This window comes from Schistocerca cancellata, chromosome 9 (assembly GCF_023864275.1).
Source record: "Schistocerca cancellata isolate TAMUIC-IGC-003103 chromosome 9, iqSchCanc2.1, whole genome shotgun sequence".
NCBI lineage: Eukaryota > Metazoa > Arthropoda > Insecta > Orthoptera > Acrididae > Schistocerca > Schistocerca cancellata.
This window is the reverse complement of record NC_064634.1, coordinates 115,915,198-115,987,286: the sequence shown is the minus strand read 5'-3', so window position 1 is coordinate 115,987,286 and position 72,089 is coordinate 115,915,198.

Genomic DNA, 72,089 nt, shown 5'->3' with positions numbered 1-72,089 from the left:
AAGTTTGACACTTATTATATTTTTGAAGTTCGTATAATATGAATGCCGCATCAGGCATGAAGATTTAATTTATTACTTCTTTACAAACAGCTGTATTCGAAACACAGTTTTTGGGCAGTATCTATACATACCACTGATATACCTGCAAATTATATTATTATACGACACATAGTTCAAAATATATGACTTCATAAACATTTAGATGCATGAAAACTAGATTTTGATTAAAATGTAGCACAAATTATCCAGACCATACTCATCGAGTGTTTGATAATTCAGCGACTTCCAACAAACTTTGAAGTTAATTTCGAACCTTTTCTAAACTCTCTCTTGCTTACATTCTTAGCGTCAAATATTTACCGCATTTCTCCACTTTAGGGCAATCGGAAGTCTGAAGCTGTTTTATGCGAGGCGGTTTGATTCTTTACAGAATCGGCAGTGTAGGGGTTTATTAGTAAGGACAAATCGGGGCAACGGGGACGACCCCAGGAGACGTTTTAATGGCGCAATCGATCTGTCTTCATTAGTTAGCTTAGGCGCAAGCGCTGTGTAGTCCTGGTCCAATGTCCAACACACAACGTCCCTCATTATTCATTGTTTCCAGTGGCGTGGGAGTTAAAGTGTAAAGTGACAAATCTGTTGTCAGACTCCACATTGAAACACTCAGGGTAAGATTAATTGTAGTTTCGGTCACCAACTTTAATGCTGATTTGATGGAGTCTTATCACTTGTCGGTTAATGCCTTCATTACAGCACAATATTAGTATCCAACGTCATCAAGCATTTGCCTTATGCAGGTTTCATACAGACTCAACCAACAAACTTCCTGAGATTGTTCAAAGACATTCTCTGAATATTTAGGTCTCTGGTAGCTCGATAATGGGTAACGATGTAAGTATGATTTATGCAGTTTGCTACTAACTTTTTTATGAAATTTCGATCACCAACTTTTTTCTTCCAAAGCCAAAATATTTTGTTCTTTCCCACATACACAGAGAGAAATGACAATTGCAATAAAATAAAAGTAATCCGTGATTTCCCGGGAATATTTTCGTGTGCAGTTCTCCAATGTGCTATTCGAGAGCGGAACGGTCGAGAAATAGCCTGAATGTGTACTATGAACTCTCTGCCAAAAACTGAAGTGTGAATTGCAGAGTAATCATGTGGTTGTAAAAATAATTTAGAGATAGAAAACCTTCTTTATTATTGATATCGAGTTATCGACCGAGTTGATTAGACACAAACGTGGGACATTTAAAAGTGTTTCTGTTTTTGTAATCTTCCGGTGAAGTTGGCTTATTTCTGAATAAAACAACGCTTATTCGGCATCATTGCTGCTAGGAATCTAAACTTATAGTTACGAGACTCCGACAATGAAACATTTGCTGAACGGACCAAACTGATGAGGTCCATATTTAGTGAAATTGCGTCGTCTGGCAGAGGTTCTTTGCAACTTAAAAGAAATCGTGACGCGGAACAGTTATTCGCACAGGCCTCTACCTAATATTTCATAGAAATATTAGGCAAATTAAAACCAGACATATGGAGAAAAGTAAGTAAACTTTTTATTATTTCAAAAGTAATAGCCATAACTGTTTAAACACTTATCCCACTGTGGGACAAGACAGTCGATACCTTCATGGAAAAAATGTCTGACGTTGGTTACTGCGCCACGGTTATACCCAGGTGCCCACCTCTTCGTCCGAAAAAAATCGACGGCTAAAAATGTATTTCTTCAGGGTTCCAAATCTATGTAAATTGGAAGGCAGACGTCGAGACTGCATGGAGGGTGTATAAAGGAGTACCATCGAAACTTCTAGAAAAACAATCATGGCAACATGCGCGCCAGCCCAGCTCTAAAGACGAACGCGTCTACGGCCATCGGTATATTGTCATACCATACTCACTTATCCGCTGACATCTCAAGTCTACCGGTATACAATCTATCATTTTAGCAAATAAGATATTAAACAACATTTGAGACCAGTGGTATATACACTGAGGCGACAAATGTTACGGGATTCATCCTAATATCGTATTACACCTCCTTTTGCCCGACGTAGTGAAACAGTTCAAAATGGCTCTAAGCACTGTGGGACTTAGCATCTGAGGTCATCAGTCCCCTAGACTTAGAACTACTTAAACCTAACTAACCTAAAGACATCACACACATCCATGCCCGAGGCAGGATTCGAACCTGCGACCGTAACGGTCGCGCGGTTCCGGTCTGAAGCGCCTAGAACTGCTCGGCCACTGCGGCCGGCTGCAACAGTTCGACGTGGTATGGACTCAATAAGTCGTTAGAAGTCCCTTGCAAAAATATTGAGCCATGCTACCTCTATAGCTGTGCATTATTGCGAAAATGCTGCTGGTGAAGGATTCTGTGCCCCAACTGACCTCTCAATTATGTTCCATAAGTGTTCGATGGAATTTATGTCGGCGATCTGGGTGGCCTAATGATTCTTTCCAACTGTCCAGATTTTTATGACATCGTGCTTTATCATTCATAAAAATACAATCGTTATTTGGGAACATGAAGTCGATGAATGCCTACAAATTTCTCCAAGTAGCCGAACATATGATCCATAAATGTTCCATGGAATTCATGTCGATCTAGGTAAATTAATCATTCTTTCTAATTGTCCCGATTGTTCTGACATGGTGCGTTATCATTCAAAAAAATGCAATCGTTATTTGGGAACATGAAGTCGATGAACGCCTACAGATGTTCTCTAGGTAGCCGAACATAACCATTTCCCGACAACGATCGGATCAGTTGGGCCAAAGAAGCCAGTCCATTCCACATAAGCACAGCCCATACATTACTGAGTGATCACCAGCTTACACAGTGCCTTGTTGACAACTTGGGTCCGTAGCTTCGTGGAGTCCGAGCCACACTCTCAACCTTCCATCTGCTCTTACCAACTGAAATCTGGACTCATCTGACCAGGCCACTGTTTTCCAATCGTCTAGGGTCCAGCCCATGTGGTCCGAGCCCAGGGGAGGCAGCATACGCGATGTCGTGCTTTTAGCAAAGGCACTGGCGTCGGTCGTCTGCTGCCAAAGCCCACTGACGCCAAATATCGCCGCACTGTCCTAACGGATAGGTTCGTTGGTGCCCCGACACTGATTTCTGTGGTTATTTCACGCACTGCTGCTTGCTTGCCCGCTCTGACAGCTCTACGCAAAGGTCACTGTTCTTGGTCGTTAAGTGAAGGCCGTCGGCCACTTCGTCGTCCGTGGCGAGAGATAATACCTAATATTTGGTATTGTAGCACATTCTTGACACAGAGGATCTCGGAATACTGAATTCCCTACCGATGTCGGACAAGGAATCTCACATGCGTCTAGCTCCAACTATCATTCTGCTTTCAAAGTCTGTTAATACCCGTCGTGCGGCTATAATTACGTCACACACCTTTCCATATGAATCACCTGAGTACAAAAGAAGGCTCCGCTGCACTCTTATACTTTGTGTATGCCGTACTACCGCCATCTGTATACTTGCATACCGCTATTCCGCGACTTTTGTCGCCTCAGTGTATATCTACCAGCGTCACCTGAAGCGTTAAAAATTATGTCATATTCTCTTATGAACTCACAGGTTAAAGTAAAAAGTCGGAGAGGACGAGTCGCTCTCCATATTCAAGGATACAATTTAATTTGGAATTTCCACCCAAGACATCGTGTCTGTGAGACAAGAGGAAGTTATCAGCAAGAGCAGGCATTCATCGAAGCATGTACTTTGTACTTGTGGCATATTTATGGCGCCTATCCTTTGAGTAGTATTTTTATGGAATCGAAAAGAAACAAGCAATTTGGTGCTTTATCAGTATATCTTGCAGTGGACGTTTGGGTCTTGAAAGCTGTGTGCAGCTATTAGGGGAAGGAACATCTCAAAGCACTTACCAAGAATAGAATGTTGGGCCCAAGGATTTCTCCCATTGGTGTGTAGGCAAGGCCTTCGGTTTAGGAGGCAAAGAAACGGTGAATCTGGACCTAACTGTTAGGCGCCTCTTTCCACAGCAGAGACAGGGGGCGCGAGAGAAATTCGAGGTGCATTCAAGTTCTAAGGCCTCCGATTTTTTTTTCTCCGGACTGGAAAGAGATAGAAACATGCGCATTGTTTTAAAATGAGGCCGCGTTCATTGTCAATATGTCCCAGAGATAGCAGCACCGTACGGCAGATGGAATTTTACCGCCATCAGCGAGAATGAGAACTATTTTAAATACTTAAAATGGCGACGTTTTCCTTACTTGAACAGCATGCAATCATTCGTTTTCTGAATTTGCGTGGTGTGAAACCAATTGAAATTCATCGACAGTTGAAGGAGACATGTGGTGATGGAGTTATGGATGTGTCGAAAGTGCGTTCATGGATGTGACAGTTTAATGAAGGCAGAACATCGTGTGACAACAAACCGAAACAACCTCGGGCTTGCACAAGCCGGTCTGACGACATGATCGAGAAAGTGGAGAGAATTGTTTTGGAGGATCTCCGAATGACTGTTGAAGAGATCGCCTCCAGAGTTGGCATTTCTGTGAGTTCTGTGCACACAATCCTGCATGATGACCTGAAAACGCGAAAAGTGTCATCCAGGTGGGTGCCATGAATGCTGACGGACGACCACACGGCTGCCCGTGTGGCATGTTGCCAAGCAATGTTGACGCGCAACGACAGCACGAATGGGACTTTCTTTTCGTCGGTTGTGACAATGGATGAGACGTGGATGCCATTTTTCAATCAAGAAACAAAGCGCGAGTCAGCTCAACGGAAGCACACAGATTCACCGCCACCAAAAAAATTTCGGGTAACCGCCAGTGCTGAAAAAATGATGGTGTCCTTGTTCTGGGACAGCGAGGGCGTAATCCTTACCCATTGCGTTCAAAAGGGCACTACAGTAACAGGTGCATCCTACGAAAATGTTTTGAAGAACAAATTCCTTCCTGCACTGCAACAAAAACGTCCGGGAAGGGCTGCGAGTGTGTTGTTTCACCAAGACAACGCACCCGCACATCGAGCTAACGTTACGCAACAGTTTCTTCGTGATAACAACTTTGAAGTGATTCCTCATGCTGCCTACTCACCTGACCTGGCTCCTAGTGACTTTTGGCTGTTTCCAACAATGAAAGACACTCTCCGTGGCCGCACATTCACCAGCCGTGCTGCTATTGCCTCAGCGATTTCCCAGTGGTCAAAAAAAGACTCCTAAAGAAGCCTTCGCCGCTGCCATGGAATCATGGCGTAAGCGTTGTGAAAATTGTGTACGTCTGCAGGGCGATTACGTCGAGAAGTAACGCCAGTTTCATCGATTTCAGGTGTGTAGTTAATTAGAAAAAAATTGGAAGCCCTAGAACTTGAATGCACCTTGTATAGGTCAGCAAGCCAACGCATCACGACAGTGTCATACACGCCCTTTATGAACAGTTATGGTGACTATAAAAATTCACATGTTTCCGTGTTCACCGTGGACCGGACGCTGTCGAGGGAGCCGTCAGGTGGTCTCATCCCTCAGCCTGTAGAGTTTCTTGGAAACTTTCAGGCCTTCAAAACGATTTTAGAGGGAACGCAACAATTATGGTGGCTCCGAAATGATCTGTGTTGGGACACAAAAGCACCTCTCTTAGCTCAGCCGGCGCCTCTAGTCGGACATGTGGTAATCTTCCAGGTATCCAGATAACCGTCTCCATAATAAATGTGTTGTTCACTTTAGAGCAATACGGGAATTCAAAACACGCTGCCTAAAGTGGCTGTGGGGAAAAAAAAACAAGTCGGGAGCACAACGTCTCCTTCTCTCTGTGCAGGAATTTGTCAGTCAGGGTTTGGCTGCTTCTACTGCACAGAGAGTAGTATATTGTTAATTTTGATTAAGATTTGCTGGTGAGTAGAGCAGAAGAGTTAGATGGGAGACATGGAGCTTGTGCAGTCTTGTGGTTGGCACGAACCCCTTGTGGGCGCAGCCGCGACGTGCTTTTGTGGAGTTTACGGAGGTTTGATGGAAAGTGAGGGGAGGAGAAACTTGCTCTTCCGATTCAGACTCTGGTCTGGAATTGGTCTTCTGCTTCAGACTATAGCCTGGAGAGGATTCTGGTCTTGACCTTTCTTCTGAGTGGGGCTGCAGTTGAGACACTTCTCCTGAGGGTGACTTTGCACTAGTACTGGTCTTGACTGGAGAGCCTGTGGTGAGGACTTAGTAGCACCGACAGTTAAGACCTCAGTCAACTCTGACAACTCTCCATGCTGAGGGCAATCTTATCCGTGACATGTCTGCTGCTTTGACGTTTAATCTCCTTATGCACAAAGCCATGTAAGTGAGTCAAATATGTATATGGTTGTAGCCTCCCCCTCACTTATCGACCTTAATGACAGTGAAAAATTAAACCGCGTGTACCTAATGGAAATTTGGGAAAAGCAATCGTCACCGAGGTTGATCTGTCGGTAAAGAGGGAGGAAAGGGTTACATCTAAATGAAAGGAAAAATGCAAATGAAACTGGTGGAAATTAATTTTGAAAAGGGGTAAAGTTAATAAAGAAAGTAAATGTGCGGCCGTTACGTTAACAGTTAACTAGCGGTAATTAGATATTTGAGATTTGGGGGAAATCACGGTCGCCAGTCCTAAGGACAATTACTATAGTAACTGAAAAAGAAAGGTTATTACACATATAATTAGCACTAGAAGCGTGGCAACTGAAGGTTGACACGTGTAGTGTGAAAACTGAAAGTTTGTCAGAAGCAATAAATTTCGCTACACTCTGACTTAATTTAGCAAAAGAATTAATAAAACCGGAAAATCGAAAGTTAATTTAGTGACTGACGTTAATAGTGAGCTTTCTTTCTGAAGCACATCGAAATTCAGTAAAATATGGTTAGTCTTGGACTACCTCAACAATCATTTCAAAAGCTACTTGAATCTACGCAATTTAGAAACAAGAGATTTAACTTTGAACTTGAATTAAATGATTCTGAACAATTAACAATAGTAAAATTTAGTACGTACCAAGCTGAGCTGCAGTCACAGGTAAGCTAAAATACGGTAACAAAACTCGCACTCTTAATTTGTGCTTGTGTAATCTAAATTTTGTAGCCAGCTATGAATACTTTAACTGAACTTTGAAATTAAAGCAGTGAAATGCTATAATATTACTTTAATGCTGGCGTTTGAATTTCAACGACACTCGGGTTCATTCCGGAAAAGGAAGGGACCCTGCTTGGTAATGCAGTTGGGACAATGAGCAACAAATGTTCATGCTAAGTTGCTGTAATTATAGTTACGAAAATGGTACAGTTTGAAAAGCTGAGGTCTGCCATATAGTTCTAAAACTTTACGTGCTTCCAGTCTTCCTTGTTGGTTGATTGAAGGTTTGAAGCCGTCGATCGAGGAGGTGGCGACAGTCACTCATTGTCGGCCGTCGCTGTTGCAGAAGCTGGATGTTGGCGCGCCTTCTTCTCGACACGGTCACCAGGCGAAACGGGCTCTTGATGTGCGCCAGCTAATGCTTCCCGTCCGCGACACCATGTCAGAAACTATCATAGCAAGTCGAGCGCAATTACAGGCTGCCCAACCCCGAAAGCGCGGCAACTCGCGGGAGCTTCACACAACACACCTGCTCCACTCGCTACTCCAGCCAGACTCCCTCTGCCCGCGCTCCACGCGGCAGAGTTAACACTACCAAAGATCCTCAACACTTTGGTTCTCCACACGACCTATCGATGTATTCGTTCGATAGCATAGTTTTCCCTAGGCCAGACCCAGCGTATAAACACAAATAATATTTACAAAACAACCAATTATACATCGACATAAATGCATAAATATATATATACAAACAGTAAAACAATTACAATATATAAAGAGACAGAAATGTCATATCTTCAGGTGACAAAACAAGGAAAAAAATTATAGTAGAATAGGTGGAAATAGGAGGATATGCATTTCCGGCGTTACATGGTGTGACGGCGAAAAGTACTGTTACAATCTGAAATGTACCGAGATTTTAGGGCTCCAGTAAGAGTAATTGCTATCTGTCTCACAGATCGCCAGCCTCGACTTTGCATATTTTGTGGCCGCGACAGGGAATTAGAAAAAAAAAATTGTTCAAATGGCTCTGAGCACCATGGGACTTAACTGCTGAGGTCATCAGTCCCCTAGAACTTAGAACTACGTAAACCTAACTAACCTAAGGACATCACACACATCCATGCCCGAGGCAGGATTCGAACCAGCGACCGTAGCAATCACGCGGTTCCAGACTGTAGCGCCTAGAACCGGCCGACAACTCCGGCCGGCTAGGGAATTAGAGACGCGACACGTAGCTGCTCTGCATACGATGGAAACACTACCATCCCCTGAGACAGCGGCACACGTCGAAGAATGGGGTATTGTATTGCTGTTCCGGCTTGTTAGTGCAAACAGGATCACAATCTCGCCACTCGTTCTCAGCTGCACAAACGCAGTATACATTCTGTGTAGAATAAATCCATCAAAGTCTTTTTCAGAGTTAGATAACTTCAGATTTGCTAACTATGCCTATCAGTAGTTAGTGACTTCAGTAGTTAGAATCTTTTATTTAGCTGGCAGTATTGGCGCTCGCTGTATTGTAGTAGTTCGAGTAATGAAGATTTTTGTGAGGTAAGAGATTCATGAAAGGTATAGGTTATTGTTAGTCACGGCCATTCTTTTTTAGGGATTATTAAAAGTCACATTGCGTTGCGCTAAAAATATTGTGTGTCAGTTTAGTGATGATCAGAATAAGTAAAGAGAGAAATGTCTGAGTACGTTCAGTTTTGCTCAGCTGTTTGAAAATCAAATAACTTAAGGGGTTTATCAGCACAGTAATTCACTAATTTTTCTAAGGGGACGTTTCAAATGTTGAAATAATGTTAATGAAATTATGGTTCTGTTATTATTTTTGTAAACTGTTGATGGGTGAATAATATATCAACATAGATTGATCTTTCATAGAAGTTATGGCACATATTCATTGACTGTAAAATAGTACAAAAAGATACATGTTAAGCGAGGTGACAAAAATAAAGCATGATATGATGGCAGGACAAATATGCAAGTAGTCGTAACGTCCGTGTGACTATTTGGCGCGCTGCAAAGAAGCCCATTTGCTGACACATGGTACCTAATGCACCTACACGATCTTACACAGAGGAATACATCTGTCCTCTCAGGCGCTAGTCAAGCTGGGCTGGTTTAGATCCTTCGTGATATTGAGTAAGGCGGTGCTGAACACATCTTACATACTGGAATGACAGACGGGGGTCCCGACGAATGGGAACAGCCTTATCGCGTAAGAATAAACCGTAGACACGATATGCCACGGAACAACTGCTGTCCCGCTCTTACACGTTTATCTTTCTTGTTGTTGTTGTGGTCTTCAGTCCAGAGACTGGTTTGATGCAGCCCTCCGTGCTACTCTATCCTCTGCAAGCCTCTTCTTCTCCGAGTTACTACTGCAACCTACATCCTTCTGAAGCTGCTTAGTGTATTCATCTCTAGGACTCCCTCTACGATTTTTATCCTGAATACATCCCTCCAGTACTAAATTGGTGATCCCTTGATGCCTCAGAACGTGTCCTACCGCTCGATCCCTCCTTTTAGTCAGGTAGTGCCGCAAATTATTCTTCTCCCCAATTGTATTCAGTACCTCCTCATTAGTTACGTGATCTGCCCATCATATCTTAGACATTCTTCTGTAGCGCCACATTTCCAAAGCATCTATTCTCTTCTTGAGTAAACTATTTATCGTCCATGTTTCACTTCCATACATGGCTACACTCCATACAAATACTTTCAGAAAAGGCTTCCTGACACTTAAATCTATAGACAATCTTAACAAATTTCTCTTCTTCAGAAACGCTGTCCGTGCCGTCGCCAGTCCACATTTTATATCCTCTCTACTTTGACCATGCATGCATTCTGTTGTAGAGATGCCGAATGTCAGGGACGGTTAATGCTGTTTGTGGATGGCGTTGCAGCATCCAGTTTGCTGTCGACGTTGTATGTATGAACTGACTGGGGAGTCAGATATGTATTACGCTAACTGAAGACGCGTGAAAGACCGAAACACGTATGTATATACAGGGTGGTCCATTGATAATGACCGGGCCAAATATCTCACGAAATAAGCATCAAACGAAAAAACTACAAACAACGAAATTCGTCTAGCTTGAAGGGGGAAACCAGATGGCGCTATTGTTGGCCCGCTAGATGGCGCTGCCATAGGTCATACGGATATCAACTGCGTTTTTTAAAATAGGAACCCCCCATTTTTATTACATATTCATGTAGTACGTAAAGAAATATGAAGGTTTTAGTGGGACCACTTTTTTCGCTTGTGATAGATGGCGCTGTAGTAATCACAAACGTATAAGTACGTGGTATCACGTTACATTCCGCCAGAACGGACGGTATTCGCTTCGTGATACATTACCCGAGTTCAAATGGACAGTTTACCAATTGCGGAGAAGGTCGTCATCGTGTTGAGGTACGGCTATTGTGATCAAAATGCCCAACGGGCGTGTGCTATGTATGCTGCTCGGTATCCTGGAAGACATCATCCAAGTGTCCGGACAGTCGCCATATGGTTACGCTATTTAAGGAAACAGGAAGTGCTCAGCCACATGTGAAACGTCAACCACGACCTGCAACAAATGATGATGCCCAAGTAGGTGTTTTAGCTGCTGTCGCGGCTAATCCGCACATCAGTAGCAGACAAATTGCGCGAGAATCGAGAATCTCAAAAACGTCGGTGTTGATAATGCTACATCAACATCGATTGCACCCGTGCCATATTTCTACGCACCAGGAATTGCATGGCGAGGACTTTGAACGTCGTGTACAGTCTGCCACTGGGCACAAAAGAAATTACGGGACGATGAAGATTTTTTGCACGCGTTCCATTTAGCGACGAAGCGTCAATCAGCAACAGCGGTAACGTAAACCGGCATAATATGCACTATTGGGCAACGGAAAATCCACGATGGCTGCGGTAAGTGGAACATCACCGACTTTGGCGGGTTAATGTATGGTGCGGCATTATGAGAGGAAGGATAATTGGCCCCTATTTTATCGATGGCAATCTAAATGCTGCAATGGATGGTGATTTCCTACGTACTGTTCTATCGATGTTACTACAAGATGTTTCACTGCATGACAGAATGGCGATGTACTTCCAACACGATGGATGTCCGGCAGATAGCTCACGTGCGGTTGAAGCGGTATTGAATAGCATATTTCATGACAGGTGGATTGGTCGTCGAGGCACCATACCATAGCCCGCACGTTCACTGGATCTGACGTCCCCGGATTTCTTTCTGTGGGGAAAGTTGAAGGATATTTGCCACCGTGATCCACCGACAACGCCTGACAACATGCGTCAGCGCATTGTCAATGCTTGTGCGAACATTACGGAAGGCGAACTACTCGCTGTTGAGAGGAATGCCGTTACACGTATTGCCAAATGCATTGAGGTTGACGGACATCATTTTGAGCATTTATAGCATTAATGTAGTATTTACAGGTAATCACACTGTAAGAGCATGCGCTCTCAGAAATGATAAGTTCACAAAGGTACATGTTTCACATTGGAACAACCGAAATAAAATGTTCAAACATACTTACGTTCTGTATTTTAATTTAAAAAACCTCCCTGTTACCAACTGTTCGTCTAAAATTGTGAGCCATATGTTTGTGACTATTACAGTGCCACCTGTCACAAAGTAAAAAATGTGGTCCAACTAAAACATTCATATTTCTTTACGTTCTACACGAGTATGTAATAAAAAATGGGTGTTCCTATTTAAAAAAACGGAGTTGATATGCGTTTGACCTATTGCAGCGCCATCTAGTGGGCCAACCATAGCGCCATCTGGTTTCCCCCTTCAAGCTAGACAAGTTTCGTTCTTTGTAGTTTTCTGTTTGACGCGTATTTCGTGAGATATTTGGCCCGGTCACGTTCAATGGACCACCCTGTATACACGCAAAGTGGCTGATTGCAGTATTTATTGAAATAATACTCTCTTGAGATGATCGTTCTATGGATATGTATAAACAGGGACAGTAAAATACAAAGAATAAACGCCGACAGCACCGACCTGCCCGCCCCCCCCCCCCCCCCCCCCCCCCGGTTAGGCACTGCCATGTAGTAGCGATAATCAGTAGCTGCTGGAGCGCTGGTTATTCTTCCCCTTTTATTATCCCAGTTAATACATAGCGACTGGAAGAATATTGCAGTAGACTAACCTGGGGCCGCTCTGTCGAATGGGACGTAAAATTGCGCATTGATGCATCGATGTAGGGATGGTTAACGCCGTTTGTGGATGACGCTGGAGATGTCGTCCGATGATGTCCCCTATGTGTTCGATTAGCGTTCGATCTGGTGATCGAACAGGCCAAGACAATATATCGACGTCTGTAGAACATGTTCGGTTACAACAGCGGTATGTGAAATGGCTCTGAGCACTATGGGACTCAACTGCTGTGGTCATAAGTCCCCTAGAACTTAGAACTACTTAAACCTAACTAACCTAAGGACAGCACACAACACCCAGCCATCACGAGGCAGAGAAAATCCCTGACCCCGCCGGGAATCGAACCCGGGAACCCGGGCGTGGGAAGCGAGAACGCCACCGCACGACCACGAGATGCGGGCTACAGCGGTATGTGGGCGAGCGTTATCTTGTTAGAAAACACCACATCGAGCCGTGTTCGTGAGTGTCAGAGGAACAGGTCGAATCACAAGGTTGACGTACAAAGTGGCAGTCATGGAGCGTGGGATAACCACGAGAGTGAAACTTCCTGGCAGATTAACACTGTGCGCCGGCCTGAGACTCGAACTCGGAACCTTTGCCTTCCGCGGGCAATTGCCCCACCATCTGAGCTACCCATGCACGACTCACGCACTGTCCGAGTTCGAGTCTCGGTCCGGTACACAGTTTTAATCTGCCAGGAAGTTTCATATCAGCGCACACTCCGCTGCGGAGTGAAAATCCCATTCTGGAAACATCCCCCAGGCTGTGGCTAAGCAATGTCTCCGCGATATACTTTCCTCCAGGAGTGCTAATTCTGCAAGGTTCGCAGGAGAGCTTCTGTGAAGTTTGGAAGGTAGGAGACGAGATACTGGCAGAAATAAATCTGTGAGGGCGGTAAGTGAGTCTTCCTTGGGTAGCTCAGATGGTAGAGCACTTGCCCGCTGAAGGCAAAGGTTCCGAGTTCGAGTCTCGGTCCTGCACACAGTTTTAATCTGCCAGGAAGTTTCATATCAGCGCACGCTCCGCTGCAGAGTGAAAATCTCATTCAACCACGAGAGTGTTCCTGCTGTCAGAAATCGCAGCGCAGACGATAACTCCAGGTGTTGGTCCAATGTGTCAAGAACACCGGTTGGTTGCAGGCCGTCAATTGGCCTCCTCCTATCCAACGCAGGGCCATCACTGGCACCGAGCCAGAATCGATTGTCATCAGGAAACCCAACAGACCTTCACTCTTCCCTCCAATGAACCCTCGGTTGATAGCACTGAACTCGGAAATGGCAGTGGTTTGGGGTAAGTGGAATGCACGCTACAGGCTGTCGGCCCCCGAGGTGGCCTCGAAATAACCAATTCGTTGTGTCACCGTGCTGCTCACTACTGCTGAAATTGCTGCTGCAGATGCAGTACGAACACCAGAGCCATATGCGGAACACTATGGTCTTGCCACTTGGTAGAGCAACGTGGCCGTCTGGAGACTTATCTTAATGCAACCGTACTTGCTCGTTGCCATCGCTGCAGACAGTCAAGTACAGTGGCTACATTCCTGCAAAGTCTTTCAGCAATATCGCAGAAGAAACATCCAGCTTCTCGTAGCCCTATTTCACGACCTCGTTGTAACTAAATGAGATGTTGATAAAGGCGCCTTTGTCGCCTTAAAGGTATTCTTGACTAACATCAACTCATCATGCCCAATCTCAAAGGTAGCTAACGTTCACAATCGTTATAACGTTTATTTAAAGAAAACCTGATTTTCATTCTCCTAGTGGTGCTACTCGCGCCACTCTTACGCGAGATTTTGAACAGATACCATCTTTCAGGTGTTGGAACACGTCTACCGGCTTTCGTTAATGTCGAAGATCTCCGCGTGGTGTAGCGATCTTTTTCCGTCGCGCATTTCGCAAATACTTAACGTATTTCACACATTTTGCTAAATTTTTTTTTCGTATTACTAGTTAATTTCGTCCTGCAGTTTCTTCTGGATTACGCGCAAATATGTAATTCTGCCAATAACTGAATGTCGTTTCCAGAAACACGACTGCCGCTGGCATGTGTCTGATTCTCCACTTTTTTACACCGCTCGACTCTGGACAGGACGTTAAATGTGTGTGTGGTACTGTGCCATGGAATCGGTGGGTTCAGGAGGGTAACACGGAACGCCGTGCTGGATCCCAACGGCCTCGCATCACTAGCAGTCGAGATGACAGGCATCTTATCCGCATGGTTGTAACGGATCGTGCAGCCACGTCTCGATCCCTGAGTCAACAGATGGGGACGTTTGCAAGACAATAACCATCTGCACGAACAGTTGACGACGTTTGCAGCAGCATGGACTATCAGCTCAAAAAAATGGTTCAAATGGCTCTGGGCACTATGGGACTTAACATCTGTGGTCATCAGTCCCCTAGAACTTAGAACTGCTTAAACCTAACTAACCTAAGGACATCACACACATCCATGCCCGAGGCATGGTCTTTGTCCCCGAAACGCTATGTGGTTGATTCATTGAACAACGTAAATAGGATACGGGTAGCGCTACGTACTTTTACAGCATTCCAAGTGAACTAGTTACCAGAAAGAAACGCCAAAAGGTCGTTTCCGGACGTTTCTACATGTCATCCCATCTCATCGTCACCTCCACCCATAGCGGTACTAGAGGTACTATCACAGTATTTTAATGGAAATACTATATACACTACTGGCCATTAACATTGCTACACCAAGAAGAAATGCAGATGATAAACGGGTATTCATTGGGCAAATATATTATACTAGAACTGACATGTAATTCCATTTTCACGCAATTTGGGTGCATAGATTCTGAGACATCAGTACCCAGAACAACGACCTCTGGCCGTAATAACGGCCTTGATACGACCGGACATTGAGTCAAAAAGGTCTTGGATGCGTGTACAGGTACAGCTGCCCATGCAGCTTCAACACGATACCACAGTTCATCAAGAGTACTGACTTGCGTATTGTGACGAGCCAGTTGCTCGGCCACCATTGACCAGACATTTTCAGTTGGTGAGAGATCTGGAGAATGTGCTGACCAGGGCAGCAGTCGAACATTTTCTGTATCCAGAAAGGCCCGTACACAAACGGTCGTGCATTATCCTGCTGAAATGTAGTGTTTCGCAGGGATCGAATGAACGGTAGAGCCACATCTGAAATGTAACGTCCACTGTTCAAAGTGCCGTCAATGCGAACAAGAGGTGACCGAGACGTGTAATCAATGGCACCCCATACTATCACCCCGGGTGATACATGATACGCCGGGTGGCGATGACGAATACACGCTTCCAATGTGCGTTCACCGCGATGTCGCCAAACACTGATGCGACCATCATGATGCTCTAAACAGAACCTGGATTCATCCGAAAAAGTGACGTTTTGTCATTCGCGCACCCAGGTTCGTCGTTGAGTACACCATCGCAGGCACTCCTGTCTGTGATGCAGCGTAAAGGGTAACCGCAGCCATGGTTCCGAGCTGATAGTTACGGCGGCCGCGGTGGTCTAGCGGTTCTAGGTGCTTCAGTCCGGAACCGCGCGACTGCTATGGTCGCAGGTTCGAATTCTGCCTCGGGCATGGATGTGTTTGATGTCCTATGGTTAGTTAGGTTTAAGCAGTTCTAAGTTCTAGGGGACTGATGACCACAGATGTTAAGTCCCATAGTGCCCAGAGCCATTTGAACCATTTTTTGAGCAGATAGTCCATGCTGCTGCAAACGTCGTCAACGGTTCGTGCAGATGGTTATTGTCTTGCAAACGTCCCCATCTGTTGACTCAGGGATCGAGACGTGGCTGCACGATCCGTTACAGCCATGCGGATAAGATGCCTGTCATCTCGACTGCTAGTGATGCGAGGCCGTTGGGATCCAGCACGGCGTTCCGTGTTACCCTCCTGAACCCACCGATTCCATATTCTGATAATAGTCATTGGATGTCGAGCAACGCGAGCAGCAGTGTCGCGATACGATAAACCGCAATCGCGATAGGCTACGATCCGACTTTTATCAAAGTCGGAAACGTGATGGTAGGCATTTCTCCTTCTTACACGAGGAATCACAACAACGTTTCACCAGGCAACGCCGGTCAACTGCTGTTTGTGTTGAGAAATAGGTTGGAAACTTTCCTCATGTCAGCACGTTGTAGGTGTGGCCACCGGCGCCAACGTTGTGTGAATGCTCTGAAAAGCTAATTATTTGCGTATCACAGTATCTTCTTCCCATCGGTTAAATTTCGCGTCTGTAGCACGTCATCTTCGTGGTGTAGCAATTTTAGTGGCCAGTAGTATATGGAGGAATTTCTAAGATATATTTCACACACACATACACACACGATTATATAATATTTTGTTGAAATTCCTCCAGGCGTTCCTGAGATATGCGTTTGCGTTACGCTGTTTCATTCCAAACATTCAGCCATAGTGGTGCTGGGGATGTCTTATGTCACAGTAAATGTGAGTTTTCCTTCAGGCACTGCAGATGTACGCCGTTTAGTCACTGTCCCTGCAGACCTACAGCCCCCTCCCCATACACGACCGCAACAGCCCGACCGAGAAAACCATGTACACTCCTGGAAATTGAAATAAGAACACCGTGAATTCATTATCCCAGGAAGAGGAAACTTTATTGACACATTCCTGGGGTCAGATACATCACATGATCTCACTGACAGAACCACATGCACATAGACACAGGCAACAGAGCATGCACAATGTCGGCACTAGTACAGTGTATATCCAACTTTCGCAGCAATGCAGGCTGCTATTCTCCCATGGAGACGATCGTAGAGATGCTGGATGTAGTCCTGTGGAACGGCTTGCCATGCCATTTCCACCTGGCGCCTCAGTTGGACCAGCGTTCGTGCTGGACGTGCAGACCGCGTGAGACGACGCTTCATCCAGTCCCAAACATGCTCAATGGGGGACAGATCCGGAGATCTTGCTGGCCAGGGTAGTTGACTTACACCTTCTAGAGCACGTTGGGTGGCACGGGATACATGCGGACGTGCATTGTCCTGTTGGAACAGCAAGTTCCCTTGCCGGTCTAGGAATGGTAAAACGATGGGTTCGATGACGGTTTGGATGTACCGTGCACTATTCAGTGTCCCCTCGACGATCACCAGTGGTGTACGGCCAGTGTAGGAGATCGCTCCCCACACCATGATGCCGGGTGTTGGCCCTGTGTGCCTCGGTCGTATGCAGTCCTGATTGTGGCGCTCACCTGCACGGCGCCAAACACGCATACGACCATCATTGGCACCAAGGCAGAAGCGAGTCTCATCGCTGAAGACGACACGTCTCCATTCGTCCCTCCATTCACGCCTGTCGCGACACCACTGGAGGCGGGCTGCACGATGTTGGGGCGTGAGCGGAAGACGGCCTAACGGTGTGCGGGACCGTAGCCCAGCTTCATGGAGACGGTTGCGAATGGTCCTCGCCGATACCCCAGGAGCAACAGTGTCCCTAATTTGCTGGGAAGTGGCGGTGCGGTCCCCTACGGCACTGCGTAGGATCCTACGGTCTTGGCGTGCATCCGTGCGTCGCTGCGGTCCGGTCCCAGGTCGACGGGCACGTGCACCTTCCGCCGACCACTGGCGACAACATCGATGTACTGTGGAGACCTCACGCCCCACGTGTTGAACAATTCGGCGGTACGTCCACCCGGCCTCCCGCATGCCCACTATACGCCCTCGCTCAAAGTCCGTCAACTGCACATACGGTTCACGTCCACGCTGTCGCGGCATGCTACCAGTGTTAAAGACTGCGATGGAGCTCCGTATGCCACGGCAAACTGGCTGACACTGACGGCGGCGGTGCACAAATGCTGCGCAGCTAGCGCCATTCGACGGCCAACACCGCAGTTCCTGGTGTGTCCGCTGTGCCGTGCGTGTGATCATTGCTTGTACAGCCCTCTCGCAGTGTCCGGAGCAAGTATGGTGGGTCTGACACACCGGTGTCAATGTGTTCGTTTTTCCATTTCCAGGAGTGTATTTCACTCTAATATAAGTCGTTGTCGTATATCTTCACTTACCACGTTTTGTCGTTCCCAACCCCACCTCTGGATATAGTTGGGGTATATAACACCCACCAAAATTTTATACAAATAATGACCTTCCGATCGGTACAGGAACAGTTGCGATAGGAGCGCTCCCACATGACGTATTGTGGTCCTGCAGAACTTTTGTTGATGTGCGTATATGAGCTGTGGAAGGTTTTACCTCTACCTTATCATTTATATACCCCACAATTTAATTCACTTCAAGCCAAGTAAACGTCTGTGGCATTTCACGTTCGTGGTGTTGTACTTTTAGCGACCAGCAACGTATCACGCGTTTCGCAAAACTATATGAAGGTAGCTTTAGAGGTGGGCAAGACGGCGTGAGACTGATGCGGATCAATACGATACGATGACGTCGAGAAGAACGGGAGCGCGCTTGGGCCGGTGGAGGCGGCTGCTAAACGGTGGAGCTGGCGGGCGTGGTGACCCGGTTCGGGGGCGGGCTGTCTGCGTGATTGGGTCAGGGGGCGGCGCGCCCTGGGGGCCGTGACTCAGCCGGGAGCGGGGGCCCGGGACCTGCGATGCGGGATCTGGTAACTCGATCACCTCGTGGGCCGGGGAGCATGCACGCCATGACACCCCAGGGCGGGACAGGCGACCGGGACTGCCGTCTCAGCAACCAGAGCGCTCCCGCTGGGTGACTGCAGAGGTGATCGGGCTTGACAAAAACACGTACCTAACTGTGGTACGAGCACTGGTTTCCATTAGCAAAAGAAAGAAAACTGCGATTGGCTTTCAATATGTAATGCACCATGTTTGTTTCTCAACCAGTATCGGTCGAAAAAATTCTGAATCCGTTATGTGACATCGTGGAACATTCCCGCTTGAGCCCCCATAGTTTCATCAAGTTCCGACAGGTAGCCTCACTATACACAGGCGTCTGTAATGGAGGTGAATCCGGAGGAGAGAACTGTCATTGAGTTACTTTTGTCGGAAAACCATAGCATCGCAGATATTCTTCGGCGCTTGAAGAATGTCTACGAAAAGCTGGCTACGAACAAAAGCACGGTGAGTCGTTGGTGGAAGCATCTGTCACCTTCGTAACATTGTTGCGCAAACCTATCCCATCTGCCGCGTACCGGCCGACCGCAAACAACTGTGGTTCCTGCGAAATGCTGGAACGTGAGGACACTCTGATTCGAGGTGATCGACGGATCACCATCACTGGAACTCTGAAGCGGTTATTATGTTTTATGTCCTCCCTCACAGTGAAACGATCAACTCTGAAGTTTATTGCGCTACCTGTGCGGCTAGTCCCGGCGGAGGTTCGAGTCCTCCCTCGGGCGTGGGTGTGTGTGTTTGTCCTTAGGATAATTAAGGTTAAGTGGTGTGTAAGCTTAGGGACTGATGACCTCAGTTAAGTCCCATAACATTTCACACACATTTGAACTTTTTTTTTTTACTGCGCTACTATCAGGAAATTCAAGAAACGGCTTCAGCGTGTTCGTCTCCACAAGAAAGCAAACGACTTTCTGCTTCTCCACGCAAGTCCTCTCAGAAGTCTGAATATCCAAGAGGAGCTCACAAAACTTTATTGGATTGTTCTTTCTCAACCAGCCTACAGCCTGGATCTCTGATCGTAATACTTCGATCTGTTTTGCCCAATGAAGGATACAATCCACTGGAAACAGTACACGGATGATGAGGAGGTTATTGATGCAGCAAGAAGATGGTTCCGACGTCGACCAGTAAGATGGCGTAAGGCCGTCGCAGTGAACATAAATTATGTTGAAAAATACGGAAAACATTGGAAATTTGTGGTAAGGTTTTATGGGGAAAAACTGCTGAGGTCATCCGTCTCTAAGCTCGCACACTACTTAATCTAACTTACGCTAAGGACAACACACACGCCCATGCCCGAGGAAGGACTCGAACCTCGGACGGGGAGAGCCGCGCGGGCCGTGACAAGACGCCTCAGAGCGATCGGCTATCCCGCGCGGCCGAAAAATACGGTTTGGTAACCAAAATAGTGGGGAATAGTATGGTGCATCGGAATTCTGAATAAAAATAAAGCCGCTTTCAGAAAAAAATGTGTCGAATTAATTATTGAACGCCCTTTGTATTTCAGTAATTACCATTAGTCTCTACCATGCCGTCCTTTACTAAAGGCGACTGGCTTCGGAAGGTTGGTCTTCCAAATTTGGCCTACGATACAGGCCTTCTTTCGGTATCTGCTAGTGGTTAGTGGTTATTTAGTTTAGTGGTTAGTTATTAGTTGCTCATGAGTTAATGGTACGTAGTATAGAAAAATACGGAAAAAATTGAAAGAACTATAAAAATTGGCCGTGTCGGTAGTGATCAGAGAGATGCATAATGGAAGTGAAGAGAAAGGTTGCATTATCGAAACAGGCATTTAAGACTGAGAAAACGAGCAAGTATATGAATAGAGGGTGTAACAAAAAGGTATTGCCAAACTTCCAGGAAACATTTCTCACACACAGAGGAAAAAAAGTGTTATATGGTTATATGGACACGCTTTATTTCCATGTTAGAGCTCATTTTCTACTTCTCTTCATACTCGCATTAATCATGGCATCACACACAAACAGAAGTACCATTATCGCATGAATCGTCTTCTTACATGAAATGTTCAACATACCCTCTTGGTTACAGCATGAAACACTTTCCTAAATCAAATGTTCAAAATGACCTTCGTTAGCAAGCACAAAACCTACCCTCGCATTGAATCCCCGACGCTCTGATAAATCCCTAGAGAATTGCGTATTGTTTCACAGCTTTCCACATTACGGGTGATAAGACCCTGTACATCTTGGACCGGGGTTCCGTGCACAACAGTTTTCGAATGTCCTCACAAATAAAAGTCTGGTAGGTTTAGGTCTAGAGTTGCTGGAGGCCAAGAAACCGCTTCACCTCTACCTATCACGACGGACTCTGTAGCCTACGAACAGAAATACTGAAATGAGGAGGAACTTCCTCGTTCATGAAATACATGTTTTGTCACACATTTAAAGGCATATGTTCTAACAGGATAGGTAGAGTAGACTATAAGGAAACATGGTAAGTTTCTTCGTTGAGCCTGCGTGGAAGAACATGACACCCTAACGGTCACACATAATACGGGCTGTGAAGATATTGCTAATTACTGCGGATGAATTTTTTCTTCTTTCTTTCTTTATTCTGATTCAGTTGCTCTGTACATACATGTTTGGTGGTCTAGAATATTTTCTTTCTGTAATATGAAATGTTACACAGTTTTGCTTTATTTGTATTCCTACATGAACCTTATTTTAACTGAGTATGCTAAGGTTTCAATGGATCTTTCATTTTCTTTGTGATTATTATGTGTAATGCGCTGTGTAAAACTAAATGTAATACGCATCATTGTTGTATGAACTGAGATCGACAGCGATATCGACAGTTGCAGTTTGTAAGTGTACTGTCATATCGCTGGTTTAGTTGTGGAGTATCTTTGCGGGCAGCCGCGTCTAGAGAGTCGAGCACGGGACACGAAGGTGTTGTGTAGCGTGTAGCTCTGCATTTAAGATGCATTGAAGTGTTGCTACAAGTGCTATTACAGTAAAGTGATTAAATATCGAAGTAATTCGGAGGAAAGTGCATCAAGATGTAATTAAAAATGAGCAGTGCCGCCGAAAATATATTTGTGTATCCTCTCGTTGCGTGTCGCTCAGTATCAATCATCCGCGCCGTGTTCGGCCTCTCAGAATGAACTGATGTGAATCAGTAGAAATTAGTTACCATAAACGAGTGCAGTCAAGTGCCAGTGTCTTGTAGCGAGCGTGAGGACGTGCGTTCGGTCACCGCGTTTCCGCATCATCAACAATCAGCCGCGCCGCGACGGTTACGCGCACGCTCGTACAAGTGAGAACTGAGAACTGAAAAATTAACTTTACGAACAGTGTTATATCATTACTAGTGACAAGGAGTACTATTACCAGATACCTGTACGTGTGACGAGCGTAAGAACTTTCGTTCGATTATTCGGCTTCCGCATCATCAACAATCACCCGTGTCGAGTCGATCACGCGTACGCTCGCCCGAATGATATTTTGGACTGTTAATCATCAAGATCCTACCCCCATGAATCATGGACCTTGCCGTTGGTGAGGAGGCTTGCGTGCCTTAGCGATACAGATGGCCGTACCGTAGGTGCAACCAGAACGGAGGGGTATCTGTTGAGAGGCCAGACAAACGTGAGGTTCCTGAAAAGGGGCAGCAGCCTTTTCAGTAGTTGCAGGGGCAACAGTCTGAATGATTGACTGATCTGGCCTTGCAACACTAACCAAAACGGCCTTGCTGTGCTGGTACTGCGAACGGCTGAAAGCAAGGGGAAACTACAGCCGTCATTTTTCCCGAGGGCATGCAGCTCTACTGTATGGTTAATGATGATGGCGTCCTCTTGGGTAAAATATTCCGGAGGTAAAATAGTCCCCCATTTGGATCTCCGGGCGGGGACTACTCAAGAGGACGTCGTTATCAGGAGAAAGAAAACTGGCGTTCTACGGATGGGAGCGTGGAATGTCAGATCCCTTAATCGGGCAGGTAGGTTAGAATATTTAAAAAGGGAAATGGATAGGTTAAAGTTAGATATAGTGGGAATTAGTGAAGTAAGTGCGGGTAAGCTACTACAAACAGCATAGTGAACATCTACAACTGGGTAGTTTCAAGTCGATTCCTTTCCAATTTATGCAGAGTCCAACTTGGAGTTTCATAGAGCACTGTACTTCATGCAAACGATTTTGCAAATGATTTTCTGACATCCATGCCTACTACAGTAGTACAAGTTTATATGCCAACTAGACCGAGCGAGGTGGCGCAGTGGTTAGCACACTGGACTAGCATTCGGGAGGACGACGGTTCAATCCCGTCTCCGGCCATCCTGATTTAGGTCTTCCGTGATTTCCCTAAATCGCTTCAGGCAAATGCCGGGATGGTTCCTTTGAAAGGGCACGGCCGATTTCCTTCCCCATCCTTCCCTCACCTGAGCTTGCGCTCCGTCTCTAATGACCTCGTTGTCGACGGGACGTTAAACACTAATTTCCTCCTCCTCCTCCTTATATGCCAACTAGCTCTGCAGATGATGAAAGGTATGATGAGACAAAAGAAATTATTCAGGTAGTGAAGGGAGACGAAAATTTAATAGTCATGGGTGACTGGAATTCGAGTGTAGGAAAAGGGAGAGAAGGAAACATAGTGGGTGAGTATGGATTGGGGGAGAGAAATGAAAGAAGAAGCCGTCTGGTAGAATTTTGCACAGAGCATAACATAATCATAGCTTATACTTGGTTCAAGAATCATGAAACATGGTTGTATACTTGGAAGAACCCTGGAGCTACTAAAAGGTTTCATATAGATTATATAATGGTAAGACAGAGATTTAGGAACCAGGTTTTAAATTGTAAGACATTTCCAGGAGCAGATGTGGACTCTGTCCACAATCTATTGGTTATGAACTGTAGAATAAAACTGAAGAAACTGCAGCTCTCCATGCTACTCTATCCTGTGCAAGCTTCTTCACCTCCCAGTACCTACTGCAACCTACATCCTTCTGAATCTGCTTAGTGTATTCATCTCTTGGTCTCCCTCTACGATTTTTACCCTCCACACTGCCCTCCAATACTAAATTGGTGATCCCTTGATGCCTCAGAACATGTCCTACCAACCGATCCTTTCTTCTGGTCAAGTTGTGCCACAAACTTCTATTCTCCCCAATACTATTCAGTACTTCCTCATTAGTTGTGTGATCTACCCATCTAATCTTCAGCATTCTTCTTTAGCACCACATTTCGAAAGCTTCTATTCTCTTCTTGTCCAAAATATTTATCGTCCATGTTTCACTTCCATACATGGCTACACTCCATACAAATACTTTCAGAAATGACTTCCTGACACTTAAATCTATACTCGATATTAACAAATTTCTGTTCTTCAGAAACGCTTTCCTTGCCATTGCCAGTCTACATTTTATATCCTCTCTACTTCGACCATCATCAGTTATTTTGCTCCCCAAATAGCAAAACTCCTTTACTACTTTAAGTGTCTCATTTCCTAATCTAATTCACTCAGCATCACCCGACTTAGTTCGACTGCATTCCATTATCCTAGTTTTGCTTTTGTTGATGTTCATCTTATATCCTCCTTTCAAGACACTGACCATTCCATTCAACTGCTCTTCCAAGTGCTTTGCTGTCTCTGACAGAATTACAATGTCATCGGCGAACCTCAAAGTTTTTATTTCTTCTCCATGGATTTTAATACCTTTCCGAATTTTTCTTTTGTTTCCTTTACTTCTTGCTCAATATACAGACTGAATAACATCGGGGAGAGGCTACAAACCTGTCTTACTCCCTTCCCAACCACTGCTTCCCTTTCATGCCCCTCGACTCTTATAACTGCCACCTGGTTTTTGTACAAATTGTAAATAGCCTTTCGCTCCCAGTATTTTACCACTGCAACCTTTAGAATTTGAAAGAGAGTATTCCAGTCAACATTGTAAAAAGCTTTCTCTAAGTCTACAAATGCTATAAACGTAGGTTTGCCATTCCTTAATATTTCTTCTAAGATAAGTCGTAAGTTCAGTATTGCCTCACGTGTTCCAGTATTTGTACGGAATCCAAACTGATCTTCCCCGAGGTCAGCTTCTACTAGTTTTTCCATTCGTCTGTAAAGAATACGTGTTAGTATTTTGCAGCTGTGGCTTATTAAACTGATTGTTCGATATTTTTCACATCTGTCAACACCTGCTTTCTTTGGGATTAGAATTATTATATTATTCTCATTATCAGGAGCAAGTAAACTGGCGTTCTACGGATCGGAGTGTGGAAAGTCAGATCCCTTAATCGGGCAGGTAGGTTAGAAAATTTAAAAAGGGAAATGGATAGGTTAAAGTTAGATATAGTGAGAATTAGTGAAGTTCGGTGGCAGGAGGAACAAGCCTTCTGGTCAGGTGCCTACAGGGTTATAAACACAAAATCAAATAGGGGTAATGCAGGAGTAGCTTTAATAATGAATAGGAAAATAGGAATGCAGGTAAGCTACTACAAACAGCATAGTGAACGCATTATTGTGGCCAAGATAGATACAAAGCCCACACCTACTACAGTAGTACAAGTTTATATGCCAACTAGCTCTGCGGATGACGAAGAAATTGAAGAAATGTATGATGAAATAAAAGAAATTATTCAGATAGGGAAGAGAGATGAAAATTTAATAGTCATGGGTGACTGGAATTCGAGTGTAGGAAAAGGGAGAGAAGGAAACGTAGTAGGTCAATATGGATTGGGGCTAAGAAATGAAAGAGGAAGCCGCCTGGTAGAATTTTGCACAGAGCACAACTTAATCATAGCTAACACTTGGTTTAAGAATCATGAAGGAAGGTTGTATACATGGAAGAACCCTGGAGATACTAAAAGGTATCAGATAGATTATATAATGGTAAGACAGAGATTTAGGAACCAGGTTTTAAATTGTAAGACATTTCCAGGGGCAGATGTGGACTCTGACCACAATCTATTGGTTATGACCTGTAGGTTAAAACTGAAGAAACTGCAAAAAGGTGGGAACTTAAGGAAATGGGACCTGGATAAACTGAAAGAACCAGAGGTTGTACAGAGTTTCAGGGAGAGCATAAGGGAACAATTGGAGAGGAATTGGGGGGGGGGGGGAGAAATACAGTAGAAGAAGAATGGGTAGCTTTGAGGTATGAAGTAGTGAAGGCAGCAGAGGATCAAGCAGGTAAAAAGACGAGGGCTAGTGGAAATCCCTGGGTAACAGGAGAAATATTGAATTTAATTGATGAAAGGAGAAAATATAAAAATGCAGTAAATGAAGCAGGCAAAAAGGAATACAAACGTCTGAAAAATGAGATCGACAGGAAGTGCAAAATGGCTAAGCAGGGATGGCTAGAGGACAAATGTAAGGATGTAGAGGCTTATCTCACTAGGGGTAAGATAGATACTGCCTACAGGAAAATTAAATAGACCTTTGGAGAAAAGAGAACCACTTGTATGAATATCAAGAGCTCAGATGGAAACCCAGTTATAAGCAAAGAAGGGAAAGCAGAAAGGTGGAAGGAGTATATAGAGGGTCTATACAAGGGCGATGTACTTGAGGACAATATTATGGAAATGGAAGGGGATGTAGATGAAGATGAAATGGGAGATACGATACTGCGTGAAGAGTTTGACAGAGCACTGAAAGACCTGAGTCGAAACAAGGCCCCCGGAGTAGACAACATTCCATTGGAACTACTGACTGCCTTGGGAGAGACAGTCCTGACAAAACTCTACCATCTGGTGAGCAAGATGTATGAAACAGGCGAAATACCCTCAGACTTCAAGATGAATATAATAATTCCAATCAGCAAAGGACTTGGAAGAGCAGTTGAACGAAATGGACAGTGTCTTGAAAGGAGGATATAAGATGAACATCAACAAAAGCAAAACTAGGATAATGGAATGTAGTGAAATTAAGTCGGGTGATGCTGAGGGAATTAGATTAGGAAATGAGTCACTTAAAGTAGTAAAGGAGTTTTGCTATTTGGGGAGCAATATAACTGATGATGGTCGAAGTAGAGTGGATATAAAATGTAGACTGGCAATGGCAAGGAAAGCGTTTCTGAAGAAGAGAAATTTGTTAACATCGAGTATAGATTTAAATGTAAGGAAGTCGTTTCTAAAAGTATTTGTATGGAGTGTAGCCATGTATGGAAGTGAAACATGGATGATAAATAGTTTGGACAAGAAGAGAATAGAAGCTTTCGAAATGTGGTGCTACAGAAGAATGCTGAAGATTAGATGGGTAGATCACATAACTAATGAGGAGGTATTGAATAGAATTGGGGAGAAGAGGAGTTTGTGGCACAACTTGACAAGAAGAAGGGATCGGTTGGTAGGACTTGTTCTGAGGCATCAAGGGATCACCAATTTAGCATTGGAGGGCAGCGTGGAGGGTAAAACTCGTAGAGGGAGACCAAGAGATGAATACACTAAGCAGATTCAGAAGGATTTAGGTTGCAGTAAGTACTGGGAGCTGAAGCAGCTTGCACAGGATAGAGTAGCATGGAGAGCTGCATCAAACCAGTCTCAGAACTGAAGACAACAACAATAACAACAACAATCATCAAGATTGTTAATTGGGATAACATTTACGATTTAAAGTGTAAACAGTGGGACCTGTAGTTTCCATATCATCTCAGAATATAGATGTTCATACCAGACATAGGACAGTGTTGTATTTTAACGTTGAGTGGCTTCCCTAAACCCGCTTGCATATCTCGATAGATAATTTCAGGCAAACCGGCAGCAGTGTGAAGCAGAACAGTACGACCGCCGCGGGATTACCAAGTACGTGGTGTGGATAGGGAGCACGGTCAAGAAAAGCGGAAACAGTAACAGTTTGAGAGTCCCTCACCCCCATTTGTACTCCCGGGCGTGTTACAAGTTGGACGATGCCGACAGTCAGAAGGTGTGGAGTGTTGTGGCGAGCGCGGCTTATATGGTGCAACCGTGCAAGGCAGACTCACACGAAAAGAAATGCATGGTCGGTTTATTATTATTTTCAGTCACAGCTTAAACTAAACCTTAACGTAGACGCTATGGAACAAAATGTTTAGACTGCGTTAGCGCCGTGAGTTTCGTGGAGTACTACGAACAGTAGCGGCAATGGTTCCGGGAATGGAAAGTGATTGTCGTTGAGAAAACTGCACTGCACTAACTAATATACTTCCGAGTTACTATCTCGTGCACAACTTACTGAGCAGGTTAACTGTCGCTGTGGAGATGCAATCTGACGGTATCGTGCGACACTTTTTGCCAGAACTGTAAATTCGTGTTCGTGATTGCTAAAAGAGTACGGACTGGAATATTGCAATCGCAATCAGCGGATGGAACTGAACACTAGACTGTTTTAAAACTGCGTTCGGAACATTAGAAACAGAAACGTGTGTGTGCGGAACGTTGTAATCGCGCACATACGAAGCTGGATCTACACAGAAACGCCAAGTAGGTTAATGTTATTTCATGGTGTAGTCTGTATCCATAGCAGCTTCATGGCCAATTGAATCCTAAGAATTAGGCCGTCAGTACCAACGAGCTACCGCTGACGTCACGAAGCATCGTCTACAAAATAAGCTGCAATGCCAAGCGCTATCCGCCTATAAATTCTCAAAGCATTTCAAACTATTTCAATTGTAATTTCTTTTTCTTTTGTAACTAAGTTTTGTCAATATTTATTTTCAAAAATGGTTCAAATGGCTCTAAGCACTACGGGACTTGACATTTGAGGTCATCAGTCCCATAGAACTTAGAACTACTTAAACCTAACTAACCTAAGGATTTCACACACATCCGTGCCCGAGGCAGAATTCGAACTTGCGACCGTAGCAGCAGCGCGGTTCGGGACTGAAGCGCCTAGAACCTCTCCTCCACAGCTGCCGGCATTTATTTTCCTTAAAAGTAAAGGTAGCTTCAATACAGTGAGTTCGTAAATCAGTGTTGATATTGTTGAGCCCACCGTTAATGGTAGTTGTTACTATATATGCCGGCCGGAGTGGCCGAGCGGTTCTAGGCGCTACAGTCTGGAACCGCGCGACCGCTACGGTCGCAGGTTCGAATTTTGCCTCGGGCATGGATGTGTGTGATGTCCTTAGGTTAGTTAGGTTTAAGTAGTTCTAAGTTCTATGGGACTGATGACCACAGATGTTAAGTCCCATAGTGCTCAGAACCATTTGAACCATTTGAAGGAACTCATTGTTCTTGATAAAGGCGTAGAAACCGAAATCTGTATTGTACACAAGAAATATAAAGAAATTCAACGATCAAATGGCAGTGTATTTTTTCAAAATCGCTATATGTCTGTGGCTCAGGAACATCGAAAAGTTATAGTCGTTCCCTTAATTATTCTGAATTTATTTGCGGGAGTTTGCGTGTAACGTGTTCTTCTGACGTTTGTTGCCAAATTATGAGGTGGTTACATTCGTTCTGTTAGGAAGTAAAACGGATTTCTTTTGATTTTAAGCAATCGAAATTCGCGGTCAGAATTAGGCGAAGTAGATCTCCTAGAACCGTTTTCTTCACACAGTACAAGGTTCACAGAAAGCATTTGTTGATTATGTGGTTACCCACGATACATCATCAGCGCTGAGAGATTAAAAACGTTGGCGGGTTTTTGCACGTGTCCTTGCCAATGGGGACACTGTGAAAATTTCACCTAGAAAAGTCTTTCATATCGTAACCAAGAGAGTATGTTGAACACCTTATGTTAGAATACGTTTTATGTGGTACTGATACGTTATGTTTCTGTGTATTTCCTGTGATTAATGTTATCATGAAGAGAACTAAGAAATAAACTCTAACATGTAAGTAAAGCGTTTCCGGTACCATGTCCATGTAACATATTTTCTTCCTCTACATTTGAGAAATGTTTCCTGAAAGTTTGGCCGTGTATATTTCTTCCACATTGTACAGATGTCAGAAAATCATTTGCAAAATCGTTTGCATGAAGTACAGTGCTCTATGAAACTCCAAGTTGGACTCTGCATAAATTGGAAAGGAATCGACTTGAAACTACCCAAATGTAGATGTGGCGGAACAACTTGGACGGAAAGAAGCACCGTCCTGGATGTGTTAAGGGAAGTGGACGAAGAGGGAAGATCATTTAATGAGATGGAAAGGAGAAAAATAAAATCTACTGGACATGTAATAAGACACAACATTATCGTCATTAACATTCTAGAGGGAGACTAGTGTGAAAGGAAGGACTACTACGGTGCAGGAAAAAACTGCTGGGAAGACACTGAGAAGAGGATATGATGTGACAGTTAGGCTACTTGGAACTGAAACGAAAGGCTAGTGCCAAGAGAGAATTATTGCGTCAACAGGGCATTAGTTTCTAGAACTGTATCAATGCATGACTCATTACGACTAGTAACTGTACCTGTATAGCTACCTCAAAAGACTGCATAAAATTCGGTCGCCAGACTGAATGTTACTCATATGAAAGGCTAACTACACATATTAATCGAAACAGAAATGCCCTGGATTGAAGGGTATTGGTTCGATTCCACTTGTAGGGCTAAACAGCAATACGGTGTCGTAGATTGATTCCATGGCTGACAGATGGGCGAGGATAGTAACACGCAATCTATTATTTAGTCTGATCATTGTAAAGGAATTATAACACAGGAATCCTGGTAAAACCTGCTTTTACACCGTCCGTCCAAAAAGTTCCGTGACTTATTTTATTCCTGGCGTACAAGGGATGTCAGCGCAGAAACTACGGTGGATGTTTGAACTAACAACTGTAAACAACTGACGTGCATCCGACCAGTCAATTGTGAGCAGGCTGTGGTAAATAGTGGACGGGCGGCGACAATGTTTCAACGTAGCTGTGTCACATAACGCAACAACCTCTAAATCGAGTGTTCAAGATGTTTTCCAGAATGTTATGAAGAAGTGAAACTATGTCCAATGTTATCTCCACAAAACTTGAATCCATCCCCTCCCAAACAAACAAAATAAAAAAATAAACAAGAAAGTAGGGGAAAAACGTGCGGATGTCTGCCGCGACTTGTTCAACTGCAAAATGGGTGCAAAATGGGTACTGTAAAAAATTATCACGAGTCTCGAGACTTGATATTATCCTTACGAGCCTACCACAAAACTATACATTGCAGGAATTCACATGAAGGGTCAACGCTTCGAAGATATAACCGACATTCAACCGAATGTGACGCGCAAGTTGAACAACATCCTAAATAATGACTTTTCTGACAGTTTCAAGTAGTTGTACGAGCGTTCTTTTGAAGTGGGGAGAGACAATCTAGAACATCTGAAGAATTTAAACTACTCTCTTCTATTCTCTACTTTTCATTAATCCAATCTTTACACCTTTTAGACTGACGGGGTATTCTTAATGCATTTCAGTGCAAAAGTTATTATGATACAATGCATAGAAGACCGATGAGCGCAGGAGAAGAAAGACGAACAATTGTGGTAGCGTTTTACTACACATGGAGAGTTTAGCTGCAAACGACAACGTTGCTCTCTGCGGCAACAGTGACGTTCGTGATGCACGGATCTGGCGTCGGAAACGTAGGTCCATGCTTCACGGAGATGGCCGCACGGTGCATCTCATCTCTAACATGATGCATCTACGAGTGGACTCTTGTAACACCCCGAAAACTGTTGGTCTTTCTTCTGCGATTAGCTTCAGAGAATTTATTTATCGTAGGTACACTACTCCCACAGGAACAAGTTTGCTGGTCAAGTCGATTTCGCAAGTGGTCTGACACTGCCAATATCTCTGTCTCCCATGCAAAGTTTTAACGTTACGGCCACGTTCTTACTTTCTGTCCATAGAAATGCCCACTTTTCAACATTCTCCCAATTATGCGCCAGGAGCACGAGTCGCTAATAAGCGCAACCCTCCTGACCAACGTCACTTATAACTAACGAAGGACCACATTTTTAAATACCTGACTACCTCAATATCACACGTCCACATCTGATGTGACAAACAAAATATCCGTATCAACACAAGGCGTGTGCTAACTCTTTAACTACCAATTTTTTTCTGAATGAAAGACATTAACGTATATTTATTTTAAGTTGTAGACAGAAGTAAAAACATGAAAAAAAAAACATTTCCTGCTGTTTCGTTTCCCCATGTGTGGAGAGGTGGGCCATAGGGGCTTATTCATAGGCCCCATCGGGATTTCTGAAGACGATTGCTGAAATACTATAAGACATACGGAAAACAAACACACATCAGTGGATAGAGGACCTCCCATAACATGTGCTGAATATGGACACCATTTGCGATGTGACAATTGTCAATCAGTGGGTGCTATACACTGATACGAATTCCCTAGGAAGGCATCACAGCAGCGCGCTTTGCCAACCTGTTCACTGGGTTGACTAACTGCAGGCGTAAACTGATTCGAAATGGTTATACTGTGCAGGGGGTTTACGAAGAAACACGAAGGTAGAACAATCTGCAAATGTAGTCTGTAATTATAAGAATTCTACAAAGTATTAGCTGCCTTCCCCTTAGTACTAGGACACTGATACTCATACATAGCAATACTATGCAACAAATTCCCACTAGTTGCCTGATAGCCTATCTTGGGACACATACGTCCTTATAGCGGTCAAAGAGGTAAATATAAACATAGTATTGAACTGTTGAAAAATAAAGTAAACAAATTAAGATGAAGGTAGTATTGCAACAGCCAGGTATTTTTTATTAGCACTCATTTGACTTCAGACAATTATAGCCACACGTTATGATATTGGTTAATAGCGTCAAATTACATGGGCCGTTGTGACGGCTGAATATTTTATGCTTTTGATTTTTTGAGGCACGTAATATTAAATTCCGTCATTTGTCGAAGTCTTACGGGTCAATAACAAGAGATGGTCCTGTAGTGCTGGAGATGGAGTGAGGACTTTTGCTTATGGGAAAAGCTGTTGGAGCTAGTAATGAGATGCCAGAATACGCTTTCAGTTTACGACCAGAATGAAATACGATAACAACAAAAAATTGAAACATATAACGAGTTCAAATATAGATCAATGGGTACATTACATTTACTAATTTTATTTTTAATTACTGCACTTCAAAAAAAATGTTCAAATGTGTGTGAAATCTTATGGGACTTAACTGCTAAGGTCATCAGTCCCTAAGCTTACGCACTACTTAACCTAAATTATCCTAAGGACAAACACACACACCCACGCCCGAGGGAGGACTCGAACCTCCGCCGGGATCAGCCGCACAATCCATGACTGCAGCGCCTCAGACCGCTCGGCTAATCCCGCGCGGCTGCAATTCAAAGAGAAAAGTTGTATACAGCAAACAGCGGCTTGTTGTCTAGCTCGAAACAGCTTATGATGGCATGAAAGCTGACTAAAATGTAATGCTGAATTAGCGCGGTTTAAAGTCGTTCAGCGCTTTGGTTTGTTCTGGGACACATTGCGTGCAACATATGACGAGCATATGGCAATACTCTGAATTAGTAACGCCAAGTCGGCCTACACTCGAGCTAGGGAGCAGCGACTTTGGAATTATGCCACGTCACTTGTGATATTTGTTAGCTCGGGTGACGACAGTAGCAAGCGAAGATAGCACAGTCCTTTACTACGAGGTGCATTCAAGTTCTAAGGCCTCCGATTTTTTTTCTAATTAACTACTCACCCGAAATCGATGAAACTGGCGTTACTTCTCGACGTAATCGCCCTGCAGACGAACACATTTTTCACAACGCTGACGCCATGATTCCATGGCAGCGGCGAAGGCTTCTTTAGGAGTATGTTTTGACCACTGGAAAATCGCTGAGGCAATAGCAGCACGACTGGTGAATGTGCGGCCACGAAGAGTGTCTTTCATTGTTGGAAAAAGCCAAAAGTCACTAGGAGCCAGGTCAGGTGAGTAGGGAGCATGAGGAATCACTTCAAAGTTGTTATCACGAAGAAACTGTTGCGTAACGTTAGCTCGATGTGCGGGTGCGTTGTCTTGGTGAAACAGCACACTCGCAGCCCTTCCCGGACGTTTTTGTTGCAGTGCAGGAAGGAATTTGTTCTTCAAAACATTTTCGTAGGATGCACCTGTTACCGCACTGCCCTTTGGAACGCAATGGGTAAGGATTCCGCCTTCGCTGTCCCAGAACATGGACACCATCATTTTTTCAGCACTGGCGGTTACCCGAAATTTTTTTGGTGGCGGTGAATCTGTGTTCTTAGATTGAGCTGACTGACGCTTTGTTTCTGGATTGAAAAATGGCATCCACGTCTCATCCATTGTCACAACCGACGAAAAGAAAGTCTCATTCATGCTGTCGTTGCGCATCAACATTGCTTGGCAACATGCCACACGGGCAGCCGTGTGGTCGTCCGTCAGCATTCGTGGCACCCACCTGGATGACACTTTTCGCATTTTCAGGTCATCATGCAGGATTGTGTGCACAGAACTCACAGAAATGCCAACTCTGGAGGCGATCTGTTCAAAAGTCATTCGGCGATCCCCCAAAACAATTGTCTCCACTTTCTCGATCATGTCGTCAGACCGGCTTGTGCGAGCCCGAGGTTGTTTCGGTTTGTTGTCACACGATGTTCTGCCTTCATTAAACTGTCGCACACACGAACGCACTTTCGACACATCCATAACTCCATCACCACATGTCTCCTTCAACTGCCGATTAATTTCAATTGGTTTCGCACCACGCAAATTCAGAAAACGAATGATTGCACGCTATTCAAGTAAGGAAAACGTCGCCTTTTTAAGTATTTAAAACAGTTCTCATTCTCGCCGCTGGCGGTAAAATTCCATCTGCCGTACGGTGCTGCCAACTCTGGGACGTATTGATAATGAACGCGGCCTCATTTTAAAACAATGCGCATGTTTCTATCTCTTTCCAGTCCGGAGAAAAGAAATCGGAGGCCTTAGAACTTGAATGCACCTCGTACTTTCACAGTTCTGAAGGGCAGTACATTTGGCTGCTTCCCATTTATATCGATTAATGGCATCCGTTTTGGTGCACCATATGAATGCACCATCATCCACCAGTGAAATGGTTAACGATATTTAAAATAACATTACTTTCGACCGACAAACGCTACATCTACTAGCAATAAACAGAGACAAACTGGGTGGTATATCTGTCGTAGAGACCATAACGATGCCAATTCGGGGTTGAGCACAAATAAGTAATGTATCCATGGCTCCCTGTACGACCTATACACCATAACAAGAATTACGGTGGCATCAATACCGATCATGTAAGTGGAGGATAACAACTAATTACAAGGCAGTAATTACACGAGCCGAAATTACCATGCTGACGTTACGTTTCATAAGGTGAAAATGTGAAGCCCGACACTGTATTGGTATTAAAAATAAATCGTGCGACGTATTTGAGATCCATTTAGTCTAACTGAATTTTATACGTATTTATACACGGTTTGGTCTCATAATTTTATTCATAATAATGTGTAACATATTTTTCGAAGTCCCCTAGTTTATTTGAGCAATATAACTCTTTGTAGGTCAGAAAATTTAATCACAAAGCGAAAACACATTGCACCTGCGGATTCTTTTCTGTTGCAATAGCTCTCTGAAAAACGCGCCGCCGCTAAGTTTGCAACACTCTCCAAGAAAACAGGTGCCACCGAGACAAGCGATTTGCTAAGTTTACGCCACCGTCCACGGGGAGCCCAATTCACAGGTCGTCTAGGGAGTTTTAAACATCTCTAATGAGACAAAAGTTATTTGAGGGTGAAAACACTAGGTGCCTTAGAGTGTTCCTCGAGCGTGTCATGGTCTACTTGATGACCGATAGCCTGTCCGCCGTTGTTAGAAGCAATCACTAGGTTGCCTACACTGTCGCGGTTGAACTCGTTAAAATACGTCTGCCTGTATGTCTTCTGAAGCATAGCGAAAACCGACGCTTCGCCCTCTGAAGCAAGCAGCCCTCATCACAGCCCAGCCGTGCCGTGAACGCGGAAACACCCGTTGTGGTCTACCGACCGTGGACCGTACCCCCAGCAAAGTTCCAGCAGCCCCGTCTGCAATCTCAGCGTGCGCCGGCCGTATCAGGGTGAAGGTCGGAGCGCAGCGTGGCGCGCCAGGGTTAACTCGCTCAGCTATCGACCGCGCGAAGTCGACCCCTGGTCCGATAGCGGGCGCTCGTTTGGTCATTACACCCGGCGCTTCCGGGCCTTAATGAGCGCGCCGCACACTGCCAAATGTCCCGCCGGAAGTAGCAGGTGGGGGCGGGGAGGGAGAGGAGAGGAGGGGAGGCTCCACCCACTGCCTCACCCTACTCCACACAACCGCGGCAAGCCGTCCTCTGGCAACAGCAGTAATCCCCCTGGAGCCGCTGCCAACCCAAAGTCGACCTCACTAAGGAAACACGAGTAAGGTCTAATCACGTGCAAGTAACGTTAGTCACACCATTATTACGTGCGTGAGTGCGGAATATGCATCTGTATTTCTTTGTGTGTGTGTTTTATATCAAACTAAGTAGCGTTACAACATAACTTAAGATATAACGTCCTCTGACCTCACCCTCATGAACCAAAGACCTTGTTGTCGTGGGATAGCTACAGTGCCTCAGCGATACAGGTAGCTGTACTGTAGGTGAAAGCACGACAGAGGTGTGTCTGTGGAGAGGCCAGACAAAGAGAGGCAGCAGCCTTTTCGGTATAGTCTGTCTGCAAACTCAAGAGCGAGCAGCGCTTTTGGTGGGGGAAGTGGCCTTTCCCGGAAGAACGCCCGCATCTCGTGGTCGTGCGGTAGCGTTCTCGCCTCCCACGTCCGGGTTCCCGGGTTCGATTCCCGGCCGGGTCAGGGATTTTCTCTGCCTCGTGATGGCTGGGTGTTGTGTGCTGTCCTTAGGTTAGGTAGGTTTAAGTAGTTCTAAGTTCTAGGGGACTGATGACCATAGATGTTAAGTCCCATAGTGCTCAGAGCCATTTTGAACCCGGAAGAACGCTGCCACCGGCCTACAGGGGCATCCAAAATCTGTTACCTGTCTAGCGGTGTAGATCGGCGTGCAGCGATATGCGTCGTTTCTGTTCGTCGGATCTTTGTTGCCAGTGTCAGTGAGTTAACTTTATACACTTACTGATGTACTTCGGTATATGGAAATGATGGATAATCGTCTAGCATTGCAAGACAATGTGCATAATACGAGGAGGAGGAGGTATTTGGGGAGTAACGAGCGTTCGATCGTCTCTATTGTTATTACAGCGTGTATTAAAGAGGCGACCCAAAAAGAACTGTTGGGTAATATTACCAGTCCCAATCAAAAGGCTGCAATTTATGCAAACGTCAGCCTCAACTAATAGGACGCCTAAGTAAGGAATGGGAAAATAAGCAGAATGGTTTACTGCAATCGTCACAAAGGAAAACTAATAATTTTGGGAGGAAACCCATCGTTATATACAGTTTCAAAATCATGTAAAACCTTTGATGCCTATGGAACACTTAATCTGTATTTTGGTCAACGTTCACCTGATTCTAAGACATATTGCTTAAAACATGTGCGCAATAACTAGTCTAAACACTACTGAAATTTCCTTCGAAACATGTTCACCGATTCTGGTCTTCTAAGCAAAAAGCTTGATACACGAGGTGCGTTCACATATTAATTTTTATTTTTTGGTAAGAACTTTATTTGTTAATCTACGGCAATGTCAGCCTCTTCAAAATATTCCGCATCACATACTATACACTTACGCCAGTGCTTTTTCCAATTCCCGAAACACTTTAGGAACTGTTTCTTCGGGATAGTTTATAGGTCTCTTAACTGTGCATTTTTAATCTCATCCATGCTTGTAAGACCGCTGTCCTTTAAGGCCTGCTTTGAAATGTTTATACCACTTGTCTGCCCTTGGTTTACTCATAACAGGCTCACCAAAAGCAATATTTACCATTTCTAAAAATTTCATATACTTTATTCCATTATTATAACAAAATTTAATACAGATTCTCTAATTTATTTTTATCCAAAACAAATAATCATTGATGCTACCAAAACACATGTAACAGCTGACAACAGAGTAAATACCCAATCTGCATAACATTGAACACATACTTCTGAGTCATGTTTACGAAGACAGTGACAAAAAAGTAGTGAAAATCGGACTAATACAACACACAAAATTATAGATTTCTGTTTACTTTTTAAACACTCTTTGTGTTGCAAGAATTGTTAAGTTTCAATGCAGTCCTTCTAAGAAAACTTCTACCTTTTAGTTGAAACACAAAATAAGAACAAGCCTTAAATTCGACAGACTGATTGCATTATATGGGGTTCGTTTTACAAATAGCAACAGAGGAACATACATTCACATGAACAGGCATTTGGTTCTATGTTCGTAGTAGAATCCCGACTCATGTTCTTATGTTAATATTATTTAGTCTATGATGTTGTGTTTCGGAAGAAGCTATCGTTTTTTGCATTCCTTATGGTCTTAATGCATTTGTCTAGAAATAAACGCAACCGAGACGTATCCGTACACAGCTTTGCCACATATTTGAAGCGCGCGTCCGGTCACGGCCGGTACTACGCTGTGAAACAGCCTGTAGAAGCGCCATTTGACGTAGCCGGTTTGGCAGAGTGGGGACTCACTCGCTGGCTCTTCAGTTTACCGACAGACTATAGTCGCAGGGGCAACAGTTTGGGGGATTGGCTAAGGTAGCCCTGTAACGTTAGCCAAGCCTTGCAGTGTTGGTATAGCGAACGGCTGAAAGGAAGAGGAAACTTGAACCGTCGCGCGATCGATAGGTCTCACCACGGTCTCTAGTAGAACATCTTTGCCTTAGGAGGGCGTTGTTCTCGCGGAGATCGGAGGCGAGAGGGCAGTGACGGTGTGCCTGGGATGCGAAGCAGTTCGCTCGCAGTGAGACGGCCGAGTTGGAACCTGGCGACGAGATGAGTAGTGTGTCGGCAGTCGATGGCTGGTAAAAGTTCGGTAGTTAACAGTCACAGACCACGAGCGTAACAGCAATACCAGGAAGAGACACTCAGGCACCCAGAAAACCGAATCTCTCTTTCTAGCGTTTGAAGACTTAGAAAAAGCTTTTGACAATGATGACTAGACTACACTCTGACATTCTGAAGATAGCAGTGATAAAATACAGGCAGAGAAATGTTATTTACAATGTAAGGTGGCAGATTTCAGCACCAAATACCACGCGGACATGTATAACCGTTAGGCAGAATAATACTAATAGCAAAACGAAGGTTCATACTGGTACGTACGATTTTGAGAACTTTGCATATTACACTCCTGGAAATTGAAATAAGAACACCGTGAATTCATTGTCCCAGGAAGGGGAAACTTTATTGACACATTCCTGGGGTCAGATACATTACATGATCACACTGACAGAACCACAGGCACATAGACACAGGCAACAGAGCATGCACAATGTCGGCACTAGTACAGTGTATATCCACCTTTCGCAGCAATGCAGGCTGCTATTCTCCCATGGAGACGATCGTACAGATGCTGGATGTAGTCCTGTGGAACGGCTTGCCATGCCATTTCCACCTGGCGCCTCAGTTGGACCAGCGTTCGTGCTGGACGTGCAGACCGCGTGAGACGACGCTTCATCCAGTCCCAAACATGCTCAATGGGGGACAGACCCGGAGATATTGCTGGCCAGGGTAGTTGACTTACACCTTCTAGAGCACGTTGGGTGGCACAGGATACATGCGGACGTGCATTGTCCTGTTGGAACAGCAAGTTCCCTTGCCGGTCTAGGAATGGTAGAACGATGGGTTCGATGACGGTTTGGATGTACCGTGCACTATTCAGTGTCCCCTCGACGATCACCAGTGGTGTACGGCCAGTGTAGGAGATCGCTCCCCACACCATGATGCCGGGTGTTGGCTCTGTGTGCCTCGGTCGTATGCAGTCCTGATTGTGGCGCTCACCTGCACGGCGCCAAACACGCATACGACCATCATTGGCACCAAGGCAGAAGCGACTCTCATCGCTGAAGACGACACGTCTCCATTCGTCCCTCCATTCACGCCTGTCGCGACACCACTGGAGGCGGGCTGCACGATGTTGGGGCGTGAGCGGAAGACGGCCTAACGGTGTGCGGGACCGTAGCCCAGCTTCATGGAGACGGTTGCGAATGGTCCTCGCCGATACCCCAGGAGCAACAGTGTCCCTAATTTGCTGGGAAGTGGCGGTGCGGTCCCCTACGGCACTGCGTAGGATCCTACGGTCTTGGCGTGCATCCGTGCGTCGCTGCGGTCCGGTCCCAGGTCGACGGGTACGTGCACCTTCCGCCGACCACTGGCGACAACATCGATGTACTGTGGAGACCTCACGCCCCACGTATTGAGCAATTCGGCGGTACGTCCACCCGGTCTCCCGCATGCCCACTATACGCCCTCGCTCAAAGTCCGTCAACTGCACATACGGTTCACGTCTACGCTGTCGCGGCATGCTACCAGTGTTAAAGACTGCGATGGAGCTCCGTATGCCACGGCAAACTGGCTGACACTGACGGCGGCGGTGCACAAATGTTGCGCAGCTAGCGCCATTCGACGGCCAACACCGCGGTTCCTGGTGTGTCCGCTGTGCCGTGCGTGTGATCATTGCTTGTACAGCCCTCCCGCAGTGTCCGGAGCAAGTATGGTGGGTCTGACACACCGGTGTCAATGTGTTCTTCTTTCCATTTCCAGGAGTGTATATTTGGGAAGGTGGTTTGGACGGACACAGGAAAGAGCTGTTTTGAGCTGTAGAATAAGCGAGGTGGTCGGAGCCTCACACGGCGGCTGCTTTGGCGGAGGAGGGGCACCAATGACCGCAGGGGGCGGAGAGCTAGCCTGAGACCACACAGGTGGAAGGAGAGAGCGAACATGCGAGACAGAGCGAGACTGCTTCTCGCCGTTGCGGCAGTACAACGGCTGGAACGGGACACAAATACGGCGCGCCCATGAATGGTGGGAGAACGATGCAAAATATGAAAAGTCCTGACTGGTCGAAAACGCGTAGGGATACGGTGAGAGGAGCTGCAAAGTTTGGCAGCAACAAGGAGTAAAGGGAGTCGTGTGTCTGGTGTGGTGCTGGGCAGACACGGAGTGTGTGGTCGGCTAGTGGAGGCCTAGACATAGGTTTGGAGATACTGCTTGCATTGAGACCAGTGATCCCTCTCCAACTGTTCAGAGTTAGTGCATACATATCCATAAAAGCGGAATCATATGTTTCTCTCAGAGGAGAAAACTGGAGTTTTTCGGACTGAAATCATGTCCACGTTTTTAGATAGAGTCCAGATTTCACAGGGGAAAGACGACATCACGCCGGTGCCTGGTACGACCGTCGTATTTTCACACTGAATTACGGTGATATTAGCGCAGACAGCTGGCAAAGTAGGGCACTGTAATATTAAATGAGTACGTGTTCCACTAGCTCTTTGCTTGAGCTCTCCGATTCTGTGTCCGTCTAGGTGGAGCTTCAGTAGAACAACGACTTGCGTGGCCGGTACGAACCAACGTAAGATAGGGAAAGAGGCGCGGTAAGGAGTAGAGTTTCCATTGTGCCAATGGCAGGGTAGTTAGTTTAAGAAGTTAATCTGATTGGTGTTGTAATGTCTTAGGTTAGTAACATTGTTCATTCTGTTTTTAATTAATAAATTTGATTTGATTACATACCATAATTAAATTTATTATTATTTCCGTAGGTAGCAAACCACTTATTGAGAATATAGAGTTTTATTAACAGAAATTATTATTCAAGATTGATGTAAACAGTACTGACGGTATTACTCGCGCAGTTAAACAGATACAAAGTAGAATAGCAGTAAAGAAGTAAGGATGTTTTATAGAAATTGTAAACCCATACATTGCAACAACTTGTACAGAAACCAGACTGCAGTTGCAAGAGTCAAAAGACCTGAAAGGGAAAATGTCGTTGCGAAGGGCTGAAACAGCGTTGTAGCCTATCCCCTATGTTATTCAGAATGTACAATAAGCCACCAATGAACCATGGACCTTGCCGTTGGTAAGGAGGCTTGCGTGCCTCAGCGATACAGATAGCCGTACCGTAGCTGCAACCACAACAGAGGGGTATCTGTTGAGAGACCAGACAAACGCGTGGTTCCTGAAGAGAGGCAGCAGCCTTTTCAATAGTTGCAGGGGCAACAGTCTGGATGATTTACTGATCTGGCCTTGTAACACTAATCAAAACGGCTTTGCTGTGCTGGTACTGCGAACGGTTGAAAGCAAGGGGAAACTACAGCCGTCATTTTTCCCGAGGGCATGCAGCTTTACTGTATGATTAAATGATGATGGCGTCCTCTTGGGTAAAATATTCCGGAGGTAAAATAGTCCCCCATTCGGATCTGCGGGCGGGGACCACTCAAGAGGACGTAATTATCAGGAAAAAGAAAACTGGCGTTCTACGGATCGGAGCGTGGAATGTCAGATCCCTTAATCGGGCAGGTAGGTTAGAAAATTTAAAAAGGGAAATGGATAGGTTAAAGTTAGATATAGTGGGAATTAGTGAAGTTCAGTAGCAGGAGGAACAAGACTTTTGGTCAGGCGAATACAGGGTTATAAATACAAAGTCAAATAGGGGTAATGCAGGAGTAGGTTTAATAATGAATAAAAAAAAATAGGAATGTGGGTAAGCTACTACAAACAGCATAGTGAACGCATTATTGTGGCCAAGATAGACACGAAGCCCACGCCTACTACAGTATTACAAGTTTATATGCCAACTAGCTCTGCAGATGACGAAGAAATTGAAGAAATTTATGATGAAATCAAAGAAATTATTCAGATAGTGAAGGGAGACGAAAATTTAATGGTCATGGGAACTGGAATTCGGTAGTAGGAAAAGGGAGAGAAGGAAACGTAGTAGGTGAATATGGATTGGGGCTAAGAAATGAAAGAGAAAGTGCCTGGTAGAATTTTGCACAGAGCACAACTTAATGATAGCTAACACTTGGATCAAGAATCATAAAAGAAGGTTGTATACATGGATGAAGCCTGGAGATTCTGACAGATTTCAGATAGATTATACAATGGTAAGACAGAGATTTAGGAACCAGCTTTTAAACTGTAAAACATTTCAGGGGCAGATGTGGACTCTGGCCACAATCTATTGGTTACGAACTGTAGATTAAAACTGAAGAAACTGCAAAAAGGTGGGAATTTAAGGAGATGAGACCTGGATAAACTGACTAAACCAGAGGTTGTACAGAGTTTCAGGGAGAGCGTAAGGGAACAAATGGCAGGAATGGGGGAAAGAAATACAGTAGAAGAAGAATGGATAGCTTTGACGGATGAAGTAGTGAAGGCAGCAGAGGATCAAGTAGGTAAAAAGACGAGGGCTAGTAGAAATCCTTGGGTAACAGAAGAAATATTGAATTTAATTGATGAAAGGAGAAAATAAATGAAGCAGGCAAAAAGGAATACAAACGTCTCAAAAATGAGATCGACAGGAAATGCAAAATGGCTAAGCAGGGATGGCTAGAGGATAATTGTGAGGATGTAGAGGCTTATCTCACTAGGGATAAGATAGATACTGCCTACAGGAAAATTAAAGAGACCTTTGGAGAAAAGAGAACCACTTGTATGAATATCAAGAGCACAGATGGAAACCCAGTTCTAAGCAAAGAAGGGAAAGCAGAAAAGTGGAAGGAGTATATAGAGGGTCTATACAAGAGCGATGTACTTGAGGACGATATTATGGAAATGGAAGAGCATGTAGATGAAGATGAAATGGTAGATATGATACTGCGTGAAGAGTTTGACAGAGCACTAAAAGACCTGAGTAGAAACAAGGCCCGGGGAGTAGACAACATTCCATTAGAACTACTGACAGCCTTGGGAGAGCCAGTCCTGACAAAACTCTACCATCTGGTGAGCAAGATGTATGAGACAGGCGAAATACCCTCAGACTTCAAGAAGAATATAATAATTCCAATCCCAAAGAAAGCAGGTGCTGACAGATGTGAAATTTACCGAACTATCAGTTTAATAAGTCACGGCTGCAAAATACTAACGCGAATTCTTTACAGACGAATGGAAAAAATAGGAGAAGCCGACCTTTGGGAAGAACAGTTTGGATTCCGTAGAAATATTGGAACACGTGAGGAAATACTGACCCTACGGCTTATCTTAGAAGCTAGATTAAGGAAAAGCAAACATACGTTTCTAGCATTTGTAGACTTAGGGAAAGCTTTTGACAATGTTAACTGGAATACTCTCTTTCAAATTCTGAAGGTGGCAGGGGTAAAATATAGGGAGTGAAAGGCTATTTACAATTTGTATAGAAACCAAATGGCAGTTATAAGAGTCGAGGGGCATGAAAGGGAAGCAGTGGTTGGGAAAGGAGTAAGACAGGGTTGTAGCCTCTCCCCGGTGTTATTCAATCTGTATATTGAGCAAGCAGTAAAGGAAACAAAAGAAAAATTCGGAGTAGGTATTAAAATCCATGGAGACGAAATAAAAACTCTGGGGTTCACCGATGACATTGTAATTCTGTCAGAGACAGCAAAGGACTTGGAAGAGCAGTTGAATGGAATGGACAGTGTCTTGAAAGGAGGGTATAAGATGAACATCAACAAATGCAAAACGAGGATAATGGAATGTAGGCGAATTAAGTCGGGTGATGCTGAGGCAATTAGATTAGGAAATGAGACACTTAAAGTAGTAAAGGAGTTTTGCTATTTGGGGAGCAAAATAAAAAAAAAAATGGTTCAAATGGCTCTGAGCACTATGGGACTTAACATCTATGGTCATCAGTCCCCTAGAACTTAGAACTACTTAAACCTAACTAACCTAAGGACATCACACAACACGCAGCCATCACGAGGCAGAGAAAATCCCTGACCTCGCCGGGAATCGAACCCGGGAACCCGGGCGTGGGAAGCGAGAACGCTACCGCACGACCACGAGATGCGGGCGGGGAGCAAAATAACTGATGATGGTCGAAGTAGAGAGGATATAAAATGTAGACTGGCAATGGCAAGGAAAGCGTTTCTGAAGAAGAGAAATTTGTAAACATCGAGTATTGATTTAACTGTCAGGAAATCGTTTCTGAAAGTATTTGTAGGGTGTGTAGCCATGTATGGCAGTGAAACATGGACGAAATAGTTTAGACAAGAAGAGAATAGAAGCTTTCGAAATGTGGTGCTACAGAAGAATGCTGAAGATTAGATGGGTAGACACGTAACTAATGAGGAGGTGTTGAATAGGATTGGGGAGAAGAGAAGTTTGTGGCACAACTTGACTAGAAGAAGGGATCGGTTGGTAGGACATGTTCTGAGGCATCAAGGGATCACCAATTTAGTATTGGAGGGCAGCGTGGAGGTTAAAATTCGTAGAGGGAGACCAAGAGATGAATACACCAAGCAGATTCAGAAGGATGTAGGTTGCAGTAAGTACTGGGAGATGAAGAAGCTTGCACAGGATAGAGTAGCATAGGGAGCTGCATCAAACCAGTCTCAGGACTGAAGACCTCAACAACAACAACAACAACAACAACAATAAGCTAGCAGTAATAGAAACTAGAAAAAGAGTTTGAAAAGGAAATTAAAGATCATCTAAGTAAAATAAAACACTTGAGGTTTGCCGATGAGATAGTATATCTGCAACAGACGACAACTGTTGAGCGGAATGGATAGTGTATTGCAAAGATATTATTAGGTAACATAAACAAAAGTAATCGTCAGACAAGGGTAATGGAATGCGGTCGAATTAAATCAGCTGACGCTGAGGGAAATATTTCAGGAAATGTCACACTAAATGTAGTAGATGAGTTTCGCTGTTTGGGCAAAAATATAACTCATGATGGCCGAAGTAGAGAGGATATAAAATGCAGTCTGGCTATAGTAAGGAAAGAAGATCTGAAAAAGGGAGTTTGTCAAAGGAGAGCATCAATTTAAGTGTTAGGAATCTTCTGGAGTGAAGCCTTTGTCGTGTCCTGCCATAGATTTGAGGAACTGTATGAGAACTTAAGGGGATTTCAGGTCACTCTGCAATTTTCTAATGGTCAGGAGCAAAGGCAGAAAGACAAACTTCCGGTGATGGCAAGTGATTGTTTAGATCAGTGTCAAACGCTGTCGCACGACTCCGCTAAAGGTGTCGATTTTGGGATGCATTTGTTTGTTGCTCTCAAACCAAAACTACTACACTGAAGGCTGGTTCTAAAAACGAGAAAAAGCGAAGGGTCGACTGATTATACAACATAAGGCGGTGCAGCAATCACTAGCACCATCTTAAAAGCCAAACATTTGACAGTAGCATTCCAAACTGAAATTGCAGTTCATTCAAGGCTGGCGTCGAACGAAACGGGTTTGGCGTCCAAACACTGTGACTGAAGACTACTTTGACTATGGAAATCCTGCGTTTTTAAAGGATGCTGTTGGCACAACACTTCTTCGACACTGCAGACGGCCCGCCAGCCCTACTCGTACTTTACAACCAACAATCGGTCTAACGTGAGGATCTGCACCTCCATGGTGCCTCCGATCAACCACGTTTTGGTTCTACCTCCTCTCCCATTCTGCAGGTGGGATGTTCCTGGCCTTTGCATTAACAAATTCCACGTTTCAGAGCAACAGCGTTCAACTGAAAGTTCACATCTTTACTCTTCCATGTGTAGCTAGCAAGCATAGTGTTTTAGGCCATTTTGCTTCGCCCTGGAGTGGAGACTTCCGTCTCGCCGGTGGATGCCACTATTTCAACAGCTTCAATCATTTCCCAACTCACTCTGGACTATGTGAACCCAATGACTGTGGTTTTCAGGAGCTCGCCGCATATGCTAAGCCGTACCTCATTGCGACTATTAGCTGCTGTGGCACCTTACACCAGCCTCTAGGTTGCGTATGGAGCTACAAGCTGTTTCTGTCAACTGAAACTTCTACACTGGAAGAGTTGCCGAGACGTCTGCACGTCACAAACAACTTCCTTCACCGCTTTCTTGATGTAACCTAAATGCAACCCATTATGCCTGTTACTTGCGATATGTCTCTGGTTTCCTGCGTTGGAGCGCTCTTACTGGCTTCCAACAGTCAGACTTAACACATGAGTAAATAAGGCTTAAATACACGACACCTTGCACAGACGTGAAACGTGAACGATAAGCACTTCAATCAATAAGAGATCAGGAAGTTTTAAAGTGTGATGCTATAGAAGGGTGATGCAGATTACGTGGGTAGATCGCGTGACTAACGAGATGGTACTGAATGAATTGGGGGGAAAAGGAATTTGTGGCACAACTTGACTAAAAGAAGGGATTGTTTTATAGCACACATTGTGAGGCACCGAGAAACGGTCAACTTGATACTGTAATGAGGACTGAGGGGCGAAAACTGTACAGGGAGACCAAGGAATAAATGCAGTAAGATTCAAGTATATGTAGGTTGCAGTAATTATTCAGAGATTAAGAGGCTTGCACGTGATGGAGTAGTTTGGTGAGCTCCATCATTCCAGCCCTTTAACTGAAGATCTAACAACGAAAATGTACCCAGGGCACCATGACCACTTCCGATGAACAGAAATACAAACACCGTGAACAGAAATACAAACGCCGCCCAGGTCACGGCTTTTATTGTTTGGATAGCCGATTAATATCCTTCCTGACATCCATTAAATACTAAAAATGAGTGAAAAGGGGCAACAATGGCACAAAAATAGTCCTAAAGTGATGAACAAATACATACAGTGGCAGTGTCCAAAATAAAAACAAACAATTTGAACCAAATCATACCGAATTACCGCGAAGCATAGATCGTAAATTGGAAGAGATTCAGTTAATACTATTCAATTTATCGAAATTTAACTACACCGAAAGTTACACAAATATTGTTACATTACTGACAACATACTTTAGTGCTCTCGTGTAATAAAAGCCACTTTCATAATTAATGCATTTTAATTGTTGTCAAAAGATTTAAAAAACACAGGCTCACAGAAGAACAAATGAAGGTGGTCAAAAGAGGGCACTAGCTGCAGCATTTCATGTTGTTATGAAAGTTGCTTTTGTTGTACAAAGGTACTGTATTATGTTGTCAGGCAGGTGACAATATGTGCCTAACTTTTTTCGCATTTTACGTTCTACAAGTTCAGTAGATATAACTGAAAGGAAGATTAAGAGTTTAACGTTTCGAGAAAACGAGGTCATTAGAGACGGAGTTACAAGTGAATCTTTGCCAACACATGACATACACTTTTCAAAAGTTCGGTACGATTTGCTTGATTTTGGTTTAGCTTTATTTTAGATACTGCCACTATACGTATTTTTATGTCACTTTACGGCTGTCTTTGTAGTGTTGTGGTCCCTTTCCTTTTCTTTTTAGTAGATGGGCAGTCTGGCGATGACCTAAAGAAATGCTTGAAACCGATTATCTCTTAAAATATAAAAGCTATCTAGACGGTGTTTGTCTATTATAATAATTAACATACACAATGTAAGAACCAGGAAGAACCACCAAAAGATAAATGTGATTCTTGTCAAGGATAGTTTAACAAAAGTGCAAAAACTGACAAGACTAGCGAAGAAGTGAACGTTGTAACAAGGATGCACAACATGAACCGTCACATATGTAGGGTGTAACAAAATGAGGCCGACAAATTTCGAGGGACTTCTTCTGAGGGTGTTCAGTAGCCACAGTGAATTTAAATAAAGACATTGGTTTGACCGAGCTGTTGTTTTATAATGGTGCATCATTAATGGCAGTTAACTAATTTCGAGAATTTCACATTCTCATGGACACAACATATGTGGATAAATCTTCCTCGTAAGTTCTACACAACGAAAATCGCATGCAATTTACAGTTAAATATAGCATGGTCCTTAATGCCCGACCTAAAATATAATATTATTGGCCAAAGGGAGGTCAAATCTCGGAATAGGTGGGAGTGGATGCTGTGCATAGCGTGTGATTTCTGTTTTACGAATACGAAAAATCGACATCTATTATTAAATTATATGTCAGCGCTTAATAAAGTGCTGTAGTAAAATAACAACCTCATGAAAACTGTGGCGATATTTAAACTTTGACCGGTTGTAGAGACTGTCAAGAGGAACAAATTGAGAATGACAAGAACTCTACAAAGCGTTGAAATAATTGTCTTAACTCCTGCCATTAGCCAGGTTTTCAGCAGCACACATGGGTTTATAAGCAGACAGACAGCTCTACATCAGAAATGAGGAAGGTTTTCACTGTAAAAGTGATAGCATTAGACTCAGTGCGTATCATCGGCCTTTGTGTTCAATCAGATATCAGCGGGAAAATCTCGATATCCGTTATTAGGATATTACGAAAAATCACTTCGGTGCAATCAAATCAAGTTTCAATCCTTACATTAATCTCTATTGGTACACTTGTTTCATGTGTATATTAATGGCCCTCGATATAAAGGGACTTCAGCAGTAGGCCGTGCATTTCTTGACCCCAAGCAGAAATATTGTAAGCAATTTCACTGTCCCCATACTGTTCAAATGTGGTACCAACTGCGGTTCGAGATGCTCTCAAGTTTCTTCGTCATGTGGGGCTCCGGAACATGGGGATGATATCAAGACTCAAAAAGAGTAATGCAATCTAGAGATAAACCGAAGCGAACAGTAAAATTAATTTTCATTTACTGGAAATTATACGAGAATCATTGCCAAAGAAAAGAAGAGGTATAAGAATGCCCTTTCTTTGGGTCGCAGCCCGTGGAGGATTGGAGCGTAGACCCTGTACTGAACGTCGTCAACCATCCTCTGATTTCAAGTAATGGATACTGAAACTGGCCAAGGAAGAATGGGCAGAGGATAGGCCCCTTTCAGTCAACGATAAAGATCAATACTACACTGCAATCCAACAAAAATTAGATGCTCCCTCTAGTTTCCAAAATTTCGGGCGAGCTGGAAGCTGATATTATCTTGATAGGAACTCTTTACGAACCATGGCACAAAAATGGTTCAAATGGCTCTGAGCCCTATGGGACTTAACTTCTGAGGTGATCAGTCCCATAGAACTTAGAACTACTTAAACCTAACTAACCTAAGGATATCACACACATCCACGCCCGAGGCAGGATTCGAACCTGAGACCGTAGCGGTCGCGCGGTTCCAGACTGTAGCGCCTAGAACCGCTCGGCCACCCCGGCCGGCCCATGTCACACCTTATTCCCACTTACACCGGATAGGCGTCAAGAATATCTCTTTCTGTGACTGGCAGCAGAAAGAAGGAGAAGATGTATACCACTTGTTGTTTTCCTGCCATTTTTTCAAAGCAGAGAAAAGACGTTTACTGCAAAAACTTATATAATTATGTGTACGTGTTTTATTTTATCATGACGACACCCAGATATTCAAATCATTTTTTATAAGGTAGTAATATGCATACATGTAATTTTGTATGTTATTTGCGATTGCATGAACACTCTAATCTCCAGGTGAATGCTCCTCATCCCTGCTGAGTTCTTTTTTATATTCCATTACTTCGGATAGCTAACGTTACGTCAAGATTCCTTAGCTATTATTACGCCTCCGTGGACACTGCAAGTAACCTTAAATCATTGTTCAGAACATTTATTCTACGATATCTCCGTATCTATGTTTTCATACAGTGCCTAAAACACACACACACACACACACACACACACACACACACACACACATGGTGGCGCACTGAATACTGGGTAATGATTTTTTTTAAAAAAGTAAATTTGTCTTTCATTAGAAATACAAAGATGCTCACAATTGTTTTTTTTTTATTTTCACACTGTTTTCCGTCTTTTTGGAAGTCTTTTTGGAACACTATTACATACTCCACGGCATTGTATGGTATCATTGTCCAAATTATGAAATACGTCTTGTATGTAGTCTTTGAGTTCAGCAATGGTCCAAGGCTTTTCAGAATAAATAAAGTCCTTGATGTCACACCATGGGAAAAAACCCATAGTCGTGATATCTGGTTGAACGTGGAGGCATTTCAATATTTGCCCTTCAAACAATCGCTTTTCTTTACATTGTTTCGTTTAAATAATCGCGGAAGGCAATTGTATAACGTGGTGGAGAACCATCGTGTTGAAAGTAAATTTCTTGAAACTTTTCAACATCCGTCGTAAGTCCTGATACCACGTAATTCTGAATCAGATATCTCTTGTCACAGTTCCTTCAAAAAATATGGTCCAAGTACGACAAATGATGATACTGCCCCCCAAATACTCTGACCAGTTTGATTTAGCGGTTGTTCTAACAAAAGATTTTGATTGACAGTATACCAGTAAGACCAGTTATATCTGTTAACTTGTCCTCTCAAATTAAAATTGGACTAGTCAGACCACACAGGTTAGAATCATGTTTGTGTTGGTCACGCATCAATTCACAAAACCGAAGACATCGATCTGCACTTCAAGCAAAAGTGGAATGTAATCTTTAAACTTCTGTTTGTGTAACATTCTTGGTACTGAGCTACGTGATAATTGCAAATCGTGTGGTTGATTTTCGCGAAGATTGGGTCACAAATAAACATATCCGCATTTCATTTTCCTTAGTTGTGACTCGTTCGGCAGCCAGATCTTGATGGATCTATGACAAATCCATGTTCCTCAAATCTATCTCGTATGTCGTACACTGTTTGTCTAGACGATGGTTTTGAACTGAAGTGTTTTGTCCATCCATTAACAACTGTAGTAACTTCCCTTTTATAGAATGTTAACTCGAAAATCCTGAACAACGTAAAAATTGGAAAAACCACAGCTGTAAACACGTCTCAAAGATCACTCTTTCAACAATTCACTATTTTGATTACTGGGTTTGTTTTGTTTGTCACTGCATTGTACAGCAACTTGACAAGATGTTACCATCACTATTTGGTAATAACAACTTAAAAGGTTAAAACTTTCTACTGTACACGTCTTGCTGTTACTTACGTTTAATTTTTAACCAACTGTCCAGTGATTTTTGCGCCATCCTGTATTTGCATCCATCTACATTTACATCTACATGGATACTCTGCAAATGACATTTAAGTGCTTGGCACAGGGTCCATCGAATCACCTTCACAGTTCTCTATTATTCCAATCTGGTATAGCGCGCGGAAACAACGAACACCTATATCTTTCCGTACGAGCTCCGATTTCCCTTATTTTATCGTGGTGATCGTTTCTCCCTATGTAGGTCGGTGTCAAATAAATATTTTCGCATTCGGAAGATTGGAATTTCGTGTCTGTGAATCGTGTAAATATTGTTCTGTGTGTTATTGTATTTTAATTGTTCGTGTATCACAATTTCTGAGTCCGATATTGGGAACCAGCCCAGTAACTTCTAAAACGGGCCTTGCTTTTAAATATGTCCACCCCAAATCCTGTATCATTTCAGTGACACTCTCTCCCATATTGCACGATAATACAAAACGTGCTGCCCTTCTTTGAACTTTTTCGACGTACTCCGTCAGTCATATCTGGTAAGGGTCCCACACCGCGCAGTAGTATTATAAAAGAGAACGGACAGGCGTAGAGTAGGCAGTCTCCTTCGTAGGCCTGTTACATTTTCTAAGTGTCCTGCCAACAAAACGCAGTCTTTGGTTAGCCTTCCCCACAACATTTTCTATGTGTTCCTTCCAATTTAAGTTAATCGTAATTGTAATTCCTAGATGTTTAGTTGAATTTGCGGCCTTTACATTGCACTGATCTATCGTGTAATCGAAGTTTATCGGATTCCTTTTAGCACTCATATGGATGACCTCACACTTTTCGTTACTTAGGGTCAACTGCCAATTTTCGCACCATTCAGATATCTTTTCAAAATCGTTTTGCAATTTGTTTTGATATTCTCATGACTTTATTAGTCGATAAACGACAGCGTCATCTGCAAACAACCTAAGACGGCTGCTAAGATTGTCTCCCAAATCGATTTTACAGATAAGGAACAGCAAAGGGCCTATAACACCCAGAAGATATGTAGAACATAAATGTAACTTGGTACTCGTGTACACCTTCGGCGAATATGTAAATGATCAGAGCTTCAGTTGTCCTTGACAGGTAGAACGGCCTCCAGAGCGCATTTTTCATGTCTAATATTGTTACCAAGCTCTGTAGCGTGAACGAGTATAAGGGGTCTGAAAAGCGTCAGACGTTGAGTGAACGCTATGAACGATACGGAGATGACGCGTATTCGTGAGACAGCGTTTCAGTACCGGCAGAGTTTGAAAAGGGGCTCATTGTATGTCTCCATTTGGCCGGCTAGTCGAATCGTGTAATATCAACAGTTGCGGGTCATTATGATGTGACCAGGGAGGACCGCCGTATTGTGCACTACTCACATTGTAACATTTTCACATCTGTGTTTGTCATACGATAGCAAGTAATGGACTCCCTGCAGCATTCTGCATTGAAGAGCCAAAGAAACTGGTACACCTGCCTAACATCGTGCATGGCTCCCGCGATCACGCACAAGCACCGTAAAAGACGTAGCATGGACTCGACTAATGTCTGAGGCAGTACTGGAGGGAACTGACACCATGAATCCTGCAGGGATTTCCATAAATCCGTAAGACTATGAGGTGGTGCAAATCTCTTCTGAACAGCACGTTGCAAGGCATCCCAGATATGCTCAATAACGTTCAAGTCTGGGGAGTCTGGTGGCCAGCGGAAGTGTTTAAACTCAGAACAGTGTTTCTGGAGCCACTCTGTAGCAATTCTGGACGTGTGGGCGTCGCATTGTCTTGCTGGAATTGCCCAAGTCCGTCGGAATGCACAATGGACATGAATAGATGCAGGTGATCAGACAGGATGCTTACGTACGTGTCACCTGTCAGAGTCGTATCTAGACGTATCAGGGGTACTACATCACTCCAAATGCACACGCCCCACACCATTAAAGAGCCTCCACCAGCTTGAACAGTCCCCTGCTGACATATTGGACCCATGGATTCAAGAGGTTGTCTCCATACCCGTACACGTCATTCCGCTCGAAAAAATTTGAAAAGAAACCCGTCCGACCAGGCAACATGTTTCAAGTCATCGACAGTCCAAGTCGGTGTTGACGGGGCCAGGCGAGGTGTAAAGCTTTGTGTCGTGCAGTCATCAACGGTACACGAGTGGACCTTCGGCTCCAAGAGCCCATATAGATTATGTTTCGTTGAATGGTTCGCACTCTGACACTTGTTGATGGCCCCGCATTGAAATCTGTAGCAATTTGCGGAAGGGTTGCACTTCCATCACGTGGAACGATTCTCTTCAGTCGTCTCTGGTCCCGTACTTGCAGGATCTTTTTCCGCCCGCGGCAATGTCGGAGATTTTATATTTCACCGGATTCCTGATATTCACGGTACACTCGTGAAATGGTCGTACGGGAAAATCCCTGGTTCATCGCTACCTCGGAAGTGCTATGTCCCATCGCTCGTGCGCCGACTATAACACCACGTTCAAACTCATTTAAATCTTGATAAGCTGCCACTGTAGCAGCGGTAAACGACCTATCGACTGCGCCAGACACTTGTCTTTATATAGGCGTTGCCGACCGCAGAGCCGTATTCTGCCTGTTTACGTATCTCTGTATTTGAATACGCATTCCTATACCAGTTTCAAATGATTGAAATGGCTCTGAACACTATGGGACTTAACATCTGAGGTCATCAGTCCCCTAGACTTAGAACTACTTAAACCTAACTAACCTAAGGATGTCACACACATCCATGCCCGAGGCAGGATTCGAACCTGCAACCGTAGCAACAGTGCGGTTCCGGACTGAAGCGCCTAGAACCGCTCGGCCACAGGGGCCGGCTATATCATATTTTTTTAGCGCTTTGGTGTCTATTCTATCATAAGATCACTTGTGAATGGCCTACAAGGGTGAAGCTAGCTGTGAAGAAAAGAATAATTAATACAGCAACTAACGCATTTAATTCCGATTTATTTGATTAGATACCTGAACTCCTCTTTTTTCTGCGAAAAAAAACATCCCACACTGATAAATCCTGTTATATGATTTCACCAAACCAAATCTATACTCGTCGCACTATTTATTAGCACACCAAAATAACACACATCCGTTCGTGTTAGGAAATATTACGTATCATGCTGGAACGAGAAATGTAAGCATCTGCACGCTGAATATGAAAGAACTGAAGACACATATGCTAGCGAACAACACTTAGAGACACTAAATAAGAACACGATATCCAGATGGAAAGAAATATTTGAGATTTAAATTTCACGCAGAGCAGCCGAACAGTTGGAGCTTATTGAGAAAATAAGAGTAGGAGCGTACAATCGGAACAAAGCAGGGCTGCACTACCACATCGGAAACCATAACTAAACGAATAAAGCGGCTCGATAAGAAGGACAAAAGGCACGTCACTTAGCAACTCAACGAAATATGACGAAGCCGCCAAAAGCCACACCAATTACGCGGCCTATCGAAGCCAAAGAACTGGGCGATGCCCTATTACGGGTGAAATGCCGGAGAAAGGCTAGCGCTAATAAGTACAAAACAGCGATAGAAAAACTACTAACTCAGATTTAAAAAAAAGTAAAGTTATAGCTATTGCCAAACCAGTACAAGATACTGCTTCCCTGTCTTTAAAAAGTGGACACCCGCCGAACCAACCGGCCTTATGCCAGGCAGAAATTTCTGCCAACAAGTACTGTCCCTGATAACTCATGTCGAAAATGGGTTTCAGAAGAAGCTCAAGACAGCAGCCGTTTCATCCACCAAACCTGAGCCTATGACACGGTGAGAAAACAAAGCCTATTGGTAAAACTCTAAAAATTAGTCCCCTAGAAAGCTTTTCTCCACCTTCTGACTGAAAAACACAGCGACAGACTCTAACAAGTAATTTTGAGCGGAAGGAAATGCTAACTGTGAAGCCTGCGGAATGGTCTTTCTCCGGGCTCTGTTTTGGCCCCACTTTTGTTCAACTTCTATACGGCTGATATCCCAACCACAACGTCTCGAATGTTCGTGTATGCAGATGATACAGCAGTAGCAACAGAAAGCACGAACTTAGCCCAAACAGAGGACACGCTCACTCAACACTTCCAAATAATAACGACTACTTTAGAAAATGGGGACTTAAGCCAAATACGAATAAAACAGAAGTTTCAGCCTTCCACCAAAAGAACAGACAGGCCCACTTTTCACTGAGAATATACTCTTTACGAACCATCTTAAGACACAATCGTACGCTAAATATCTACAAGGACTGCTCGATCGAACTTTGTCCTGCAATCAGCATCCGGAAAATGTCTCATACACGCTACGGTCGCAGGTTCGAATCCTGCCTCGGGCATGGATGTGTGTGATGTCTTTAGGTTAGTTAGGTTTAAGTAGTTCTAAATTCTAGGGAACTGATGACCCCAGAAGCTAAGTCCCATAGTGCTCAGAGCCATTTGAACCATTCGTCTCACCCAAAGCAAAAACCAGAACAAACATAATAGAAAAAACAGTAAATACGTCTCGGGAAGCTGATGGCAACAGATTGAGAGCCAGTACCACCCATTTGGTTTACTTTGCTGCCGACTATTGTGACCCTGTTTGGCGCAGTAACCATTACACAAATCTTATTAATATCCGACACAACCGAGACGCTGGATTGGTTACGGGAACAATGAAGAGAGCTCCCACTCAGTGGCTGCCTGTTCTGAGAAACGTAGTACAGCCCCAGGCCAGACATCTTGCAGCTCTAAAATCTCATCTTCAAAAATGTTCTAACAATCCAGCAGTGCATATTCATACTGATTCTATACAACTTGCCTACGACTACATGGAACTGAGACTTTTGAAGTCACCCAGTGAGAACAGGAATCTAACTTCGGAGCCTTGCAAAGGACACACACTGTCGATCACAATGGAGACAAGAATACAGAAATTGTAGCCCCATAAAAGACACGACAGTCGAAAGTGGCCGGTTTCGACCAGAATAGGACCGGGAATAAGCAGTAAATCACTATTTGAATGAGGAATGGGCGAAAATCCTTCATGTGGAAAGTGTGAAGTCAAAGAACAAACAAACAATCTTCCACATTGCCTTCGAATGCCCAAATAATCGCTTTGAAAGGCTGCTGAAAGATATCCAAGACCTTATGCCTGCTGCACTGGACTGGCTGAAAGACTGTAACCTGTGTTTGCGATATATTTGTATTCATTTTTTTTTAAATTTTAAATCTTTTTGTACCCATACTGTACCTTGCTGTACATTTTCTGTTCGTCTATGACACTAGCTGAGAAACTTTAACCGGTGTTTGTGAAATATTTTAACTCATTTTTTAATTTTAATTTTATCTTTTTATCCATATTTTCCCATGTTTGTACAATTACTGTTAATCTATATACTAATACCTGTTATTCGTGAAGCAATGTGTAATGTTGCTACGTGACCGTTTCTTTCAAAACTCTCCCATAACTAATATAAAATCATACTATATAGAGCCATTAGATCACACTAATCAATTAATACTCAGAAGTAAAATGCATATTAGTGCCAGCGATTATCAGTAGTTGATTCTCTTGATTTACGTTTTTATTCAGCTTTGCATGGTGTATATAAGTATGTTGGTATTTGGAAGCACTCTGGGATGAGGTGCCAGTCCTCAGACAAGGAGCAAGTCTGTGTAGTCAAGTAAAGGAACCGCCCCCAGACGAATTCTCAGAAGGGTGCAACAGACTGTAAGATGGCAAGAACTATGCCCCTTACATGAAGTCATTAAAGATCACCTAACTCACGTTGAGCGAACAGTAGGGCTGAACAAAAAGACTGACAAGGCACAATGCATCTTGTAGAGGGTATAGTATGGACGTATTGGAATAATTAATGTCAGGTGATGGTTTTAAAGTAATTCACACGACATGGAAACTCTGTGGAAACGCGTCGATTTACTGGAAGCTAGTTTATCCCAGGGGAGTATTCAGAATTGACCGTGGCCAGCTGGGGAGTGGCAAAGGGAAGCGACAATAGGCAGCTTAGGGTGGCTCAAGCTCTGAGAAAGCGGTAACGGGGTGCGGCCTCCAGCTGCCTTAAGGTGAGTGGCAGTGAGTGGTTGGTTGACCCCATGCTGGTGTACCGGGAAGCAGACGCAGAACTTGTACGCCTGTTGATAAATGTCCGTTGTCCCGTTTTCACTGAAACATGCGAGTAAGCCACGCAAAGCTATGGTGGAGCGACCAACAGAGGCCAAAATATGCGTGTTCGTGACTATAGCAACTTCACGCTGAATTCACGGTCCACAGAGTCTGAAGTAAATCAGGTGAAGAGCGACAGAATGAAATACGCTGGCCTCCGATGGGAACATAGGACCGAGGAATTTGAAGTACTCTCCTGGGAGTCAGAATTCCGGAAAAATTGGTGTTTTGTGCAGACGCTAACCTTGATGGGTGGCCTGGGAGGAGCTAAATAGCAGATGTTGAGAGGAAGGGAAATTTTGTGGGAATTTGTTCACTAACCAGAGCAGGCATTGGTCCGCGCTGGGAAGCGACACATAATTAACGCGACTTACGCTGCAATTGACGTAAGTGATTTTGCTGGAGGGGAAACCGAGGCAAAGAGCGGACTGGGAGAAGTCCCCGTAGTGGTCTTCCATTCCCAGCTAGCCTAGAGTGCGGACGTGGCGTACTTTACTCAGCTTGCCTGAGAGAGAGTGAGCATCACTGCAGTTCAGGACTTAGCAAATGGGACGATTGAGCTTGGAGATAGAAAGTTTTCGTTCAGCTATGTACTGAGCAAGATAGCTAGAAGTGAATAGACGAGCGCAGCCTTGCAGCACCACGAGGTCAGCCGACGTCCGCATAACGACGACGCCCGGCCACGCTGAACTCGGTGATAGTGCGCCTGCTCCGGCCACTGATTAATTTGTTGGATCACGTCGGCAAAGTTTCCACGAGGGTTTCATGAGCCGTGTATTGTAGAATTCTTCTCACACTTCGCATTATGCCTGGGTCAGTCGATAGGAATTACTTCTGATTTATCGCGCTTTACTCCATGCAAACGCAAGTTATTACCACTGCCTGTTAGGAGAGTCATGTAATATGATGATTGAAGGTCGTGAGTTAAAATAAATCTGTGCTAATCGACTGCATCTGTTTTCAATCAAGCAGTTGAAATCCCAAGTCACTTTCTTAATTAATTTTATATTCAACATTTGCATATGGTGTTCAATAGCTGAATATAACATCAATGTGCACCCATTTTTATTTTAAAAGGGATCAATTTTGAATCAATTAATGTCAAAACTGCCACCGCAGTTCAATCAGGAGTCACAGGGCCTTATTACTTTCTTTGCATTATCCGACATTGCAGCAGTTTTGCACTCTCTGTTGATCTGTTAGTCAATTACTTGGGGTGAACGCACACCAAAACCAGATAGGTGACCAGTAGACTTTCGTTTTGAATTGGCACAAGTGGATGCTGGGAACGCCACAGGGAACATACACTCATGGTTATAAATTAAAGATAATTGCAGAATGTGGTGCCACTCAACGTGGCACTACACAAAACTGGCGTTAATAGCATAGGCACATAGGGAACACACACGAAACATATCTGTAAGTCCAGGGTATTGGTGCTAAGTTGAGTAAACCGTCCCGAAACACATGTGCTACAAAACGCCACTGTTTCCTGCGCATGTACCCCGACATTAATATGGGATATGATCACCATGCACATGTACACAGGCCGCACAACGGGTTGGCATACTCTGGATATGGTGTTCGAGCAGCTGCTGGGGTATAGCCTCACATTCTTGCACCAGTGCCTCTCGGAGCTTCTGAAGTTTCGTAGGGGTTTAACGACGTGCAGCAATACACCGACCGAGAGCATCCCAGACGTGCTCGATGGGGTTTAGGTCTGGAGAACAGGCAGGACACTCCATTCGCCTGATATCTTCTGTTGCAAGGTACTCCTCCACGATAGCAGCTCGGAAGGTTCTTGCGTTGTCATCCATCAGGAGGAAGGTGGGACCCACTGCACTCCTCAAAAGGCGGACATACTAGTGCAAAATGATGTCCCGATACACCTGACCTGTTACAGTTCCTCTGTCAAAGGCATGCAGGAGTGTACGTGCACCAATCATAATCCCACCCCACACTATCAAACCACGACCTACATACAGTTCCCTTTCAAGGACATTAAGGCGTTGGTATCTGGTTCCCGGCGAGAATCACTGTCAGACTATACCTGGACTCGTCCGTGAACATAACCTGAGACGACTGTTCCAATGACCATATATTGTGTTCTTGACACCAGGCTTTACGGGCTGTCTTGTGACTAGGGGTCAGTGGAATACGCCTTGGAGGTCTCCGGGCGAAAAAACCATGTCTTTTCAGTCGTCTGTATACTGTGTGTCTGGAAACAGCTGTTCCAGTGGCTGCAGTAAGGTCCCGAGCAAGGCTACCTGCAGTACTCCGTGGCCGTCTGCAGGCACTGATGAGATATCGGTCTTCTTGTGGTGTTGTACACTGTTAACATCCCCTACTGTAGCTCCTGGACACGTTTCCTGTCTGTTGGAATTGTTGCCATAATGGTGAGATCACAATGTGTGGCACATGGAGGGCCCGTCCTACGACATGCTGTGTTTGACAAGCCTCCAGTCGCCCGAGTATTTTACCCCCATAACGTCATCAATATGTGTTCTTTGAGCCATTTTCAACACACACTCACCATTATAACATCTGCAAACGTCTGCACGCTTACTCGTTGCACCGTACGCTGACATTCACCAATACAATTCTGTGTATGTGGACTGCTGCCAAGGCTACCGTGCGACTACCGCAGGTCAAGTGCACCGCATGGTCATACCCCGAGGTGATTTAAACCCGCAAACCGCCCACCAGAGCGTTGTTTCACCATGTCTCAGCATTATCCTTAATTTATGAGCATGAGTTTAGATACGGTCTCACATGACGTAAGACTTCCACCAATTGCTCCAGTCTCTAGCCCCACTGCCAGCGGGCGGCTCCAGAGCACGGCGAGCACGCTTTATGACTCGAAGATGGAAAGAGGTGATATTTTGTTCTTAGTAAAGTCCAGGAATCGCACTATTTTGAACGAAACGTAGAAAGCTTCGTTTATTTCGGGCACACCGCAAGCCACAGACAAAACCTAGAAAACGGATGCCAGCCCACAGTTTGGGATAACCTGATAAGTTTCGGATGCCACTGAAAGTCAGTTCCACAAAAACGAAATGTTTACGCAATAGAAGGATTGCCAGGATCGGCTACTGTAAACAAACTGGAAGTTACAGTGAGCAACTCCACTGTGCTTAGGAGGTCCCACTTCCGTGGGCACAGAGAAAACAGAGAGCACTAAATGATAGGAAACACGTTACTGGAATGAAATTTTCACCCTGCAGCGGAGTGTGCGTTGATATGAAACTTCCTGGGAGATTAAAACTGTGTGTCGGACCGAGACTCGAACTCGGGACCTTTGCCTTTCGCGGGCAAGTGCTCTACCATCTGAGCTACCCAAGCACGACTCACGCTCCGTGTGGCGTGACTCGTGCTTGGGTAGCTCAGATGGCAGAGCAGTTGCCCGCGAAAGGCAAAGGTCCCGAGTTCGCGTCTCGGTCCGACACACAGTTTTAATCTGCCAGGAAGTTTCGACACATTACTGGTTAACCGCCTGAAGAAACACGAAGGGAAGGGGAACAGTATACTTTAAATAACCTTTTTACCTGTAGGCGCTCGGAATATTCACAGCCCAGCCAGTCCCAACAGAATAAAGAATGCAGAACGCAGAAATACGAGATTTCCTTTCAAGAATTAGTCGGTATAATTCCGTCGATTTTTGGTATTTGACTGTTCAGCTTTTTCAGCTCTGGCGGCTTTCATTGTCAGACTTATCCGCTGGCCTGTGATGCCGCCAGATGAGCTGAGGGACTTACGAACGGGTTTAATACGTAATAAAACAGTTTTAATTTCTCGGTCAGTTTAGGTTGAAAAAATTTGGAATTTGTTGTGGGACATCGTGGAATATTCCTGCCTCAGCCCTTACAGTTTAATGAAATACCGACAGATGACGACGCTATAATTAGCTTCCAAATTGGCGTTTGTAACGGATGTGCGATCCAAGGAGAGTACTGTCATTGATTTCCTTTTGGCGGAAAACCAAAGCGCCGCAGATATTCATAGGCGCTTGCAGAATGTCTATGGACACTTTGCAGTGGACAAAATCACAGCGAGTCATTGGGTGAGGCGTCTGTCATCATCGCAACAAGGTCGCACAAACCTGTCGGATCGCCCGCCTGCCAGCTGGCCCCGCATGGCTGTGACTCCTGCAAAGTTGGAACGTGCGGACACTCTCATTCGAAGTGATCGACAGATTGCAACCAAACATCTCGCTTCTCAACCGGACGTTTCTGTTCGTAATGCTGACACACTCTTCCACCAGTTTGAGTACTCAAATGTGTGTGCCCGCTGGGTTTCTCGCAGTCTAACCAAAGATCATAAAGAGCAGCAAAGGACCATTTGTGAGGAATTGCTTGCACGTTGCGAGTCTGATCGTGGAGGTTACTGATACAGCAAGACGTTGGCTCCCACGTCGACAAGTAGAGTGGTATCATGCGGGCATACAGGTGAATCATGGTCGTCGCACTGAGCGGAGAAAATGTTGAAAAATAGGGTTTTGTAGCCAAAAGAGGGAATAATATGTTGTACTGGAATCCTGAATAAAACTACTCGTTTTTCCTGCACGTCGTTCGAGAGTGGAACAGTAGAGAGACAGCTTGAAGGTGGTTCATTGAACCCTTTGCCAGACACTTTATTGTCAATAGCAGAGTAATCATGTAGATGTAGATGTAGAAAACCTACTTGCTTTCAGAAAAAAGAGTGGTCTATTACTTGTGGAACGCCAGTCGTAGCAGGATTTCGGCTCATTCGAACTCAGCCACAGGCGAGAGTCGTTTTGCGCCCCAGTGACTGATTCTGATTTAATGACAGATGAAACACATGCCACACTCCAGTACCCCACATCCTTTAGTCATATGTGTCAAGAATTTATTTCAGAATTATTCTTGTTTGTCAGGTGGGTGATGAGTCACTTTGTAAGTAGGCTGTTTAGGTTTTTATGTTGGTAACGCCACGTAGCGATCTGTATGAAAATCACTGTGTGCAGTCTGTAGCTGGTTTGCATTGCTGGAATATTTGCTATTATAGTGTTGGGCAGTTGGATGTGAACAGCGCGTAGCGTTGCGCAGTTGGAGGTGAGCCGCCAGCAGTGGTGCATGTGGGGAGAGATATGGCGGAGTTTTGAAATTTGTAATACTGGATATTATGAACTGCTATGTATATTTTGATTTTTCAACACTATTAAGGTAAATACATTGTTTGTTCTCTATCAAAATCTTTCATTTGCTAACTATCCCTATCAGTAGTTAGTGTCTTCAGTAGTTGGAAGCTTTTATTTAGCTGAAGTATTGGCGCTCGATGTGTTGCAGTAGTTCGAGTAACGAAGATTTTTGTGAGGTAAGTGATTCATGAAAGGTATAGATTATTGTTGGTCAGGGCCATCCTTTTGTAGGAATTATTGAAAAACAGACTGCGTTGCGCTAAAAATATTGTGTGTTAGTTTTAGTGTTGATCAGAATATGTAAAGAGTTTTGCTCAGCTGTTTGAAAAACAAATAACGTAGAGGTTTACCAGCACAGTGATTCTTAATTATTCTAAGCGGATGTCACAACTTTAACGTAATAAACCGAATTGATTGTGACGTGTCGCTTAGTAGTCACTGAAGTTCTAATTCATTATTTTAGAGGATGTCTAATTACTTCGTGTCAATTACCGTACTGTCAGATTAGACAACTCGACGTCTTCTTGAATTTTATACGAAAATAAATAAACAACTAAAACGTAAAACACGATAGACAGAGTAACATTACAACCCTCAAATTGATGCAAAAGTCCTCTCATGTACAGTTGCTGTCTACACGCAATTAGTTCAGCATAGTTATGATTGTGCCGCTCTTCTACTGGGTTCAATGAAAACATAAACAAATTGCATATCGGTCGCCTTTTCACCAGTGAAACTGTCCATACTGTTGCGTACCACTTTTAGATACAGTTTACACTGTTGGCGTTGTATTTTCCCTTCGGCGCCAAGCAATGTAGCTGCTTTGATTGTTGCACACTGACAACCGCCCACAGGTGCAGCTGACATATCTGTGTGAACAGGAGCGCAGTTCCAAACAAACAGCATATGGCACGTATACTTTTAAGCTACAAATGTCTACGCCTAAACAATGATTTACTCAGTAATATAAATACACATTTCTGATGAGATCATTGTACAAAAAGCCCTAGTTTGCGCCAGTTCCATTCAGACTAAGTCCAGCCGGCCGCTGTGGCCAAGCGGTTCTTGGGGCTTCAGTCCGGACCCGCGCTGCTGCTACGGTCGCAGGTTCGAATCCTGCCTCGGGCATGGATGTGTGTGATGTCCTTAAGTTAGTAAGGTTTAAGTAGTTCTAAGTCTAGGGGACTGATAACCTCAGATGTTAAGTCCCATAGTGCTTAGAGACATTAAAACCAATTTTAACTAAGTCTAAACCGGTCAGCACGACTATATTCTTGCCCTCATAAACACTTTTCTGTGGCACGATTTCACTGGATTGCTCATCCCACGTTGGATTCGTTATCGGCGAGGTAGACTGTTACATCAGTAGTTAGTGCACTGGAACGTCAGCTGCGACTTCCCATTAAGCCACAGAGCGCGGCTTTGCTATGATTTCCACAGTGATACGAAACTGAGAACTATTTGTTCCGCATGATTGTTCGCGGTTTGGTGGCGACGTGTGGAGAAGGCCGCTCGAACTGTTAGCGCACTTGATTTCGTCTGGCGTGTAGGCTGACCCATGCATCCTGTCTTGCTAGAGGGAAGGCTAGCTGGCGGTGGAATTGCGACTACGCGACTCGGGGTTACAACAGCCGAGGAAAAAAATCTGTGGCAGAACGGAAGCATTATGAATGCAAGCTTGAGGGCGAAGTGTAACTTCTCAACAGCAAGTACCGTTAGTGAATGGAACAAGCTTGTTTCCAGACATTCTTGTGCCGATATTTACACTATCATACAAATAAAGGACAAATGGAGGTAAGAAATCAAACGAAATTAGTTTGTAATGAATAACTGCAAACCACGGGTTCCTTCTACCAATATAGTTAGAAATATCAATGAAAAACTTTCAAAACTTTGTTGGTTGAGTTAAGATTAACCCAGTGTGTTGTTGTTGTGGTCTTCAGTCTAGGGGCCGGGCGCTGATAACCTCGCTGTTGTGCGCCCTAAAACACCAATCATCATCATCATCACTTCAGTCTAGGGACTGCTTTGATTCAGCTCTCCATGCTACTCTATCCTGCGCAACTTTCTTCATCTCCCAATACCTATTGCAACCTACATCCTTCTGAATCTGTATAGTGTAGTCATCTCTTAGTCTCCCTCTACGATTTTTACCCTCCACACTGCCCTCCAATACTAGACTCGTGATCCCTTGATGATTCATAATATGTCCGACCAACCGATCCCTTCTTCTAGTCAAGGTATGCCACAAATTTCTCTTCTTCCCAATTCTATTCAATACCTCCTCATTAGTTATGTGATCTACCCATCTAATCTTCAGCATTCTTCTGCAGCACCACATTTCGAAAGCTTCTATTCTCTTCTTGTCTAAACTATTTATCGTCCACGTTTCACTTCAATACCTGGCTACACTCCATACAAATACTTTCAGAAACGACTTCCTGACACTTAAATCTATACTCGAAGTTAACAAATTTCTCTTCTTCAGATACGCTTTCCTCGCCATTGCCAGTCTACATTTTATATCCTCTCTACTTCGACCATCATTAGTTATGCTGCTCCCCAAATAGCAAAACTCATTTACTACTTTAAGTGTCTCATTCCCTAATCTAATTCCCTCAGCATCATCCAATTTAATTCGACTACATTCCATTATCCTCGTTTTGCTTTTGGGGAACCCAGTGTAACACTACAATATATTGTGCCTCGTTTCACACTTCATTAAACAGAAGTAGATTCGCAATTGGTACTATGCATGTCGACCATTTGAAGGGGGAAAAACATGTAAATGTGATTGTGGGGAGGCAAGATACTATAATGAAAGAGTTTTAAAGAACTTAAACACATCCACGAAAGAGATCTGCATCTACACCTACATACACATCATTATTCTGGAATTCACACTTCAGTGTTTGTCATAAAACCACTTTCAGACTATACAGGTTGAGTCAGGAGGAAAGATACATGCTTTGAACGGTGAGTGATCCTGAACAAAAAAAGTCATATGAACGTATGTCCTGTTCTTAACAGATCCCGAAGGAACTAATGAAAACAGTGGGGAACAGGACAGATTCGGGTGATAGTTTAATACCGCACATTTCCGCACAAAAAATTGTCGAAGAAGTCCACCGTCAACTGCGATAGGTTTTTTAGCTCTTGTAGACAGCTGCTGTGATGCTGAACTGAACTGATTCGTACGGTCCTTTACTTCAGCACACGCATGTAAAATAAGTGTCCACTCTGCGCTTCTAGGCGCTTTAGTCTGGAACCGCGTGACCGCTACGTTCGCAGGTTCGAATCCTGGTTCAGGCATGGATGTGTGTGATGTCCTTACGTTAGTTAGGTTTAAGTAGTTCTACGTTCTAGGGGACTGATGACCACAGATGTTAAGTCCCATAGTGCTCAGAGCCATTTGAACCATTTCTGCGCTTCTAGACTTCGCTCCTCTGCCAACCCAGAAAACAGTTATCCAATGGAAAAAGATCGGGGTAACCTTGCTGACCAACAAATGGCTCCACGGCAAACGATCCAGCGTCCAGGACAAGTTCCTGCGAGGTACTGTGCCACTGGCCGTGCGAATTGTGCGGGAGCTCCGTCGTGCTGAAAGTACACATGGCGTAGGCCAGTGTCGCTTTGGCTGTATTCGCAAGTGAGCACTGATGAAGAAGGACATGCAACAGCTTTACGTCGGATACGCTTGAGAAAGGGCGCATATTCATTTGCAAGCTTTTATGCAGAATCACCATGTAGCGCTCATCATGACTCTATGTCGACCGTTCCTCTCTCGAATACCACAAGGGAAAAATTAACTCCTAAATCTTTCCGTGCAAGCTCTGTTTCATCTTATTCTGTAATGATGGTCATTTCTATGTTGCCAGGATCAATGAAATTTGGCATTTGGACAAAAAAGTTGTTGATTGAAGTTTCGTGAAAAGATTTTACCGCAAACGAAAAACGCTTCTGTTTTAATGACTGCCATTCCATCTTGCTTATGATAACCATGACACTCTCTCCCCTATTCCGCGATAATACGAAACGAGCTGCCTTCTCCGAACATTTTCGATGTCCTCCGTCAGTCCTGTACAGTAAGGATCCCATACCACGTAGACGTACTTCAGTAGATGACAGGCAAAAGTAATGTGGCAGTTTCTTTAGTAGATCTGTTGTATCTTCAAAGAGTTCCGCCAATGAAACGCACTCTTCGGATCGCCTTCCCATTAACGTTCGCTACTTGAAGGTGCCATATGAAGTTATTCGTAACTGTGACCCCTAGATACTTATCTCAACTGACAGCTTTTAAATTTGTGTGCCGTATTGCCTAACCAAAATTTAATGGATTCCTTTTAGAAATCTTGGGATGACCTCACACGTTTTAGTATTTAGGTCCAATTACCATTTTTCGCACTGTACAGTTATTTCTTATAAATCGCTTTGTAATTGGTTCCGGTCTTCTGATGACTCTACTAGACGGTAAACTGCAACACCATCTGCAAACAATCTAAGAGGGCTGTAGAGATTTTCTCCTAATCGTCTATACAGGGTATCTCAGAAGTGATGGTCAGTATTCAGGGATACGACTGGAATCATCATTCGAAACAAAAAAAATCAAGGAAACATTGGCTCTAAAACGCGGACCTTAAGAGCTATGAGCAATTCTTTATCTTCAATACTGTGGAACGAATCTCTTCTAACGCAAGCTCTTTGATATCCGTATTTTGGGAAATGGTAGCATAGGCCAAAATAAGAAAAAAAGTCCAGTAAACATGTGCTCTAAAATGCATACCTTAAGAGCTATGAGCACTTTTTCATCTTCGGTACTGTGAAACATAATTCTTCTAATGAACAAGTGCTCATAACTTTCAAAGTATGCGGTTTAGAATTCGTTTTTTCTGCACTTTTTTCTTCTTTTGGTCCATACTATCACTTCTCAAAATATGGAAAGCAAAGAGCTTGCAATAGAAGAGATGGAAGATAAAGAATTTATCATAGCTCTTAAGGTATACGTTTTAGATTTCATGTTTGCGTGGCTTTTTTTTGTTTGTTTCGAATGATCATTCCCGTCATATATCTGAATATTGACTATCACTTCTGAAACACCCTGTATAGATTAGAAACATTATAGGGTCTAAAACGCTTTATTGGCGAACGCTATTATCACTTCTGCTTTACTCGACGACTTTCTGTCAGTTACTACGAACTGTGACCTTTCTTACAGGATATCACGAATCCAGTCGCACAGATAAGGCACTACTCTATAGGCACGCTATTTGATTACGGAGGCTATTGGGTAGGTAAGGTCCTATCGCCCGCGAAATAGAAACCACTCTGAAAATCAAAACTGTTTTACTTGCAACATTTAGCTACACCTACCAGCTACTTTTCTACACAGACACCACTCCGACTTAGACGTCTGTCGTAACGTTGTACCGCCTTTCCAATACCCTCGTTACAGAAGGCTTTCCGCCAATTCTCTACGCAGGTTTAAACCTAGTTGTCTGTGCCAAAACGTTGTCTTCGTAGCCAGTGGTTCATGTAAGCGGAGATGAAACTCAGGGGGAACCAAAAACATTTTCCATCCAAAACGCTGCAGGAACGTCTTCATTTGTCCTGCAGCATGCGGCCAAGAATTACCAAGAAGAAGAAACGTCATGACAGTTAGGCGAAATCTCTTACCAGGTCCTCATACTTGGTGGTAGACACTATTTCCCAGGCATCTTTACGTGCTCGCTATACGTTCAGAGCTGAAAAGAGCGACGCGAAACGACCGACGGTCATACCTGAGACACTGTCCAACACATCTGTGCAATGATTTATCGGATTTTCACGGTGGTTTCCATTTTGCACCCGACCGTTCTTCTCGTACATTATGAAAAACAGAGGACCTATAATACTTTCTTTGGGAACTCCAAATATCGCATCTGTTTACTCGACGATTTTCCGTCAGTTACTATGAACTGTGACGTATCTGACAGCAAATCATGAATCCAGTCACACAGCTGAGGCGATTTTCCATAGGCACGCAATTCCATTGAAGTCGCTTGTGAGGAATGGTGTCAAAAGCCTTCTCTAAACCTAGGAATATGGAAACAAATGAAGACATCCTGTCGATAGCACTCGTCACTTCGTAAGAATAGAGAGCCAGTTGTGTTTCACAAGAACTATATTTTCTGAATTCCTGCTGACCATCCGTAGCTTCAGACCAGGCCATGATTCTTGGTATGTATTGTACCGGGTGATCAAAAAAACAGTATAAATTTGAAAACTGAATAAATCACGGAATAATGTAAATAGAGAGGTACAAATTGACACAAATGCTTGGAATGACATGGGGTTTTATTAGAACCAAAAAAATACAAGAGTTAAAAAAATGGCCGACAGATGGCGCTTCATCTGATCAGAATAGTAATAAAAGTAAGACAAAGCAAAGATGATGTTCTTTACAGGAAACGCTCAATATGTCCACTATCATTCCTCAACAATAGCTGTAGTCGAGGAATAATGTTGTGAAGAGCACTGTAAAGCATGTCCGGAGTTATGGTGAAGAATTGGCGTCGGATGTTGTCTTTCAGCATCCCTAGAGGTGTCGGTCGACCACGATACACTTGCGACTTCACGAAACCCCAAAGCCAATAATTGCACGGGCTAAGGTCTGGGGACCTGGTAGGCCAAGCATGACGAAAGTCGCGGCTGAGCACACGATCATCACCAAACGACGCGCGCAAGAGATCTTTCACGCGTCTAGTAATATGGGGTGGAGCGCCATCCAGCATAAACATCGTACGTTCCAGCAGGTGTTCATCAACCAGACTGGGGATGATGCGATTCAATAACATATCGGCGTACCTCTCACCCGTCACGGTAGCAGTTTTGCTGTCCAGCGCCATCTGTCAGACATTCTGTGAACTTTTTTTTTGTTCTAATAAAACCCCATGTCATTCCAAGCATATGTGTCAATTTTTACCTCACTATCTACATTATTCCGTGGTTTATTAAGTTTTCAATTTTTACTGACTTTTGATCACCCTATATATGAGCCTTGGTCACATATGTGTAATAAATGTGGTTGGATGTAGCTTTTAAATCGCACCATATGAGGTATTGCTGGCTGACTGGGTAGATAATGTGAGAAGGCCACAACAAATAAAACAGAAAATAAAAATCAGTTATTCTGAAGAGATCTCCGAGGTGAGTAAGTTCGATAATAATAGAACGACATACGAGGCTGGACCACCGCAGTGCCGGCCGGAGGCGCCGAGCGGTTCTAGGCGCTACAGTCTGGAACCGCGCGACCGCTACGGTCGCAGGTTCGAATCCTGCCTCGAGTATTGATGTGCCTGATGTCCTTAGATCAGTTAGGTTTAAGAAGTTCTAAGTTCTAGGGGACTGATGACCTCAGATGTTAAGTCCCATAGTGCTCAGAGCCATTTGAACCACCGCAGTGCTATGCAGCAGTGGTGATGAAATGGTTGAGGACGAGGTGAGTAAGTATGTGGCCGCCAGCGCCGACTATAATAGAGTCTGGCACCCATGTAGATAGGGTGGTTGACTTAGCCGTAAGTCGATTAGTGTGTAATCTAACATGGGTAGAAGGGGAATAGCTCACGCGCGCCCGAATGCGTGTGACAGAGAGAGAGAGAGAGAGAGAGAGGGAGGGAGGGAGAGAGAACATGCACGATTGTAATATCTGAGTGCAAATTTTGCCTCGGGCCTACGGCGGGCTAAATGCTTACTGCACAGCACGACAGAGTCTAATGAAACAGAGTGGCCGGTCAGTAGCGTTGGAGGATAGGCATCTAGAGCCGGATATGCATCTGCATCTACAGCCCCTACAAAGCCCGTTGGCTGCCTTTGCCGCACGCAGGCCTATCGACCGCGCCAGCTGGGTGTGGGTGGGACGGAGGGGGCAGCTATTTCCCCGGTGAGATGGGAGCGGCCCGGTCTCGCAATTACTGGCCCTCCCTCCCCGTAGCAGGGCCGCTTTTATTAATAGAAGCGACCTGGGCCCGCGCGGCGCGCAAACAGCGGTTGCCGCTTTGTCGCGCGCTCGGCCCGCCACTCGACAAGGTCGCACCTGCCGCTGGGCGAGCCGGGTAGGCCTCGCGAAGTCTTGCCGCACTTCCGCCGCCAGTAGCTTTCACACTGGACTCGACACACTACGCATGGCGGTTATCGCTGAAACGACCGGTTTTCAGTTACACCGGTTAAAGAACCGGTTTAACATAGCTACTGAAAGCGTTCGAAATAACCGGTTTCAGAAATAACCGATTTTCGGTTTTTTATTGCCATTACTTCCAGTGATAAACGTAGACTCCGAACCATTTACATCTACATCCACATGGTTACTCTGCAAATCACATTTAAGTGTCTGGCAGAGAGGGTACATCGAACCACATTCACAATTCTCTATTAGTCCCTCGAAGGGAACGATCAATTGATACGTAATCAGCATGGTTTCAGAAAACATCGTTCTTGTGCAACGCAGCTAGCTCTTTATTCGCACGAAGTAATGGCCGCTATCGACAGGGGATCTCAAGTTGATTCCGTATTTCTAGATTTCTGGAAAGCTTTTGACACCGTTCCTCACAAGCGACTTCTAATCAAGCTGCGGGCCTATGGGGTATCGTCTCAGTTATTCGACTGGATTCGTGATTTCCTGTCAACAAGGTCGCAGTTCGTAGTAATAGACGGCAAATCATCGAGTAAAACTGAAGTGATATCAGGTGTGCCTCAGGGAACCGTCCTGGGACCTCTGCTGTTCCTGATCTATATAAATGACCTGGGTGACGATCTGAGCAGTTCTCTTAGGTTGTTCGCAGATGATGCTGTAATTTACCGTCTAGTAAGGTCATCCGAAGACCAATATCAGTTGCAAAGTGATTTAGAAAAGATTGCTGTATGGTGTGGCAGGTGGCAGTTGACGCTAAATAACGAAAAGTGTGAGGTGATCCACATGAGTTCTAAAAGAAATCCGTTGGAATTCGATTGCTCGATAAATAGTACAATTCTCAAGGCTGCCAATTCAACTAAGTACCTGGGTGTTAAA